This window comes from Temnothorax nylanderi, unplaced genomic scaffold (genome assembly GCF_030848795.1).
Source record: "Temnothorax nylanderi isolate EJ_2023f unplaced genomic scaffold, tnyl_v1.0 TNYL_tig0911_pilon, whole genome shotgun sequence".
NCBI classification, from domain to species: domain Eukaryota; kingdom Metazoa; phylum Arthropoda; class Insecta; order Hymenoptera; family Formicidae; genus Temnothorax; species Temnothorax nylanderi.
The window spans coordinates 1-53,854 of record NW_027249973.1 but is presented as its reverse complement, the minus strand read 5'-3'; the positions used below and the strand labels follow the sequence as shown (position 1 = coordinate 53,854).

Here is a 53,854-nt window from a genome sequence, read left to right as displayed (position 1 = left end):
TTTCGGGTTAAAGAATGCTCCCGCTACTTTTCAGCAAGTAATGGATCTAATATTAACAGAAATAGAAGGTGTGTTTATCTATATGGATGATATCATTATTTCCGCTCTACATTAGAGGAACACGAAAGGAGATACAATTTAGTAATGGAACGACTCCCAAGCTAATCTAAATTACAGCCCAATAATGTGAATTCTTATGAACTGAAGTAACATACTTAGGACAATAATAAGTAGTGATGGAGTTAAACCCGATCCAAAAAGTTAGAAGCCGTGAGACAATTTCTTAGGCCAAAAACACCGAAAAATATTAAACAATTTCTTGGATTAGCAGGATACTACAGGAAATTTATACCAAATTTTCAAAATTAGCCAAACCCTAACAAACCTATAAAAAACGATACGCATTTTAATTGGACATCAGTTCAAGAAGAGTCTTTCGAATATTGAAGCAGAAATTATGCCAAGAACCAGTCTTGCAATATCCTGACTTTTCGAAACCCTTCATTCTAACTACTGACGCATCTGGAATTGCCGTAGGAGGCATCTTGTCGCAGGGAGAAATAAATAGGACCGACCAATAGCATACGCGTCACGAACTTTAACCGACAATGAAATGAAATACGATACCTATGAAAAGGAAGCTCTAGCGATAATATATTGCGTTAACATTTCAGACCATACTTATACGGACGAAAATTCACTTTAGTTACGGATCATAAGCCCTTACTTTGGTTTAAAACCGCACAAGACGCAAATATGAGAATTCTCCGTTGGAGATTGAAACTAGCAGAATACGAATACGATGTAGTATATAAAGCAGGCAAAACTAACGTAAATGCCGATGCCTTATCTAGAAACCCAGCAAATTTCGAAGAAGCAGACTGCAACATAATTAATCACAAAAAGCTTCTGAATCCTAATAATCCGAAAGACGCAGCAATAATTTCCGAAATGCTAGAAGAATCCGACGAACAAGAGGAAGACGAAAACTTCAATCTGTATCTCTCAGACGGAGAAATAGAAGAATTATTACCTAATAATGATCACCTGGTGGGAATACAGATTCTATACCCTTCACGCAAGAAGAATTGTGTGAGCCGCCAAAACTAAAAATTGTGGAAAGAGCACTGATCCACGATCTCCCTAATTACAATAGAATGCAAACCCGAAGCCAGACGACGAGAGATATACATGCACAACAAGGAAGATTACTTAATAATTCACAGGACCAAGGAGATGAAATCGAGGATATAGAAGATAGAAATGATCTACCAGATAAAGACAGTGACGCTGAAGATAACGAAAGAAACGATAAAGAAGACGAATTAAGCGACTCAGATATTCCAATTAAAAACCTACCATTATTGATTCTCAAACACTCAAAGGTAATATAATAGAAACTCCTGATTTGCTATTTTTACGTAAGATAACGTGGCATATTTCGTCGACACTAGTGGGAAACCATTAGATTCCGGATCAAAAAAGTTGTTCGAACGAAACGAGATCCCACGCTTAGGCCGCTTACCTTAGGTAAAGCAAAGGCCGTAAGGTATAAAAAATATTACCATATAGCCTTGCCTATCAGTGAAGGGGAACGGGAAGGCCCGACTATGCTCTTACACAAATCACCGCAACGATAAAAGATTTACGAAACGTTGCCGACAAATTAAACTTAGAAACACTCAGCATCGCGAAAACAGATTTTGTGAATAATGTACCGTGGAGCAATATTAAAACTCTCCTACGAATTACCTTTATGGACTCAGCAACCAGATTAATTATATGTAATGGACTAATTAAATATCCGCCTAAAGATCTCCGTCCCATCATAATCAGTGAAATGCACTGTTTACCTACCGGAGGACACCGAGGAGTCACGAAAACCTATAATAGAATAAAACATAATTATCACTGGGAAAATTTGAAATCTGACGTTCAACGATATATACACACAATGTTTACAATGTCAGTTGAAAAAACTAGTACGAGTAAAAACTAAACAGCCCATGATAATTACCGACACTCCAGGATCTTTTTGAGAAAGTAGCCATGGATATTGTAGGACCTCTTCCCACCACTGAAACGGCAATGAATATGTTCTTACATTACAAGACCAATTAACCAAATTCTGCATGGAAACCTTTACCAAATCAGACTTCCGAAACAATAGCAGAAGTCTTCGTAGACAGATTTATCTGCGTATTAAGAGCACCTAAAGCAATATTGACAGACCAAGGAAGAAATTTTATTAGCGATTTAATGAAAAGCTCGCCAGAATATACAGAATCCGTAAGTTCCGCACAACTGCCTTCCACCCTCAATCGAACGGATCATTGGAAAGATCACACCACGCGTTAGGTGAATATTTAAAACAGTATGCAAATGAACAAAAGCAAGGGATAGATGGATTGGCTTAGCAATGTTTAATATAATACCAGTGTACACGAAGCGACGAAACACATTCCATATGAATTAGTCTTCGGTAAAATTGCAAGAATTCCATCAAACGAACCCTTGAATCCAGAGGATAAATTAGCCAATTACAACGAATATTTAATAAATTGCCACACAGCTTCACAATATACAGACTAACGCTCGAAAAAACGTCGTTTAAGCCAAATTTAAATCCAAGAAACACTACGATAAGAAAATCAACCCTCAAACCTTCAAGCCTGGAGACCATGTGTTTTTACTAAAAGGGCCTAAACCGGGAAAATTTGGAGATCAATACACCGGCCCTCACGAAGTTTTGGAAATATTAAATAGAAACAATGTGAAAATCAGAATCAAGAAAAATAGTCGAGTTGTACATCCCAACCGATTGCGAATTTCCCATATCAGAACTGCCTCTCAACAAGTAAGCGAATAATAATCACGACTACGAAGAATTGATAAGATGATGCAGCTGGCCACTGTTAATCACCCACCCACCCATATCCAATCGATCGAAACCACTGCAAGAGAGAGGGACAACAAAAAGAAACACGGTCCAAATCAACAATCCTGCTTAAGTGATTAGAAATATCCAGCGCCCCATATTGACATCTACATTCTTCCTTGTGGGCTTCCCAACATCCAGCCTGTCAAGTCAAGGACGAGGTGGCCTCGAAGGATCAACGGACTGGCCAAGCTCCTACTAGAAAGACGAGGTGGATGGATGAGGATCCCCGAGCCACTCAGAGATGAAGGCGCAATCGTCAACCTCAGCCCTGATCCTGAAAGTGAGGATAAGTTAAGTGATCTAGGCAAACTACTTATACGAATGGGATGCGCCCAGCATTCCGATGAGCGAATAACTGACGCATCCCCCACGATCCGTCTATCAGAGAAAGGAAAGAAAAGGAAAAATACACATACATAAGACTGATTCATACGCACACATATCTTGCGCATATATACAGGGTGTCCCGAATGTTTGGTACTTTGCTCGTATCCAGATAGAGCGGACCAAACTGAGTCGAAAAGACATGTACCATTTTGCAATTTTCGCAATAGTTGATGAGTTATTAATGATTAAAAATCGACGTATTAGCCCAGCCCACCGCCAATGCAAGCGCGCGGCGAGATGCGGCCGCCCCGCGATCGGCGCGCGGGCAATTTTATTACAAGCGGCGATGGCTACGCACGAGCGGCGCGTAACGCTGGACCCCGTCCTGAGCGATGATAGTTTCTCGCCTTTTTAAAATAAAAATAAAATTTTCTAACAGCATAGAAAAATTTTTGTGCGTACGTATGTATGTACATACGTGTGTACATGCATACATGTACACAGAAAAATATCAATTCTACTGCTTAAAAAAGCGATTACTCAATTTACTTTTTCTTTTAGTAAGTAACGGTTGTCTTTAAGAAAGAATTTTTCTTGATAATAGTCTTAAAATGTATTCATCACAAATTTTAGAAAAAGTTTTTATCATTTACTGGAAAAAAGAATTTATACTCCTTCAAAGAACATTATAAAATTTTATCAAAGAAAAGTCAAAATAATAAGCAAATCGAATTTTGTTTTTAATTTTATATTCTTAATTGAAGAATTAAACAATTGAATTCAGAATATTATTTTTTTAAGTAAAGAGAGTGATGAGTGTATTTAAGATTATTGTCAAAAAAATATTCTTTGTGAAGATAACAGTTACTTAAAAGAAGAGAACTAAAATGGAATAATGGTTTTTTTAGCACTAGAATGATATTTTTTGCGTGTGAATTGTGCGTACATGAATAGCAATCGCGATATAAGATCGCGAGCCAAAAAATAATTTTTTTTTTTTCTGTAGCAAGAAAATGATAGAGCGCTATTATTTCCACACACCACCTTGCGGCAGATAGCATGGCGTATTTTTTTAAGTGGTATCTCCTTAGTAGGTCTAATCCACTTGTATTAAAATATTCTCATATTTAATGAAAGAACTGTTCGAAGTGCCTTCCTCGTTCGTATACAGAGTTCGGCCCTTCGATTAATATTGCGCGTCGCGCGGTGCGCCATTTCCGGCGTGATGGTATCGAAAAGCTGCGAGAATTTCTTCTCGTACCTCAGTTCTGTACCACCACGCCGGTGTACTCGACTAAATCTTTGATGTAACCCCAAACGAAATAGTCAAGCACGTTAATATCCGGCGACCGCGCCGGCCAAATGATTGTGCCACCTCGACCCATCCATCTGTCCAGATATCGCGCGTCTAAAACATTTCGCGCCTGTCGCGAAAAATGCGCATTTTCCAATACGATGGGGCTCCTGCGGATTTTTCGCGAAAGGCGCGAAATGTTTAGACGCGCGATATCCAGACAGATGGATGGGTCGAGGTGGCCTAATCATTTGGAAAAAGGCACTTCGAACAGTTCTTGCATTAAAATATGAGAATATTTTCATGCAAAGTGGATTAGACCTACTGGGGGGGTACCACTTAAAAAAATGCGCCATGCTATCTGCCGCAAGGTGGTGTGTGGAAATGATAGCGCTCTATCATTTTCTTGCCCAGAAAGAAAAAATAATATTTTTTGGCTCGCGATCTTATATCGCGATTGCTATTCATGTACGCACAATTCACACGCAAAAATATCATTCTGTGCTAAAAAACCATTATTCCATTTTAGTTCTCTTCTTTTAAGTAACTGTTATCTTCACAAAGAATATTTTTTTGACAATAATCTTAAAATACACTCATCACTCTCTTACTTAAACAAATAATATTCTGAATTCAAATTGTTTAATTCTTCAATTAGAATATAAAATTAAAACAAAAATTCGATTTGCTTATTATTTTGACTTTTCTTTGATAAAATTTTATAATGTTCTTTGAAGGAGTATAAATTCTTTTTTCCAGTACATGATAAGACTTTTTCTAAAAGTGATGAATACATTTAACATTATTATCAAGAAAATATTCTTTCTTAAAGAACCCCGTTACTTACCAAGAGAAAAAAAGTAATTCCAGAATTACAATTGTGTACATAATAGAAATTCAAGTATTAAAATTGCGTACATAAGTAAAATTCGGGAATTACAATTATGTACATAATTTTAATTCCCGAAATTTTTTATGTCAACGTAAAATAAATCAGAATTAATATTTTGTCTAGACATAATTGTAATTCTGCATTTTCAATTATAGCTTAATAATAATTCGATGAATTATAAGTATGTCTAGACATAATAATATTTCTTTTCTTTGAGTATCAATTTAATTTGGTAGAATTTTTATTATGGTATTAAATAGTAAAATGGCGTGCCGTATACGCACACGCAAAAAAATATCATTCTAGTGCTAAGAAAACCAATTACTCAGTTTTCTCTTCTTTTAAGTAACGATGATCTTTACAAAAAATGTTTTCTTGATAATATTATTTAAAATACATAATATTCTAAATTTTAATTATTTAGTTCTTCAGTTAAGAATATAAAATTAAAACAAAAATTCGATTTGCTAATTATTTGATAGGAGAAGTCAAGGCTATGAGGTCAGATCACAGTGCGTAATATCAGAAATAACTGATTTATTCGTCGTTTGATACATTACATCGATCCGTACGTTTCGGCTCAGCTTTGAGCCATCTTCAGCGGTAGTTACAGAAGTTAAGTTACACGTTCTCCGTACGTATGGTGAGTTTACTGATTCAAAGTATCAGAAACATAGACCAATTGATCCATATCTGTAAATTTGTTCATTTAATGTGGGATATTAAAAGATCCCTTAGGAAACTCACCATTCGGTCTGAAAAACGTGGAATACAGAGCCATGTACTAATGAATACTCTCTGCGAGAAGACTTGACGATCTTATCGAACGACATATGCACAGCAATGTATGGAAGGTCTTGCAAGAAGAGGCATGTCGTAGGTCAACACACCGGCGAGGATTATAACAAAGCACGATTTGACACCGTCACAATATTGCATGTACCAATAGTAAACCCCGATTTGCCAACGACCAAAGTTCATGAGCATGGATTACGATTTGCTCAAAACCGTGACATATGCATGATGCAAAAAAATCCGTGTCATTTTGAGACGGTGTCAAATCGTGCTTTGTTATAATCCTCGCCGGTGTGTTGACCTACGACATGCCTCTTCTTGCAAGACCTTTCATATCATTGCTGTGCATGTGTCGTGTCGATAAGATCGTCAAGTCTTCTTGCAGAGAGTATTCATTATGTACATGGCTCTGTATTCCACGTTTTCAGACCGAATGGTGAGTTTCCTAGGGATCTTTTAATATCTCACATTAATTGAACAAATTTACAGATATGGATCAATTGGTCTATGTTTCTGATACTTTGAATCAGTAAACTCACCATACGGTACGGAGAACGTGTAACTTAATTCTGTAATTACCGCTGAAGATGGCTCAAAAACTGAGCCGAAACGTACGGATCGATGTAATGTATCAAAACGACGAATAAATCAGTATTTCTGATATTACGCACTGTGATCTGCGTCTGACCCTCATAGCCTTGACTTCTCCTATTTTAATCTCGAGGGTCCTCATATTACTTTATTATATTTTGACTTTTCTTTGATAAAATTTTATTAAATTTTATTCTTTGAAGGAGTATAAATTCTTCTTTCAAGTACATGATAAAGACTCTTTCTAAAATTTGTACATTTTAAGACTATTATCAAGAAAATATTCTTCTTAAAGACAACGTTACTTACTAAAAGAAAAAAAGTAATTGAGTAATCGCTTTTTAAGCAGTACAATTGATATTTTCCGGTATGCATGTACACACGTATGTACATACGCACAGTGGTCTATTTCCCGAAAAGGGTGAACTTTATTCACAGAACCATTAGACATATGAAATCGAGTGTTTCTTAAGTTTTCAAACATGGCAATCCATTTTTAAGGTTTTTTGGCTCCATACCTAACCAAAATGTGCCACAGGGGGTCAGAACGTTGAAAATTAGAATTAGCTCATTTCAACTTCAATTACATAAACAAATGGGTTTTTTCGAGTCGCTGAATCCAATTTTGAGGTTGTTATGGCGCTAACCCTTGTACCAAAAGTGCCACAGGGGTCATGACTTAAAAAACTATATGTTATTAGCAAGTATGTCAATTACAATTATATTGAAAATCTGGTTTTATGGTACATTTATTTATTTATTTGACATTTCTTTCATCATATCATTATCTTCTTCTTCTTGCTCCTCCTCCTCTTCCTCCTCTTCGTAATCGCAATCGTCATCATCATTCTTCTCCTTCTTGTGAGCCCGATCTGTAATATAATAATGAGTTTATTATTGTCCTTGTAATCGTAAGTGCGAGGTCAAATATACATAGATGTACAGTAACAACTACCTTCAGCCTGATTTCTTCTATGAGTAATAGATTGTTTATCTCTGGATCTATTTGTGACTTATTTTCTTTTGGCAAGTTTTTATAAGATATTGTGCTTAAAAGCGGATCGGAACTCAGAAGGAGTTCTATTAAATAGGTCCGCATTTGTATTTTCTCGGGAGCTCTTCCTTGTAAAATACTCCCGAAAAATTTAAATTCTTTATTTTTCGATTCGGCTGCCTCTTCACTCAGCTGTCCAATCGGCACCATAAAGTTTTGAATAACAGCAGGTCCTGTGAATCAAAATCTTGTGGGACGGATGCAGGCATGTAGTACCAATTGTATAACTTTACGTACGTTTCTGCAGTATCCAGGCAATATACTTCGAAAGTTTTTACGTTTATTGGCAATCCAGCACTCATGGCTTTAAGAATAACGCCGAAAACGCCTAATCAGATTTTCATCGATACCTAAAATATACTGTACAAAATAATAAACTGAGTTATTATGTTCCAACCATATTACAGATTATGAGATCATATTTAAATAATTAACTGTACTTTAGTTATGATATTTACCAGATATTTCGGCAGACAATTTAGGATTTTTAAAAAAACGTCTGGCGGTATTTCCATCGTTGCTGGTGCCGAAGCCTGGCTTTGGTATGTCGACGAGGAGCCCCATCTTCTCTCGGAATGCGTCCTGCAATTTTTTCTTTCCTTTCATTCACTAAAGGCTTTATTGTTTTTGATACCTGCAAAAATAATCATAAATATAGCTTTAGAATGCACTGCACAACTAGTATGATGCTACCAACTACAATAAATTATTGTACCAACCACTCGACTTACCTTCCAAGTTTTTACATCAAGGCGGTACGCAATATGAAGCAGGCATTCGAAAAATCTAATATGTGCATGTAGTACCGATAAACCAAATCGGAATTTTGCGGTGTTAACAGATCGACTCGAAGAGACAGAATAAAATTCATCTCTTTAGGCGTGGCACCACATATGTAGCACACATTGCGGATGAATTACTTAAAGCATTGCATACCTAAAATACACAATTATGTTAATAAGTCAGTGTTTTATCTTCGTAATCTATATATTTATCTACCATACCTTTCCATCTACCATGGTTAAATGCATAGAAAAATTGATTGACCGATTTTTGATTCATATGGCTTCAACTGGTCAATTTGTTGATTGAGGTACGCTTCTTCCGCCTTCGAAACTTCATCTGTTTCGTGCAACCACTGTACTCTTATCGGCCTACAAAATCGGGTTGAAGAAGGTCTAGGATTTTTCCATATAGCAGTGTTCGAGCTATCCATCAGCTGTATCGGTACAATGGAAGTGATAAAAACGCTCTCAAAAGAAATATTCTTCGATGTCCGCTGCTTGTATTGCGAGTGCCCACTACTCCATCGAATCCTAATTTGCAGGTCAACGTGAGGCCTTCTTTAACTTCTGATAATGGTGGCAACTGTCAACGATACTTTCACAGGTTTTGTCTACCAAATCCTGCAATGGTACCTGTTGAAAATGTTAAATATAAGTCTTAAATTTGTAATCAAGTGTAGGTAAAAATATACGTTCGTACTTCAAAATCAAACATACTTCGCATTTGCTCTCCGTAATAGATACATTCGTGGGATATAAAGAATTTTTTGCAGCCAGAATACTATTGTAACTCGGGTATAAGTCATGGCCATGTTCCCCGCGCAGTACGCCGCCAAAGTCAAATACTGTTTTTTGTTAAGTTTTCACTTATTATTAACGAAATTGCCCTCTGGGGTGACATGGCAGTACATGGCTTCGATGCCGATGACTTCTTTCCATTTTTCCAGTATCTGTTTCCCTTTGCTTCGGGTTTGGTGTTGTCGCTTCAGTTACAATTGGGCAGGACGCATAGTGTCCTTCTTCTCTCAATTTCATCGTTGTTGAAAATACCAACATATCAGTTGAGGTCGCATCTCTCAGAGCTTTCGATTTCCGTCTTTTCACCGGTGTAGTACATAAGTCAAAGCTTACTTCAGGACGACCGTTTTTTTTCTAGAAGATTGCAATTATTGTAGTAAATAGCAGTTGATCTTTTTATGTACGAATATCCGTTTTTTTACGAATAGAAAAGAATGTACATCCAGCCATAATTAAAGTTATCTGGTATAAACAACTTACTTATATTATCAGCTTCTAAAGTTGACGAACCAGGCAAACAACGAAGAACAATATCGGGAAACTCCAATTCTACATGCAACCATTTTGCTAACTTCTTTTCAAACACATCTCGCCTACGATTAACTTCTTTCCACTTTTTGAAGTAAGGCGAGAAGAAATTCTCTCTTACATATGTAACCAATGCAGCTCCAGCTTTCTTATCACCATTTGTATTGAATAATGTATGTAAATAGTCCAATACACAATTTTTTTTTCACAGTTTCTATACCATCACTTTTTTCATATTTCACATTCATCATTAGATTATGCAGCATTTGCCGCGTCACTTTATAATTGGCCATGTTATAGATATTAACCCTCCGTTAATATCTATAACCTGACAATATAGGGCGTCCGAGATAAAACAATATCTGCGCGCAACTTGAGAACCGACAATCGCGCCTGTCTGGCGCCCCACAAGTGACAAACGTGTAGTTTTGTCTGTTACTCATTGCCGAAAAAGAAAGATAGAGCAATGTTTGTGTCGACTGTGTCACTTGTTTGGAAAACGCACCATATCAACAAATGCCGAGCAAGTCAAATCTCGTACGGACATCAAAGACCCACGCTTACTATTGACGTATACCTTTTCTTAAGTAAAATTTGGCTAATTATTTACGATAAATGTTGTTTTTGGTAAAAAAAAAACAACGTCTCCTTAAAAGATTTTGACGAAAATATTATTGAACACGCGGACTACACTAAACGCGTAAAACGTTGTATTTATTGGAAGATCGCTGAACTTATAAAGGAGTTCACGAGTACATCCGCACCTATCCGCAGCTAAATTAAGTATAGATTGTTAGTTTTAGCCTTACTGAATACAACTAGACCTTTTGCATAAAATCCTGGAACGTCCTTCAAACATAATAGGGACGACAACTTTAGAAAACGAATGCCTACGCTACTTGCAGCGTGAACGCGATGAAAAGTGGAAGGGGTGAATAATTAATGTTTTTTATTGTCGAAAAACGCTGTACTACTCAATGGTATTCTGATCTTTATATTCTTTTTTAAAAAATAATGTTAAAAGACAAATACAAATTTTGGCTATTTTCAGTTTCTGTAATCTTTTCCTTAAAGTTATGCAACCCAGTTAGTACCTCAAATCACAAAGGTTATATAGGACATTATTACCCTCAAGTTTAAACTTCATACGTGCAAGTCCCAATTTTGAATAAAGTTCACCTTTTTCGGGAAATAGACCACTGTGATACGTACGCACAAAAAATTTTTCTATGTTGTTAGAAAATTTTATTTCTATTTAAAAAGGCGAGAAACTATCATCGCTCAGGACGGGGGCCCGGCGTTACGCGCCGCTCGTGCGTAATCATCGCCGCTTGTAGTAAACAACTGCCCGCGCGCCGACCGCGGGGCGGCCGCATCTCGCCGCGCGCTTGGATTTGGCGGTGGGCCGGGCCAATACGGCGATTTTTAATTATTAATAACTCATTAACTATTGCGAAAATTGCAAAATAGTACATGACTTTTCGACTCAGTTTGGCTCGCTCTATCTAAATATGAGAAAAGTACCAAACATTCAGAGACACCCTGTACATATATATAAGTTCAAGCGTACACCCGCGTTGTGACAATTCGGGCTATTTCTATTCTCTCCATCCTTTTTCTCTGCCTCTTCTTCCTTTTTTTAATCCTCCTCCGTTCTCTCTCTCCATCCTGTCCGATTTTCTCTCCATTCTGCTACTCCATTCTCGTCCTCCGATCCTTGCTCGCCGCGCTCTTAAGGAATAGTACCTGTAAACACAGATAACGCAGCATTTAATTAAAGCAATTAATGCAATCATTTACAAAATAAAATTAATTTTACAATTACCATAAATAATTAATAAACATTTGTGCTTTTGATGTTGTTTTATTTTTACATTTATCTTAAATTTGATATTTTATATCTTAAATTAGGATATCTATAATCTAAAATATACTTTTTGTATAGAATTAATATTTTATTTTTTAGCTTTCAACTAAACAAGATATATCTTCCTCTTGTCCTTTATTGCCTCTCTTTTCTATTTCTGTTTTTAGTAAAACTCTTAATGGTCCCATCAATGACATCTAAATTTTTGGAAATCCATTCTTTGCTGTCCATATTCTTGAGCTTCTCCATTAGGCCATCTGATCATGAAGTTATAATGCTCGAACAACACCCATGCAGTTGATCTGGCAACACCAAATCTTTCGCATATGGAGCGATAAGAATCTGGTGTTGCCAAAACATAAATAGCTATTAGTAGCTGTTTTGTTGCATTAATTTGCTCTCTTCCATGGAATGGAGATAATTCTAATTTGGGTCCAATTAAATGCAACACAAAATAAAAAGTATTACGTTCCATCCTGTAACAAATAATATCACATATTATATATATTAAATTAATAAAAACGTATATTTTATATTAATATATAATGATATTAAATAAAGTGACAATTTACCTAAAATGTGACTTAAACTCAATATTTGTATATCTTGTAACAATATTTTCCAAATAATCTGTTATTTTTGGTACTATTCTTCTTTCACCTCTATTATTATCTCTATTATCGAATAAAATATTTTGTAATTCTTCATTATTATCATCACTGTCTGAAGAAGAGGAACTACTTGAAGATTCAAACATATTTTCGAGTAAAATATACTCTTCCATGATATCTAATTGCAACAAGTAGGTTAAAATTTCAGCAGTCGAGCAGTCCCAGTGGGAGAAACGAAACGCAGCACTGGGACTGGGAATTTTCAATGCTGCCAATCTTATTTTTTTTCCCAATACTAAAAAATATATTTTCGAACGCACCCTATATGTTACGTAATATAACATTAGTGTATATGTTATGTTTATATAATGCAATATACATGGGTATAAAAAATGGATATTATTCTATCTACTTATATTTGAATTCAAAATAGTATAAATATTTGTTGCGGATAAGAATCTTTATCTACAACAAATATTTATAGCATTTTGAATTAAAATATAAGTAGATAGAATAATATGTTTATTTTTATACACAAGAACTGTAAGTATATATTGATATATATATATTTTTTATATTATTATATTACAGTATTATTAACTTTGTTAACTTTATTATTGCTTATTATTTTTATACTCATTGATTTAATACTTGAATTTGATCATTATATTTTGCAAGTAAGCAGTCAATTTTTAAAACAATTAACTTATTATGTATCTTAAACTTTTAAGATGTTTACATTAATTTATACACTACATATTTTAGTAAACAATATTAATAAGTGATATAAAAATATTTATTTGAGGTTACATCTTAAATATATATAACTTTGGCACTAAAACATATAAATGTACTAAATATTTAAATAGTACTTATTATATTTCATATATTATGCACACATATAAAGCATAATTATGACAAGGTATTATATCACAAGTATGTCAATTTGTCTCATCGGAGCACAGTCTCATCGGAATATAATTCCTCATATAATGAAAAAACTTAATTATCTATAGTTGACTGCATATAACATTTCTTATAAATATATTATTTTATTTAAACTTAGACTAACGTATGTACTTTGTTATACCAATTGGAATACAAATGGGAAACTATAAGTCTTATAAACTTTGTGACAAAATTACAAAAAAGTATGAAAATTAAAATATATATACTGTATATATTTTTTTCTAACAATACGTTCATTAAAATAAATAAAGCTACAAATTGCACCTTATTTTGTAACTTAAAAACAATAAACTTTTTTTAAATTTTTGGTTATGGTATTATATCAATAAAGTACCAAAACAAGCAGTTACGTAGTAGATTATGTCGTGTTGTGTGCATTAGGCTCGTCAGGTAATATGTTTTTATTTTCCCGACCATATCGCAGCTTGCTAAGACGGAACCATTCGCTTGCTATAGTCTCGAAGTCGCATTCGTCAATACCCTTGGCTCTTAACACATCTAATAAAATATTGAATAGTATAGTTAATATTACAAATAAAATCCTTACCAATTTAGACAAAGAATAAAAATATGCAACTTGTTAAAATAGCTCACTTTTTAAGATGCAGATGCATTTCAAATCGCACATGCGATAATTATTCCTGCGACCATACCAAGAACAGGCTATGCCAAAATTAATTGTAAACAAACGGCTCATACACCGTTGCACTATATTTTTGGTGCTTTTTCCTCCAATTTTTTTCATAAATTCGATCTTAAAAGCGTATAATTTAATTAGACTATAAATACATTTAATTATACGTAATTAGATAAATAATAAATTATGTCAACAAATTAATTAACGACGAATGCTACATATTTAAATATATCCCAGTTAAAACAAAACGTAGTCAAAATGATGTCAAAGTAACATAAAATTGATGAGTATAATGTTAAAATGAGTAATCAAAATGATGGCAATATGACTGCTTAACATCCCATAATGGTGATTCTGGGCGTTTTCCAACAAGGGACACAGATGACACAGTGTAACACAGTGAATGATTCCATCCTTGTTGTTTGCAAATGTTAAACAAGGATGAAATGATTCACTGTGTCATCTGTGTCACTTGATAATATTATATATATATATATAATATTATTTATATTATTTATATTTAAAAATTAACTTACAAAATTCGATCTTGTTTCAGCAGTTTCCATGCTTTCCTCAAAATTTTTAAGGTTCTGTATGGAATTGATCGGAAGTATGTCATCGAATATAGGCTCATCTTCTACATTAATATTGCCTCTTTCTAAAGTTTTCAGTCTTTTGTCGATGCATTTTACATACTTTAACGTCTCCACACAAATTGGAATCAGCTTGTCTGAAACAAAATAAATTAATACAAAATATAAATAATAATAAAACAAAGGGCTTGCGAACCAGCAGGTTGTTTATGCTATCGTGTATATTTCAAACAAAATAAGGACAAACGTTTCGGCCATAACTGTGGCCTTCTTCAGTGTATCAACTAGTCGTTAAAATTTAAAACATCCCCCCTTTTTTTACAATAATAAAAACGCCATTCGCTTACAAAAATCAGATTAACGCATCCTCTTCCATTAATTCAACCGCCATTCGCTTACATCGTCAATACAATCGTCGTCTCAAGTCCGATCACAGCTCGTCGACGTATCATCGTGTCTAGTACTTAATTTGAGCCTTCCCTGAGTCAATCGAGAACGAATCCGTCTCTACCTTGTCCCCACATTGCAGGTCACTGGTTAGGAGGGACTGAGGTTGAATATCCTTATGCGAAATATTAAATTTAGTGTTGAATTCAACGTATCAAGCCAAATTATTAAGTACCTTCAACCGTAGAACCGCTTCTCGAGAGACACATGTTCGGCTGTGTTCGGTCAGACGTCAAATGCGAGAGTCAGAGAATTATCGAGAGGAACATGTGGAGGGGACTGCGTATGGTAGGGGAAAGAAACCTTGGTGGGAATCAGGAAGGCGGGAGAGCGTTAAGGATCGGGAGATAAGCCTCTGGCAATAATTCCGTGTCACTATGTTTATTAAGACCGTCGCTCTGTCTTTTAATATGCAGCATTTCAGAGATGAGACGTTTATTATATATAGGTATATACAAAATATAAATTTGCTATTACCATATTGCTCTTGATCAAGACGCACAAGGCATTTTCCAGCAAGAGACACAGATGACACAGTGTAACAGAGAATCATTTCACCTTTGTTTAATAATTACAGATAACAAAGATGAAAAGACTCACTATGTTACACTGTATCAACTGTTTCTTGCTGAAAAAGCCCAGAGTAAATTAAAACATTAAATACTTACAACTTGTATAATGACATAATAAAGGTAAAACAAGATTCTTAATAGTCTAAAAAAAATAATTTTGGACTCTTACATTGTATATTAATTTGTTCAGGTTCAACTTCCGATTCATTAGAATCATCAAGCTGAAGTGGATCTTGTAGTGGATCAACTATCTGTCTTTGTAATTTACAAGACAGTGAACGGTTTGGTGTCAAGTTTTCTTTGGCAACAATTTGTGAGACTTTTTCATATGAGGATTGCTTTTTATGCGAGAATTGTTTATCACACAAAGATTCTTTTCCGGATGAATCCCGACTTTTATCTATTTTTAACTTCTTGTGTGGAGCCTGAACTTCTTGTAGTGGATCAACTATCTGTCTTTGTGATTTACAAGACAGTGAACGGTTTGCTGTAAAGTTTTCTTTGGCGGCAATTGGTGAGACTTTTTCATATGAGGATTGCTTTTTATGCGAGAATTGTTTATCACACAAAGATTCTTTTCCGGATAAATCCCGATTTTTATTTATTTTTAACTTCTCGTATGGAGTCTTACATAATTGCAGAGATGAATCTATAAAATGTGATAAAAGTTAGTAGAATGTGAACAGTGTGTTTCACACTAAATCGTTGACACAATATTCAAATAAATATAAAAATATTATTTTTGAAAGAAGAACTTTCGAAGACACCTTATTAAATTTAGAAGATTTGAAGTTAACTTCGAAGTTAACTTCGAAGCTTCGAATTCTTTCGAAGTTCGAATATTGATACTTTCAAAGCAAATCACCAGCTCTAATTTCTAATGCAATAGAAACGAAATATAATTTGGTAAAATTAAATTACCCCAATCGTCATCCGTATTGTCATCGGAAGTATCATATGTATCATGAAATTGTTTTTCGTGTACAATTCTTTTCCCACGCCCTCTGATTTCATCACAAGAAGTTGCATAATTACTATCTTCTGCTTTTTTCCGTGCCTTTTCTAAAGTCTCTGTAAATATAAAATTCTGTATTAATATTGCATAATTTATATTTAAAATAATTGCCACTATTAAACATACTTACCACAGTAACATTCTACTTTAACATCAAAAAGTAACCAATCAGCCTCTGGTGGACTGTTTTTTTTTATAAAGAAGGTAGCATTCTTAGTTGTTGGCCATCTACATCGAGTACAATCTTTTGTAAGCCACGAAGTCGGAATTTCCGAGTACGTCCCTTCTTTGGGAAATTGTACAACCGCATACGGAAAGCTCATTTCGACTCACAGTGTGATATCTTCAGTACAATCATATATGTATATATATTTATATAATAAATCGCACGAAGAGTATAAATAGTACAATAAGAAATACATTATATTAATGTAATCAACGAACACAGACGTACGTTTTATTCGTTATTGTTATAGATTTAATGCAATAAACTAATAACTATACTTGAATTATCATCAGAAGACATAACATTATCTGGTTTTAAACATTTACGTCAAATTTCGTCAGCTGTAACAATTGCATATGAAAAATCTGCTTTACTACCAGATAACTCATAAATTCCTACCAGCGTTGAATCACATGGAGAAATAAAGAATGGTTTAATAGAGAGATGTTGCTTTACTCTAAAGTATAGAATATTATTTTGTAAATAAATATCATTTACTGTAGCAATTGTACCGTTTGTCAGAATACAACAGTTATTGCAATTTTTGGACGATAAGATAAATCCATCAAATTCTACCCTATTTACTCTCGTCTTATTTTTATTATAATGAATTATTGGATAATCTTTTGGAGGATTTGAAAAGCTTTTTTCAATGTTTCTCTTTTCTATAATTCTATTAGCTATTTGTTCTAGAGGTTTGCGACTAACTTTTAACGATTTTTTTATTGTATGCAAGTAGTTTTCAAATTTAAAAGCAGAATAAGAATCGATTGTTCCAAACCGTTTAACATCCTCACATATATGTAGTAAATTATGCACATTGTGTGATAAATATTGATCTCCGTAATACTCGCGGAATTTTCGAACAAAATATTCAAAAAGAGATTGTGCGTAATCAAGCAAATGCTTATATTGTTTATTCGATACAATTCTTACAGCAACGCATAGACAGGTTAAGTGTATGTACAGCTTGGTAGGTAGCACATTTTTTGTTATAATTATTCCTGTATACAGTACAAAAAGTTTATATTCGGTCGCTTTCCACTGATCTAGATCCAGCAAATTCCTTGGACGACGTGCAAATTCTATGGATATAAACATTTTTAATTTGCTGTTACGTTGTTGAGCTTTATCTAATAAAACGGCAGTCAATCGTATATTTATTGCACCTTTAATCCAAATTCGAAGTATTGTTTTACTTACACCAAGAAAAATAAGATGCATACAGTCTAAGGGAACGTCTGAAACCATTCCAATGTCTAAAGTCTCTATAATTGTTGGTCGAGTTAAATATTTTTCAGCGTGATGTTTTTCATGCTGTCTACTTCGAAATGACTGATCCGTTCTCAAGGTTGAATTTTGTTCTAAAAATACGACTTTATTGTGGATAAATTCACCTTCTTGTATACACTTAGTACAGCTAAAATAACCTGTGTGACCTTTAATACCACAAATTAATGACTTTGCTGGAGCATCACATATTATAGCATTTAATTTAATACGAATAATCACTTTATTAATACTCAAACCGGTATCAAGAATGGGTTTTGCTTCTTCTACAAATGGTTTTAGAAAAACATCGACATCTTTTGGTTTCGTATTACCATGATAAATGCCTATAATGAATGGTTCAGTATAAAAATCTGCAACTATAGCACCTAAGATCGGCCAAAATTGACTACCTGAATTTTTTGATATAGGTAAACCATCGATATTAATATTTACTTTCAGCTCCGCTGGATACAATGTTTGGAAATATATTTTAATCGAATGTCTCAAACCTTCTGCTAGTCCAAAGTGAATATATTTTCCGTCATTTATTTTTATTATTTGTGAAAATGTATTACGTGGTGTTTTCATTAATGTCCTACAATCAACTGGAACGCTTAAATTGTTTCGTAATAAAAATTTTAATATATCACTTATAGCACTCCCCGGGAAATTCTACCCCTGTTTTATATACAATTCTTTAAGATTCGATCAATTATTTCCCAAAAAATTGAAAAAATTTTGAATACCGGTTCCCAAAAAATCGGTAACAAAAAACTATACAGTTTATAACATTCCCCGGGAAATTCTACCCCTGTTTTATATACAATTCTTTAAGATTCGATCAATTAATTCCCGAAAAATTCGAAAAATTTCTGATACCGTTTTCCAAAAAAATTGGTAACGAAAAATTATACACTTTATGCCACTCCCCGGAAAATTCTACCCCTATTTTACATACAATTCTTTGAAATTCGGTCAATTATTTCCCGAAAAATTGGAAAAATTTCGGATACCGGTTCCCAAAAAGATCGGTAACAAAAAACTATACACTCTATAACACTCCCCGGAAAATTCTACCCCTATTTCATATATTTTTGGTAAAAATTCGGTCAAATAGTTCAAGAGTGTATAAAGAACATACATACATACATACATACATACAGACATTATATTTTATATATATAGATACATTAAAAATAATTTCAAAAATATAGAAAAATTTCATGTAAATATTAATTAATTAATAATTCGGGTCGTATTCAAAATTTTTAAACCGCAATGGTATTTATAATAAGGGTAAAACGAGTTGTTCTTTCCGAAAATGTATAGTCGGTAATGGGGTACGTGGGATGTACAGAGACAAAGAGATATAAAAGTTGAAAGTAGAGGTAAAAAAAGTAAATAATCCTTGAGACCGTGCTCATTCGTGTCGCGACCAGCGCGCGCGGGGTCACCGATCGTGGTCCTGCGCCGACTGTCGGACGAGGCGGTAAATCAAATCTGCCGGCGGGCAATGCCAGCGCAGAGGCACGAAGCGGAGGCAGCGGCGAAAGACCCCGAGGTCCCGGACGGGCGCGATATGCCCGACTTACTGTCCCAGGTATGTCGAAGACAGACGGCTGGGTGAGGAAATCGCGGACGGTGCATCAGCTGCAGGGACAGATGGTCCCTGACCAAAGTACCACACCTGGTACACCCGAAAATCAGGTCTCCTCGCTAACCCACCAATTAGTGCGCTTCTTCCTGCGCAAAGCGCCACGGCGCCTATCCTTAACTCAAGCGACCAATAACAGGCCGCGACGCGCGGCCGTCGCGCTCATCTCGTCACCCGGATATATTCCCTTCTCCTTCCAACTCGCTGAGATAGATATAGATATATTACGAAATTTAATGTTTCTATCTGCATATCTTCTCAGTATAGCCTAGTCATTTTATGCACATATCCCTCGCATATCCCTTTCGCATAATATATGGAAGAAAGAAGGAAAAAGAAAATCTTTTTTATAATATATTCGATATCAGTAACATAACATTTGTCATATTGCTGACAGTTAACGGTTGTTATATTTATGTTATGTATTTCGAGTTACGTGTGTGTTATATTACATTTTTAAATAACTCTTATGAGTTATATACGTAATAAAGAAATATAACTTTGTTTGTCTAAAGTGCTCTCAAAGTTATGTAATACTTACATCTCATCTACATAACTATGAAATATAACATTGTTCTTTCCATGTGCTCCCTAAGTTACATAACAGTTACATATTGGTTTGCTGGGATCCATCTGATATAATTTTCCTAAGCATCTTAGGAAAAATTGGCGTATTTTAATCGCCCTGCCTCTTAGACAATCCCATTTAGCAATCTTAGCTATAAAATGGCTCACATCTAGTCTCATGTAACATGATGGATTATCTGTATTATTATCATTAATAATCTTATAACATACTTGCAAATAATGACTTAAATTATTACAATTTGCAAATATGCGAGCAACAGCAACTAAAATTGCCTTTCCAAAATCCGTTGCGACAATTCGAGGTTTCGGAGCACCATTTCTTATAATTTTCGAAAAGAAATAGCTTATTATGGCTGCATCATGCTTTGCGGATACCATTTGGAAAACTGGAAAATTGCCAAGTTTAGAAGCGCAAACGCATTCATATAGGAATAAATGTTGAGATTTTTTGTCATTAGGAAGACGTAATTTCTTTCCTATACTTCCTGTAGCATCTATTGCCATAAGACTGTTCTTATCTTTATGGGCTGTTTTGTACATAAGCTGTTGCTCTTGAGTCCAGTACATACAATAAAAAGGATCCATTCCTATACTATGGATAATACCAGCACATCTAATGTGTTTTGCGATTTGTAAATTTTTTAATGGATCTGTATTTTCCAGCTGTAAACGTTTATCCATTTCCTCTTGTTTAGCTTTGCGCAAAACTGTCGTATTATATAAAGTTGGTGGGATATCATCGCCAAATGTCATTATTTTATTGGCTTATTCATTACGCCATACGTTGGCATTTTTATTGCCACTTACCAACTCAGTTGCAATTCTTTCTCGCAATTCACCTCTTAATTGTCTTTTTTTTAATGAATAACTTCTGCAGAAAAATCTCTCAGCGTGCACTCAAAAATTACATCAATTCCTTTCACGGGCTTACTAAATAAAGTGCCCACAAGTTTTGCACCACATTCGTTGCAACTACCTCTAAATGTTGCATAGCATTTAGCATCGCTATTTTTATATATTTTTCCACGCTTAAATGTGAATGCGCATGGTATTTTACTCTGATGCCATATTTTATCTGCAAAAATGTGGGTCCATTTTCCTGCTTGAAATGATACGTAATTACGTTTTCGTTGTTTAGAACATGTGTTTTTTGTTCTATTAGGCTTTATTTGTGCCCACTTTTCTTCTGAAATCAATAATTGAAACTTTTTCACTGCCTTCTCGCAAGCAGAACTGTTATTTATATTATAAGAATTGTCTTTAGTGTCATCGTATGTATCTCTTTTATCAATTCCAAATGCTTTCAATACAGCACTGTACATGCCACTTCTGTCATTTTTCAAAATTGTATAAATGTGTTTTGGCGTTACGTGGGACTTACTATTTATAATCGTCTCAGATATAGAGCGATAAACGGCATGAGATGGTGGAAAAACTTTACCATCATTGTCTATAGTTCTGTATTTTTCATCACTTAAAATATTAAGCAACTGTTCCTTATCGTACATGTTGATTTTATTATATTTTATTATACTTTTATTATATTTTTGATTATTTATTTACACACGAATTTTTATATATTTATATATATTGTCACGACTTTTTCACTCCCGGAGCGGTCCGGGGCGTGTGCCGGATCAAAAGGGGAAAGGAGAGCGGGATGATAGGCCTCTCCGGTGATTCTCTCGCACCTCCGACACTCCGCGAAACGATTTTAATGTTGGGCGCTAGACGCGTGAATTCGCGTCCACGAAATCGCGAAAAACCAAAAACGAGACGCAAAACGAAATAAGTCGGTGTGCAAGGGGATGGCTAGCTCGACCTAATAGCAGGGCGGGGTTGAGGGAGGGCAGCGCGGTACTTGGCGGGGTGACATGTGAATTATTAACTCAGTCAGTAACAATTAAAGAGCAACATTTATTAGGTAATAGAACAAGGGCCATGATGGCATTCACTAATAAGAAAAATGATGGCGCGGTTGATAACGCGGGCGTCAATTTCCAAATAACAAAACGATAGTAACGCAGACGCCAGAAAACACGGAGAATGAAGAAAATTTGTAAACGCGCGGAAGGCGTCGTTATTAAGCAAAATAATATCAGGAGAGATTCAAACTCACAAGATCGTCCAAGTCATATAAACTACGCAGGTAATAATAAGAGTATTAAACTGACAAATAATGTAGAACATCGGCGCACGTTACGACCGAATACGACATAATGAACGCGAAATAATAGCGTGAAATGCCGCGAAATGATAGTGCGCTACGCTCGGAGCGCGTGAACGCAAGGTCCAAACCCGTGCAGGGATTCTGTCACCAAACAATCTTAATCCAACGCAAGTAATAATCTTAATCTAACGCAGGGAATAATCTTAAACTAACGCAGAGAACGAACGTGACGCGAGTAACGTCCCAACGCAAGAGGGAACGAACGCAAGGTGTGATATCGCCGAGGATATCCTAACGCGAAGAATAAGGCGCCGAGGCGCTCGACGTAACGCGAAACACGATTCTAACGCGAGGAAGTATGCGGCATTACCGCAAGCAATACTATAACTAACGCGAAATTACCGATTTATCCTAACGCAGGAAACTGAGGTTAACGCAAGTGAGTCTGATCGAACGCAACACCCGCGATCGTCAGCGATCGTCCAACGCGAAAAATGAGGCGCCGAGACACTCGGCATAACGCGAAATATTCGAATTAACGCGAGAAAGATTACGGAATTATCGCGAGTAATAACGAGACGCCATATTAGGTCGACGCGAATGGGATCTTAAGGCGAACAACATCCTAACGCGAATAATATCTCAACGCAGCCGATATCGCGAGGATAATCTAAGTGTCCGGACGCGAATCGCAAGTACGCAATCAAACCAACGCGAATAACCGTCTGATGCAATTAATATCGCGTGCGGAATCCAAGATTCGACCGGGCGAAATACTACGCACAACGAGACACGCGGTCGTGAACGCGAAGGGCGCGAGAAATGGCGTACTCGCAATATCGAACGTCGTTATTGACGCGCCTACCGCGATCTCCAGGAGTTCGTAGATTCCGATCGCGATCCCACGGCCACGAGACCATTCCGGTGCCCCTCGCTCTCGCTATCGATCGCTAAATACGCCTTGTCGGCGAATACGCTAATTATCGCGAATATTCCCGAGCGAGAGCGCGACCCGGGGAGCGGTGTCGTGGCTTTACATAGAACGTTACCGAGGCAACCTCACCGTGGGCTGATTCTCTCCCGAGGATCCTCGCCGTCGTCCCAAGGGTCGAGAAGATAGCTGCCGGGGGTCGTATTAGACTCCGAATGCGACTCAAGTGCGAAGAGAGTACCGCGACTTAACTTCCGACGTGCGTCGGTTATCGAGGACGATCCAAGAATGCTCCCGAAATTTCGCTCGATGGCGGAATCGATAGCGCACCCCACCCCGGGCGTACGCGGCCCCGCGACGCTATAGCGCGGACCAATAGGGGATGAGCTCGCAGGCTCGCGGTGTATCCTCGCGCAGGGCCGTTAATCACGGCTTTTCGCAGGGCGCTCAACGGCCCTTCGTTCGCGCGGCGATTTTCGGGATCCCTCCCGGCAGCGGACGGGACGTGATTGCCTCTGCTTTCCTCCCTTTTCTGGTCCGGGAACGGTGGCCAACCATCCCGGAATCCGGTCGGTAGTGCGAGGAGGGCAGGTGAGCTGATTTAGCCCCGGCGTCCCGGGGCCCTGCCATTATGGGTCCGCCCGCCGCTGTGTCACGCGCCGCGCGCGTGTTTTCCTGCGCTCCGTCGCTCTCGGCGGCCCGCGAGTTGTCGCTTCGATCCGCTTTCCGTCGTCCGATTTCTCGCCTTTGTCCTTTTCGTCGACTCCGCTTTCGCTTCCTCTGCATCCTCTCAGAAAACTCCGGGTCTCGGCTCGGTGAGGCGCCACGCAATAATTCAAAATATAACAAAAAGGATCAGAATATCGTAACGCAATTATATATGCCCCTGGAGATCTCGCATCGATTCGTTGAACCGTCCTCGGGCGTGAAAAAGGTCGCGAAACCCGCGCCTTGTGACGGCGGCGGGGCGCTGCAACGATGCAGCGAAACTGCAACGTCACAATATAAAGATATATATTACCACCAATACCAATAGTTATATATATTACCACAATTATATTATATATATTACCACAATTTAAATATATCCTGAAATAAAGAGGATATATTTCCTAGGAAATAAAGAGAATAACCTAAAAAAAAATAATAAATATAATTTAAATAATAATTTAAATGTAACGATGCAAAATCCGTTATAATACGACATAACATGTAAAATTTGCAAACATTTTACAAAATTTTTAAAATTTCTATAAAAAAGCAGAAAAGTATTATATTGGATTTCAATTCATTACATTGAACCTTCGGTTATCACACCTCTTTTTTCGAATACGTTTGTCACACGGGGTCAATTTGACCCCAGCCTATTTTTAAGCAGCTGCTGTTAAAAAAAACAGTTCAAGTGAATCGTAAAAAATTCTAGAATTAAGTTTAAACATTGTAGAATGTGTTTTTGTGATAAAAAATAACTTTTTGAGCATTATGTTACAAAAATGTAAATTCCTGAAAAAAATCATAACTTTTATTTTTCTGTTTTTTGCTCAAAATTTTGCATAATACTTTTAAGATATGTTATTTTAATAAAAAAAAATAGTCTGGAGTCACTTTGACTCCTTGTGACAACTGAGGATTAATATTTTTATTACTCATTATTACATATAATTAAAGATGTGCATTATTTCAAATGCATATCTAATATTTTCGTTAATAAGAGAGAAATTATTTTCAAACAGCCACACAATGTGCCAAAATAACAATCTAGCTGGACAAAAGTCATTTTTTAAAGATTAATATTTTTTTAAATAAATGATTACATTTTTAAGAAAGATATCTGATAGTTTATTTTCTACAATATATTTACTATATATACTTGTAGTTCTGTTATAACAATCATTTGAATAAGTCATATAAATGTCATCCCGCAAAACATTAAATCATTACTTTTGTAGCGCTCGAAACGAACAGGGAAACTTTAAATTAGATAAATATAGAAAAAAGTATATATTTTTTAATTCCATTAACAAATCTTAGAATAATTTTTTAATAACAGCGGTATTTTAAGTCAAACTGCATTGCCAATTTTTAATTATAAAATTTCTTAAGTATGAAACTTAAGAAGGTCTACAAAAATAAACGGGCACAGTAACAACTGTGCCGCAAACAACGTAGAACTACGTCAACTGTCACTATTTCATGTTAAAGTATTCAGCGAAGGAAAGTAGACGTACTTCGAAGTAACTGTCTTTCGCTAAATCTAAATAATAGTGACAGTTGACGTAGCCCTACGTCTACTTTCCTTCGCTGAATACTTTAACATGAAATAGTGACAGTTGACGTAGTTCTACGTTGTTTGCGGCACAGTTGTTACTGTGCCCGTTTATTTTTTTTTATTTAGCTTTGTTTTCTAAAAAAATTTTAGTACTGGTTTCATAAAAATAGGGTAAAGAAGATACCGATTTATGCTTAAATAAAGTATAAGTTATACATGTATTCTTATATATCATCATTAAAGGAAGGTTGGTATTGAATTTGGCGAAGATCATTGAAAGGGTAATCGATTTGCTTTGGCGAGAATCGGGGAAGGGGTTACCGATTTCTGCAAAAAATTTATACTTAACACTAATAACAACTTATTTATTACTCTACGATTATTATTTTTGAAAATATAACAAAAAACTACACAACCGGTTTAAAAAAAATCGGTATCGAAAAATTAACCCGTATTAACCCGTATCGAAAAATTAACCCATAAGTTGTCATTCGATAGCTTATATAGTCTCATTTTCTCTCTAAAGTCTATAATGTCTCCAAAAGGGGTTACCAATTTCTATATTTTTTAGATAAAAATCGATAACCCCTTCATTATTAGCAATTTTACTAAAATTGGCATCGAAAACTAAAAATACGCAACCAGTTTAAAAAAAATCGGTATCGAAAAATTAACCCCACCACCGCCATTCCCGGAAAATTCTACCCCTGTTTCATATATAATTCTTTAAAATTCAGTCTATTAACAAATGAGTAATTCGCAGAAAACGTTGCAAGAAAAAAATCGGTAACCCCTTTTGGAGACTTTATAGACTTTAGAGAGAAAATGAGACTATATAAGCTATCAAATGACAACTTATTTATTACTCTACGATTACTATTTGCGAAAATATAACAAAAAAACTACGCAACCGGTTAAAAAAAAATCGGTATCGAAAAATTAACCCCACCACCGCCATTCCCGGAAAATTCTACCCCTGTTTCATATATAATTCTTTAAAATTCGATCTATTAACAAATGAATAGTTCGCGGAAAACGTTGCAAGAAAACGTTGCAAGAAAATTAACCCCACCACCGCCATTTCCGGAAAATTCTACCTCTGTTTCATATATAATTCTTTAAAATTCGGTCTATTAACAAATGAGTAGTTCGCGGAAAACGTTGCAAGAAAACGTTGCAAGAAAACGTTGCAAGAATAACCCCACCACCGCCATTCCCGGAAAATTCTACCCCTGTTTCATATATAATTCTTTAAAATTCGGTCTATTAACAAATAAGTAGTTCGCGGAAAACGTTGCAAGAAAACGTTGCAAGAAAACGTTGCAGTCGTGCACCCGAAGTTACCCCCCCCCCCTCCGGGAAAGACGTAGTTCTACGTCAAAAATGTGCTGCGGAATGCCGCCGTCATTTTACTGCTAGCATTATTCCTTACACATTTCTGATTTTTATCCTTTAAAATTAGTTGCCGCCAAATGCCTATTTCCTACATATAGCGTTTTTCAGATATTGACATCTATCTATGGTTTTTCATAGTTTCTTGATTTTTATCGAATTTATCATGAATTTATCACACTGAAAATAGTCTAATAATAGACCAAAATGTTTGTTAAGTTTTTATTTAATTAAAGTTTACGATACTAACATCTTGTTATGGCTCTGTACACTTTTCAGTAATTACTACTGCTTTATTAAGCATTAAAAAATAGCTCAAAACTCAATTTTTTTATAAGGAATAGCGCTGTGTAGTTAGTAAATGGTCTTTTGGAAACACTCTGTATATTAAATGTTATAAAATTAGACTGATATACATTGTACAAGTTTAACTTTCTATTTTAGAATATTTGAGAACATTTGTTTAAAGATCAAATTAAGTTGATATACATTGTACAAGTTTACTTTCTATTTTAAAACACTTGAGAACATTTGATTAAAGATAAAACCAAAATTACTATATTTGTCCAGCTAGATTGCCGTTTTAGCCCACTGTGAGCCACTATTTTCTTAAAATATGCACAAATCAAAAATCCGCTAGAGAAGATTTAAGCTTCTTTAAGATGATCACATCATTTTTGCTTTCAGACCATGCTATATGGCCGGTATTCATAGTAGGGATGGGCGATACAGTATCGATATTCGTAATATCGATATTATTGAACTAAAATATCGATATAAAACATCGATAATTCAGGTACCGATATTTTAGTATATCGATATAAAATTCTCTTATATCGATATTCGATATACATTTGTTTCGGAAACGCGGAAACGTGCAAAACGTGGAAACTCTTGCCGCGCGGCAAAAAGCGACGCGGTAACCAATCAATATGCCGCTCAATCGTAGGAACCAAGAACCAGAAGGTTGGCTACCGTGTCGCTTCTCTTGCCGCGCGACATGCGTTTCCGCGTTCTGTGTGCAGGAGGCAGGAGCCAGGAGCCATTATCGTGCGTCGCGTGTCGCGTGTCGCGTGTCGCGTATTGTTGCTGCCTGTTTAGGCCTGTTGCATCGTATGTATATAACTACATACATCGTGTTGGCTATTGCCGCTGTTGGAGCCATAAGGCCCATAAAACAATGTGAACCGCTAAGTGAACCACAGCCTAATTACAACAATTACCGGTGCGAACGCGGAGAATTAGAAGACAAGACACCACTGAATTACCGTAAGTTCATTTTTATCTTAAATTTGTCTACGCTAAAGTGCAGAAAAACGCCATGTAGAGAGAGTCCTGATAAAATCACGTGGAAACTGTTTTCTTTTAACGATATCAAAAGATCTGCTCACTTCCATGTAGGTTAAGGAAGGTTTGTATTTTTTATTCATGCTGAAACTGAAATTTACGCATCCTAAAATATATCTGCTCTCCCTATAAAAAGAAGCAAATTTCAGAGACTCCTATCAATACCGGCCCAATGGCCCTAAATTTCTTATGTGTTTCTCATAGTTATTATTAAAAAGAAAGACTCATAAATTATTTGCATGTGTTTAATGTATTTGTTTTGCTTTTTCAGTATTGCTTGGTTTGGTAAGAAGATCAGAAGTTTTGATTTTCATTCCTTCATCAGAACACATCCTTCACATTTGTTGTGTATATTATCCCTAAAAAGAGTATGCATCTATTTCCATTGTTCCTTTATTAAAATAATTTTATCCAATTTAACTTATCCTTAGACTTTTTAGATTTAAAATTGTATTGTAATACTTATTTTATTTTATTTTATTAATTACTATATTTTGTGTTTTAGTGCCACCAAAGAGTACTCTCTGGAAGCATTTTATAAAAGGCTCAGAAGGCGCAGCATGCAGGGTGTGCCCACAATTCATAAAAACCTGTGGGAACACGACCAATTTACGATATCATTTACAACGAAAGCATCCAGACATTTATGATAAGATGGTAAACACTTCTGAGTCTTCTGACAAGCCCCAAAAACGGAAAGAAATAGTAATATTTCTAAATTTTTATAAAAAATAAAATATGTTAAGATAATTTATATAGAGAGATTAAAAATGGGAAATAAAATGGGAAATTAAATTTAAAAAAAAGTACTCTTGAATATTTGAAAATTTTAGCATTATAATTTTATTATAATACGAAAATTGTTTTATTAATAGCCAAGTGAAGATATTGCACATGAAGAAGAAGAAGAAGACGATGATGAACAACTAACACTATCTCCGTCGACAAGTTCGAAATCATCTGTACGTGTAAATTCATCAAAATTATGCAACCTTAAACAACGCAAAATTAAACAACCGAGACTGGAAAACGCATTTTTTAAACAAAAGTCATTCCTAGGTATGTAAGCTTTACCATTTTATACCAAGTATATCTTATATAAAAAGAAGATATCACTTGAATTATATTGTTTTGCATTTTAAATTGGTTGTTTTGATATTAATTCTGCTAAAGTCTTTTAACGTAAATGTAGTTGTGATAGTTTGATTAGTATCTCTTTAATTACTACTTTCATATCTTTATATTAAAAAATAACTGTTTAATTGCTTTTCAGATAGAGGATCTAAAGCTTCGGACATCACAAACAAACTTGTATTTATGATCGCAAAGGACAATATGCCTTTGTCTACAGTGGAGAAACAAGGGTTCCAGACCTTTATGAAATGTGTGAGTCCGTTATACATCGTTCCAAGTAGAAAAGTAATAACTTCGCTAATTGAAGAAAAATATTTTTATTTATCAAATTTAATAAAAGAGGAATTGTCAAATGTAGATGACATAGCGCTTACGACAGATATTTGGACAGACTCACATACAAAGAGTTACCTCGGAGTAACTGCACACTATCACATAAATTGTAATCAAAAAACTGTTATGATAGGCGTCACCGAATTAAATGATAGGCACATATCCGATAATTTAAAAGAGTGGCTGCTCGAAATAGTTGAAAAATGGAGCATTTCATTACAAAGTATAGTTGTTGTCGTTTCTGATAATGCGTCTAACATCAAAAAAGCTATAATTGATGGTTTTGAAGAAAAAAAATCTTTAGGTTGTTACGCGCATACATTAAATTTGGTCCTCGCTAAAATCATAGAAGAAGATACAATTGTCAGTGCATTGTGCAAAAAAGTTAAATCTATTGTAACTCTCTTTAAAAAGAGTGTTCTTCTTTCGGATTTGTTGCGAGAACATTCCCACTTAACATTAATTCAAAGTGTTGAAACGCGGTGGAATTCCACTTTTGACATGCTTGAACGATTTATCCAATTATCAGATAAAATTGGACTTATTCTTTTGCAACATCCTACAGCTCCATCAATGTTATCTGCATTGGAATTGCAAACTATAAAAGAGTTCATGGAATTGTTAAAACCATTTAAAACAGCAACAACTATATTTTCTGGTGAAATGTACGTTACTGGTAGTCAAGTTATACCAATAATACATACATTAGCAAATCAGCTAGAATCATGCAAACCTACCAGTGAAGTAGGGTGTCACATGAAAAAAGTTTTGACACAAGAATTGCAGGCACGATTTAAAAATATCGAAGAAAAATCTCTTATTGCGATAGCTACTATTCTGGATCCCAGATTTAAAAAAATTCATTTTTTAGATAGAATTGCATGTTGTCATGCAATAAACAAAATAACAAATATTTTAAACATTGCGAATAAAGAAAATGTACATAAACAGCAGGAAAGTAATTTTGAGTATCAATCTGCAAATAAAAACGATGTTTTTTGGGCTTATCATGAAACATTAATACACAAATCTAAACAATATATTTCTTCTAATACTACGAACAATGAAATGCCCGAAGAGTTTAGATATTATCTTAATCAGGTACCCATTAATATCAATGAATGTCCGTTAAAATACTGGCAAGGTCATCCACATTCTTCATTAGCAAAACTAGCCAAGCGTTATTTAACAATTATAGCAACGTCTGTTCCGTCCGAACGTTTGTTTTCTCGAGCAGGAAATATTATAAATGATTTAAGAAATCGGCTAACTGGGCAACATTTGCAACAATTATTATTTTTAAATTCGCTGTCGATCGAGGATTGGCATTTGTGAAACATTATAATATTTGCAAAACATGCTTATATTTGTGAAATATCCTTATGTTACTTTAATAATATGTCTTTTAATAATAGGTTATTTTAATAATATTATAATATGTATACGTGAAATATCCTTTATATATAAAATATCCTTATAATATATATATTTATTACAATCAAGAAAGTTGTATTTTTTATTTTACCTCTTTTCCTTTTAAAACTTATATGTTTATTAATCCAGTCTTTTTGGGTATAATTAGTATAATTAGTTGGGTATATATAGTTCCTACACTAGCTTATCTACTTAAGAAAAACTCGATTAATGGATATTACTGTATTATATACTTTTACTTTGAAACCTGAGCTTTATAAAACTCGATTTTTTGTATCGATATTGGTAATATCGATACTTTTTTGATTGATATTTAGGTGTATCAATACTACGGCTGACGATACGTATCGATACGATATATCGATACTACCGGGCTATATCGCCCATCCCTAATTCATAGCCGGTTTTTATTTCAAGACCGTCCTAAGTAATGTCTTAAAGAGGTTGGTTTTTCAAATCAATATAATAAGAATTAGTTCAAATTTATGAAAAATATTCGTCTATGTGAATCTGTCGACTATGCCAAAGTTGAAGACAAATTGTCTGCATGGTTCTCGAGTAATTAATTATTGAAATTATACTCTTATCTCTCTCTTATACAGGGGCAACATAGAAAAAACGTTACGACACTTGTAATGTACGAGTAACTCTCGAAAGCATATTAAAAATCAGAGCTCGGCAAGAAATGTACTTCTCGTCCGATTTTCAGTTGGCTCCGCCTAGCGCTATCCCCCTTATCTCGTCGACCCGCGCACAGTCTACGAGCTCGAGGCTCAGGTGCGTATCATTTGTAAACAATAGCTTTCCATGTCACCCATGAGATACTATTGTTGACGCGTCTTTTTAAAAATGGGATCTCACTGCGCGCGGGACGACGAGGTAAGGAGAATAGGCGGAGCTAGAGACCCTATAATAAAAGACTGGCCATTTTGTCAAAATCCTGCGAGAGAAAAAATATATATTTACTATCGCTTTCTCTTTCTCTCTATCTCTTTTCTATCTTTCTTTTTCTATTTCTCTTGCTTTTGACAAAACTGGCGGACCAATCAAAACTGGCTGTCCTATGACCAGTCTCTTATAGGGTTTCTATAGGCGGAGCCAACTGCTTCTTCCCGAGCTCTGTTAAAAATGATAAGAATTTGATGAAAATAGGTGCAAATAATTCTTTAAATATTTAGAAAAGTCTTTTACGAAGACTAAAATGATTAATGTACATAGTTATAAAAAAATTATAAAAATAAAATAGCATATTGCCACATTTCAACGTGTATAATAACGTATTTAGGTTTCAATTGTACAAACAACGACCTTTAAAACCTTAAGAAACAGCTAATTAAATGTATTTCTCAGGGGGTGGGGGAGGCCACCGGGGACTCTTAGGAGTCCCTAGGAGCCTTCCCCACTACGGGTTTTGCGCACCCGGGGTACCCGAGCACGTCAGTACCGTAATCTTCATCAGTTTTCGAACTGGCGAGGACCGGGGAGTCCTTCGGGACTCGCGAGGCAGACTACCTCTATAAATAACTGTCCGGCTCGGGCGGAGCCGTGAGGGACGAGCCTTTGCTCTCCCAACCCTCCTAAGGGAAGGAAAACCCTGACAGAAAACCGGGGGACCGGCTGCCCTGCTTAGGAATCTGGGTCTGGCTTTGGCCACCCAGATTCCAACAGCCGGTAGGGGATGGCGACCCTGACTTCAAACGCCCGGTCGGTCGGGACCGTTAGGGAGGAGTTTATACTCCACCCGCCGACCTAGAGGATGGAAAACCTCGAAAAAAAAACCACTGGGGATAGGCCCCTTCCCTGCCCATTGCACGCCGGTGCTCCGGCAGGGTCAGGGAAGGTGTGCCCGTGGGGGTTTGGGGAGGGTTACAGTTCTCCCCGTTCCCGAGGCGGGCAGGGATGCCGTCTCGCCGAGGGAGCGGGAAGACCCCCTCTCATTTACCACATTGCACGCCGGTGCTCCGGCAGGGGGAGAGAGGGTAACCCTCTTTCGGGCTGGCTCGGTACGTGGTGCCGGGCTGACCGGAGGAGAGGCCCGCATCGGCGGCTTGCACACCAGGGTCGTGGACCCACGGTCCTGCCGGTGTGGAGGGTCGTCTCGGGCCGCTCGAACGTACATCGAGGTCGGGGCCGAGGCGACCTGGGTGGGAGACCCGTCGGGCCGCTCGGACATCTTCCGAGGTCGGGGCCGGCGGGTCTGGCGGTCGGACGTAAGGGCCGACCGCGCGAGTAGAGGCTCGTCGACAGATGACCGCCTCACCTGGGGGAGCATCCTGTGCCCTGGCCTCCCGCGGGCAGCGGCGGAAGGGGGGATCGAGCATGGCTCGGCCGGATCCGCCCCCGTTGGCTTAGCGCGCGGGAGATGTATGGTGGGGGCTCTCCCTACCATAAGTCTGTCGACAAGCGGTATAAGGGTCGCCGGTGCGGAGGTTACCTCGGCCGGTGACCCGGGCTCTTAAGCTGTTCCCCCCGTCGGGAGGGGTGATGGAGGAGATGCGGCCTCCTGCACCCTAAACGGCGGGGGGATCTCTCTCCCGTGTGTGGCGACGCCCCCTGCGGTGCCCCCACTGTCAGAGGTGAGGGACCCCCGAAAGCTCGCGGTGCGGTGGCTCCTTGATGGGCCTCGCCCGCGGGTGAGTAAGGGGCAGACCAAGGGACCTACCCCAGATGGGCGAACCATGCCACAATTCCTGGGGTAGTGGTGTAGCCGGCCCCCCGGGGGAACTCGGGGCCCGGTCGGTCCATGTTGGGCCGATCGGTGAGGGCACGCCCTGGCCGGTAGAGCCGCAGGGGGTCTAGGGAGAGTTTATGTCATGCAGAATTCAACCCCTCTTAAACAGACGAGCTCAGGGAGTACGGGGACGGAAACGCCGCCAAGACGCGGTCGCGTACAAATACGCACAAAGGCACGAGTGCTCATAGGAAGGAGAGCGTCGAGAGAGCGAAGACCAGGGCTTCAAGCTGCTCGAGCACGAGAGGAGGGCGCTCCACGGACAGGAGCAAGGAAAAGAAGAAGAGGGGACGCAGCCAAAGAGGCAGACTACCAGCCGGGCAGCAATCCGACTCGGACTCTGCGGACTCGGTGAGATCGAGATCGCGGAGAGAGAGCGGGGAGGAGTCGGACACGGATGCGGACGCGTTCGACGATGCCACTCGGAGAGAGGAAACGAGTTGGATGACGACGTCGTGGAGATTGGGAGCGAAGGGGAACAGGAGAAGGATGGACCCGTGAAGCTCTCAAAGGAAACGGTCGCGGCAGCCAGAGGAGTGATCAGCCAGACGATAAAGCTGGTTGATAAAGAAGTAGGAAGGGACTATTGTCCCTCACTGGCTGACGTCGGAAAGGAGGGAGGTAGGGGTCGTCCAACGACAAAAAGCGATTACTACTTAAAGATGCTTCGTGACGCACAGACGGAGCTCATGGAGAGGACCAGAGAGCTAAGAGCCCTGAAAAACGCACTCTCCCCCGCAAACCTTTCCCAAAGCAGAAAGGTGGAAGAGATAAAGGCAATGGAGGAATTAAAATTCGCCCCACTGGAAGAACTCCCAGCGGCGATCCTGGAGGCGGTCAATGGCGTTGACCTGGTCACGGAAAAATCCAACTCGCTAAAAGGCGAGTACAGGGGTAGGCTGAACAGGTCCGCGGTTACTATTAAGGCTGCCTTAACGCTACTCGTACAAAGGTACGAGAACCCAGTAATGGGTCGTGAAAGGGATGCGGAGATGGAGACACTCCGCAATAGGATAGCCGCTCAAGAGAGAGAGCTGGTGGACCTACATGAGGTAAAAACACAGCATCTCCAAACACAGCAAGAGATGATAGAGCTACGTCTCCAAGTTGAAGAGATGCGGAAACAATCCCAACAAGGAGAGAGGACGGAGGCACGAGTGACAAGAACAAGGGGGAGGAGCGAGGCAAAGAAGAGGAAACCAAACCCCTTGATGTCCTCGAGTGACGAAGAGATCGGTGAAAAGGACCAGGAGACGATAAACTCCGAGGTAGAAATGGAGATGGAACCGGAAATACGGACGAGGGAAGAAGATCCGGTGGACAACCCGAGGGATAATTCGAGGAAGAGAGAGAAAGTCCTAAGGGAAATAGACGCCAAAGGCCAGCCGGCAGTATTCCGACCCCCCCTACAGGGGAAAAGGAGGGAACTTAGTCCCATGGTGCCGGCGAAGAGGATGGAACAGGACCCTGGAATGGAGAAGAGACTAGCAACCATGCTAGTCGCGTGCGTCTAGGCAAGGGGAAAAAGAAATCCGTGATGCAGACACAGCCGACACCGCCCGCTCCCACGAAGACCGGGGAAATGGTACCCTGGTCTCGGATACTGGGGCAAAAGACCGGCTCTGTCACTACGGCCGCTCCGGTCCCTACGAGGGCTTCACAAAGAGTGACCCCTCAGGTACAAAGGAGGGAGGCCACACAGGCCGCCGCTAGACCCACGACCGACGGGGAATGGACCCAGGTAAAGAGGAAGAAGGAGAAAAACATGCAGACTCGGGCACAAGCACGGGAGCAGACGGCGAGGAATAAGAACGCCACGAGCAACAACACTGCGAGGAGACCCGAGCAAGGAGGAAAGTCTGGGGGGGAGAGACAGAACCAAGCTGCCTCTGCTCCTCCCCAGCAGGACAAGAAGGTGAAGAGGCGCACACCGCGAACAGCAGCGGTGACGCTGACGTGCCCTGATGGCGAATACGCCGAGCACATGGGCACTGTCAGGAGGAAGGTCGACCTGGAGAGCCTCGGCATCACGAGACCTCCTAACGTCAGGCGCACGGCAACAGGGGCATTAAGCCTGGAGATTGCCGGTCAGGGCAATGCTGAAAAGGCAGACGCTCTGGCCGACAAAATGGCGGAGGCCCTTATTGGCAAAGAGGGGGTGAGAATAGGCCGCCCAACTATGACGGCTGATCTCAGATTATCAGGGTTCGAGGAATCAGTCACTGAGACTGAAATCGGCGAAGCCCTGGCAAAGAAGGGAGATATCGGCATCACCAGCATCGTGGTGGGGCCGATCAGGCCTATGGCCAACGGGCTATGCTCCACAGTAGTGAAGTACCCGTTGGCAGCGGCCAACAAGCTCGTAAAGGAGGGAAAAGTAGCATTGGGATGGTCTCCAGCAAAGGTGGTGATGTTGGAAAAGAGGCCGCTTCAATGCTACAAATGCCTGGAGTTCGGACACACCCGGGTGACCTGTCGGAATGAGGCAGATCGCACCGGAGCTTGTTACAGGTGTGGGGATGGAAGCCACCCGGCCCGCGACTGCGGGGCCCCGGTGTGCTGTGTGGTCTGCCTTGGCAAAGGGCTCCCCCACGATCATAGGATCGGGGGACCCGCATGCAGGGCAGGCAGGAAAGGAAAGGCCGCGAAGAAAGAGAGAGAGAAGAAAAAGGGAAACACGACCGCGAAAGGAGGGGAACCAGAGAAGGCCAAGGCCGGGGGCAAGGACTACGCTAAGCCCAAAAAGACCAATGACCTCAAGGTGAAGGGGTTCGAGGTCACTCAGGGGGGCAAGCTGATAGCCGGTGTACCGGCATCCCAGGAACCCCCCAAAGAACAAAGGCCCCCGAGGAGGAAGAAGGAGGGGGATAAGACCCTTCAAGATTCAAAGCCCACAACGACTATGGAGATGGAACAAGAGGCGGAGATTCCTCCGCCAGGTCCATTTGCCGAGGGCCAGGACAAGGAAGAGGATACCGCAATGGATGCGGAGATAGAGGACGACGCGGGGGATACCGCCCTGCAAAACGATAAAGGAGAGGAAGGACTGGAGGGTCCGGAACCAGGGTATATGTAAATGGCCCTGAAAATCCTCCAGTCCAACCTGAACCACGCTCGCGCTGCCCAGGACTTATTTTGTCAGGCCCTGGCAGAGCGCGGGTGTGGTTTGGGAATCGTGGCGGAGCCTTACCGCATCCCTCCGAATCACCCATATTGGGCGGGGGATAGCGGGGGCTCCGTCGCGATCACATGGAGGGTTCTGCCGACGTCCCCCCCCCGTGCACTTTTCGAAAGGCCGGGGTAGGGTACGTGGCGATAGACTATGGGCCCATCTCCGTAGTGGCGGTGTATGCCCCTCCTAGCTGGACCCGTGCCGAGTACGAGCGACTGTTATCCGATCTTGAGGATCACGTCCGAGGTTGCTCGTCCGGCCGGGTAATAATAGCGGGGAACTACAACGCAAAGTCAGCGTTATGGGGTCCCCCGCGGATAAACTGGAGGGGCGCCGTCATCGAAGCGTGGGCGGCGGTTCTCGGCCTGACCCTGGTAAATACGGGCCGAGAGAGCACCTGCGTGCGGCGGCAGGGGACATCGGTGGTGGACCTGACTTGGGCCACCCCCCCTGTTGCCCGCGAAATACGCAACTGGAGGGTGGTTACGGACCAAGAGACCTTATCCGATCATCTCTACATCAAGATGACGGTCCGTGCCACACCTCCGGGGGTGCTCACCCGTCGCCATGACGCAAACAGACAGAAACGGAGATAGGCCATAAAGAAGTCGGGGTAACCCAAAATGACCTGGAGACGCTGTCGGGAGATCCGGGAAGAGTTTTCTTTTCTGTATAAGCGTTCGAGTTCCCTGGAAACCTCTAGCAGAGAGATAGGGTTTGGAACGCGAAGAGCACCGCAGTTGCGGCGGTGTCCGGATCTTCCCCTCGGACCTTGAAAATCCAGGAGAGGGCCACGTGGAGGTGTCGCGCCGGTTCGTACCCATATCCGCAGCAGGTCTCCAAGGTAAAGAGCCTCTAGTCGATAGACTAATGTAGGTAAGGGAAGTCGGCAAATTGGATCCGTAACTTCGGAATAAGGATTGGCTCTGATGGACCGGGATTTGTTTGGTGCTGCGGTCCTAGCCCTCAACTGGGGGCTGAAGAGGGAAGGCGAGATAGAGGAGGGGGAAATAGACGGCGAGGTCGAGGGCTTGGTCGGGACGATGACCAAGGCCTGTGATGTGGCCATGCCCCGGCTTCGCCCTCTCCCTCCTCGCAGACGCGCTTATTGGTGGACCGAGGAGTTAGCCGAACTCAGGCGCTCCTTGGTCCGTGCGAAAAGGATGTGGATAAGGGCGCGCGCTGGGAGACGCGGCCCGACTGTGGATGAGGCAGGGGAGGCTTGGCGAGCCGCCCGCCAAGACCTCTCCCGAGCTATACGCGCGGCCAAGAAGCCCGCCTGGAAGGAGCTCCTCGACGACATAGAGGAGGACCCGTGGGGGCGCCCATACAAGCTTGTACAGGACAAGTTGAAACCCTGGGCGCCCCCACTTACTGAGACACTCGACCCCCCATTCGTAGAGGAAGTCGTCGATGCTCTTTTCCCCCGAGACAACGGGGGAGAGATGGAGTCTCCGACGGCATCGAATCAGGAATGGAGGAAAGAATGGGGGGTGAGTGAGGAGGAGTTGTCGAGGGCTCTCCGCAGGGTCAGGAGGGGTAAAGCTCCTGGCCCTGACGAAATTCCAGGGCGTGCGTGGCCCTTGGCCGCAGGGGAAATGGCCGGCAGGATGCGCAAAGTGTTCACCGCGTGTCTGCGTGCCGGTCGTTTCCCCAAAAAATAGAAGGAGGCCAGCCTGGTGCTCCTGCCCAAGGCGGGCAAGCCTGCGGGCTCGCCGTCCGCCTACCGGCCCGTGTGCCTGTTGGACGAGGCGGGGAAGATACTAGAGCGAATAATCGCTGAACGCCTCGTCCAACACCTGTCCCAACGGGGCAAGGGGGGACTCTCGGACGACCAGTTCGGCTTCCGGGCTAAGAGATCAACGGTCGACGCAATAAAGCGCGTCCTCTCCCAGACGGTGGCCGAGATCGCCGGGGGGGGTTGTCATGGGCATTTCTTTCGACGTGAGGAATGCCTTCAACTCTCTCCCCTGGCCTGTGATCGTGGAGGCCCTGTTAGATTTTGGGGTCCCCATGTATCTAATCGAGGTCGTCCGAGACTACTTCAGGGACAGGGGGTTGTTATACACGGACCGGGACGGAGTCCTAAGGATCAGGTTGATGGAGTGTGGGGTCCCGCAGGGGTCCGTTTTGGGCCCCTGTTGTGGATTATAGGATACAGCCTGGTCCTTGGGACACCCCTCCCCAATGGATGCTGGCTCTTGGGATATGCTGATGATATATACCTGGGAGTCAGCGGGGAGGGGTGGCGGGAGCTATATAGGCTGGCCAATGTAGCAGCAGCGAGCGTGGTGCGCTCCATCGAGAGACTGGGCCTTAAGGTGGCCCCGCAAAAAACACAAGCCACCCTCTTCTACAATAGAAGGGGGGAGCATAAGCGAGGTCCACCACCGGAGTGGCTCAGTCTCCAAATAGGAGGTGAAAAAATCCCGACCACTCCCCAGTTGAAGTATTGTACCTGGGAATGTGGCTGGACGGCGAGAGAGATTTTGGCGAACATGTTGATCGCGTGGTCCCAAGAGCCAAGATGGTTGCGAACAACCTCTCTCAGCTTTTGCCGAATCTTGGCGGGGCCAGCGGTCGAGTGCGTCGCCTCTACACACCGACGGTCCATTCCGTACTTATGTACGCGGCCCCTGTATGGTGGAGGAGAGTGGGAGACTCTCCTCGCCTCAGGGACAGGATGGAGGCCGCACAGCGGATTATCGCTGTGCGAGCCGCAAGAGCGTATAGGACCGTCGCCCATGTGAGGGCGACAGCCCTGGCGGGAATCCCCCCGGTGCACCTGATAATGAGGTCGTACGCCGAGATGTACGACCGGGGGCGCAGAATTCGAGCGGAACTGGGGGTGATCCCGCCTAGGGCCAGGGGGGCCCTCAAAGCCGAAATCAGGGCAACCCTCGTTGACCGATAGAAAATGTGATTGGCAGACCCCCCGTCAGGAATGGGGTTGAGGGTCGCCCAAGCTGTCCAGCCAGTGCTGGAGGAGTGGGTGGAAGGAGTGAAACTTAGACATCTCTCCTTCCACGCGGTGCAGGTGGTGACAGGCCATGGATGCTTCGGCTACTACCTGCACTGCATCGGGAAGGAGTGCACGGCGCAGCACACGCTGGAGTTCTGTCCAGCGTGGGCAGATGAGCGTCGTGCCCTCCGGGCACAGATAGGAGAGGACCTCTCCCTTCCGGCGGTCATTGCGGCCGCGGCCAGAATAGGCGAGGCCGGAAGGGAGAACTGGAGGGCGTTCGTCTCCTTCTGTGAAAAGGTCATGTCGCGGAAGGAGGCGGATGAGCGGGTGAGGAGGAGAGAAGCCGCCCCTCCTCAACCCGATAGTGAGTAAAGAGAGCTAGATTGGCTCTCTAAAACAGGGAAATAACAACCGGGCCGACGCCTGGGCACCACCCCTACCCAAGTCGGAGGGGTGATGTGTTGAAAGAAAGTGGGAGTTGGCGCCGGGAGGGCGGATCTCTGGAACCTCCAAGGGGGTGGAGGTCCCCCCTCTCGCCGCCGTTTGTGCCGAGCAGGTCGGCGGAGGGTGCGGGATGGAGGGGGCTCGGGCGGATTCCCTACGGGGACTCCGCCACAAGCGCCCCCCTTCGCCCCGCGAAGGCAGGGGGCTGGGCCTCGGGGTGGGGCTTTCGGACCTAGCCTCGAAGCTACGGCACCCGCCTGCCCCTAAGGGGGTGCGAGGGGGGAGGTGGCCACCGCACCTCCTTCCTCCTCTTGCCCGGGGGGCGGGCGAGTGGTCGGGGCTACCACTCGTTCGCTGCTGCTGCTTTAGGAGCAGCAGCAACTCCGGAAAGGGGGGGTGACGGATGAGGGTGGTGGCACTCACCCGTCACAGATTAGAGGTAACTCGCCACGGCAAGCGCGTGGGGGAGCTCGCGGATGTGATCAGAGCGTTTCCCAGGACTCCCCCAACAAGGCGCAGTGTTAGGGTCACTCATGGGTGTTTTAGCCGGTAGGCTACGCGCGTGCTTAGGCATGTGCGTGGAATCCGGCACTCCCCCGTCCCGCCCCAGGGTCGGGGGGTCTTCCCCTCCCAGGAGGGACCGCTGGCTCAAACCAGTGATGTGATACCGGCCCGGTTTTTGGCGCATGCGCCCCCCTCCACTACGCACACAGAGTGACGCTCGGTCTATCGGTGTGTCGGCAGCGCTCGGCAGTGCCGAGCGAGAGGGAGAATATTACTCCCTCCTTGTCGCTCTCACTTAGCTCGCGCGCTCGACTGTCTACAATGCGACGGTTGGGCGCAAAAGTCTCGGGTCTTGGCGCGAAAGTGACGGGTTCGTCGAAAGAGGTTAGAGACCAACAATACCTACACAAGGTAAGTTAATAAGTATAACACTTATTTATATATTTGTGCAAGCTGCATGATGGATTCTGTTAGTCAAGGAGCTATTAAGAAACGTAGAAGTAGAGAATTTCAAAATGCCTGGCTAGATAAAGATATCTTTAAAGGATGGTTAGCTCCTCATCCTGCAGAAAATAAAGCATTTTGTATTGCATGCAATAAAACTATCAGATGTTGCAGAACAAATTTAGTTGAACATTCACAAACGGTCAGACATATCGATAACATAAAATCTTGTAATTATAAGACTGCTGATAATATTGATACCGAAAATAGCTTGTCACATAAAGATAACGTTAAACGCACAGAAATTAAATTATCAACTTTTTTTCCGAGCATAATATAGCCTTTCAACTCGCGGATCATTTATCACCTTTGATAAAAGATATTTTTAAAGATCCCAAAGTTGTGCAAGATTTTTCACTAGGTCGAAATAAGTGCGCAAGTATTGCTAAAAATGTCACTGCAAAACGGGAAATTGAGGCAATAGTAAAATATTTAAAAACTTGTAAATTTTCTATTCTAATAGATGAGAGTACGGATATCTCAGATACTAAATTAATGTGCCTTCTTGTTCGATATGTATCACCTTCGATTAAAAAAATTACAACTCAATTATTAGAATTATTATCTTTAGATGCAAGAGATTGTTCCGCGAATAAAATTTTTGAAATATTTAAAAAATGCTTAGAAGAAAAACATATTCCTATAAAAAATATTGTTGGAATGGCATCCGATAATGCGTCAGTTATGATTGGACGTAAAAATTCTTTTATGAGTCGTCTTAAAGTAGAAGTTCCAAATTTAGTAACACTGAATTGTATTTGCCATTCATCCGCGATTGTAGCCAGTAAAACTTGCAAAAAGTTACCTTCTTCTTGCGAAGATTTGATTAGAGGAGTTGCCACTTACATTTCGGGCAGTGCGAAGAGATGTGCAATATTGGGTGAATTCCAAGATTTTTTTGAACTTGAACGAAAAAAAATATTAAAATTGTCAGAAACTAGATGGCTTTGTTTACAAAAGTGCGTTGTTAGACTCTTAGAAAATTGGGAAGTCTTGAAAAATTATTTTTTGTTAGCAACAGTAGAAGATAAATTAAAATCCGCGGAAAATATATTACAATATTTAAATGATAATTCCATTAAAGCATATTTGTTGTTTCTCAAATACGCATTAAATTATTTTAATAATTTTAACGCACTATTTCAATCGCGTAACATTTTAATCCATAAATTATACGAAAGCAGTCAACAAGTAATTCGTCAATTAGCCGACAATTTTTTAAAGTACGATAATGTAGAAAATATTTCAATTTCAGAGTTAGATAATAATGTACAACATATAGATAACATACGTATAGGACCGGAATGTGAAAGTTTTTTAGAAACATTATCTTTGGAATGCGCGCAAGAAATTAAATTGAAATGTTTGGACTTCTATGTTACGGCAGTTCGAGAAATGCTAAAGCGTCTACCTTATAACGATGAATTTTTTAAACAGTTAAGTTTTCTAGATCCTAAAATTGCTCTTTATAAAGAAGGTAGAAATAAAATTAAATATCTAACTCATATTGCTAAGCAAGTAGAACATGTTAACATATCAGATTTAGGTCCTGGATGATCAGGTCCAGAGGACCCGGAGGTTTTCACGAGGCTCTTACTGAAGTTCTCTTTAGAACCTACAAGCGGCATTTTGTGCGTTTTCTGCTATCTTTATAGAGACGCTAAGTAGGACTAAAGTTTCCGTGTAAATTAAACCTACATTGATCCTCTAACATCTACAGATGTTAGAAAATTCAGGTCGAAAATAGGTCTAAAATTTCGACTCGAGTAACATATGTTGCAATAATTAGTTGTGGCGCGCGCATTATTTAGCTATAAAAGATATAGTTTTGCAAAGACAACAATAAGTGTTTGCAAAACTTATACACAGAAAAAAATATTACCTTATTTAGAGAATATCTTTATTTTTGACATGTAAATCGATCGAAATCGAATTTGCTTTTCGTTTCGCAGACGCGTCTGCTTATATACGCGGCTGGATGTATTTTAAATGTGAGAAAACTTTTCTCGCCATGCGCCGCCTAGCGGCGTGTTGCAAACTACCGTCGACTGACAAGGGAATCTCGCAAACTCGAAAATTCTGATTTTAACTAAACTTTCCACACACGTAAGGAGAAGGAGGGTAAAAAATGAATTAAAAAATTTTTTGTTGCTGCTCAAAACCGTTCTAAGGGGTGAAACCACCCCTCATATGTAGAGCTTTTTATTTTTCTCGATATATCTCGAAAAATATTTGAGATATCAAAAAATGTTTTATATGAAAGTTTTATGGTAAAATCTCCTCTATTCAATAACATTAATAATATTTTTAAAAAATAATTTTTTAAACTAAATTTTTATTAAAAATTAGAAAAATTTTTTTTTCAAAATCTCATTAATGTGATTAATTAGAGATATTTTTACCATAAAACTTTTATTTGAAACATTTTTAGATATCTCAAATATTTCTCGAGATATATCGAGAAAAGTAAAAAGTCGCTCTACATATGAAGGGTGGTTTCACCCTTTAGAACCGTTTTTGGGCACCAACGAAAAATTTCTAAATTTATCTTTTTACGCCCCTCCCCCCCTTACATGTGTAGAAAGTTTCATTAAAATTAGAGTTTTCGAGTTCGTGAGGTTCTCCTGTGATAGAAACATATCAATTAGCTGAGATAGCTAATTGTATGTTGTTAAATGAAATAATCGTGTTAGTTACAGCAGCAAACACAGTTGCAGCAAACTATGATTAGCTGCGGTAAAGAATAATTTTTTTCCGTGTGGATTTCTCATTAAAACGGTTAATAATTTCAAATTTGTAATATTTAAATTATTATATAATATTAATTATATATATCAGTTAATAATATTATAAAATTTATGTAATAATACTTTTTCTTATAAACAGTAAAAATCTGTTAATAAGAATAAATATTGTAAAATAAATTTTATAATATTGATTGATACACAATATTATATGAAATTATACAATATTTTTTAATTGTAGCATACAACTCACAGAATTGTGAGTAAGAAAATAATGTGGCGTGTATGCAAAATATCTTTCACGAGATTCTTATTAATTTTTTTTGGGTTATTCCTGAGGTAAGGGAAATTTAGGTGCCTTCTGCACAAAAAAAACATTTTTATTTAAAAAATATCTTCATTATCAAGAAACTATTAAATTTAATGTTTGATTCAAAATATAGTGCACAACCTTTTTCACTTTATGCAGTTAAAGATATCTATATATATAAAAATGAATGTATGTATGTATGTATGTATGTATGTATGTATGTCCTTTATACACTCTTGAACTATTCGACCGAATTTTTACCAAAAGTATATAAAATAGGGGTAGAATTTCCCGGGGAGTGTTATAGAGTGTATAGTTTTTCGTTACCGATTTCCTGGAAACCGGTTTTTTTAATTTTTTCAATTTTTCGGGAAATAATTGACCGAATCTTAAAGAATTGTATATAAAACAGGAGTAGAATTTCCCGGGGAGTGCCATAAAGTGTATATTTTTCATTACCGATTTTTTGGGAACCCCGAAATTTTTTCAATTTTTCGGGAAATAATTGACCGAATCTTAAAGAATTGTATATAAAACAGGGGTAGAATTTCCCGGGGAGTGCTATAAACTGTATAGTTTTTCGTTACCGATCTTTTTGGGAATCGGTATCCGAACTGATAAAGGAATTTTTTTCGATTATGGATATTGAAACACAATAAAGTCGTTTGAAGAAAAACGACTCCCGGGCGAAGCCCGGGTAACCAGCTAGTAAATAATAAATTAACGTCAATAAAACCGCCACACTTTGTTCATCGCAAAATACGTTCCATCGATGAGTTACTTCATTGGAAAGCATCAGAATTAAAAATGTGGTGCTTTTTTTATTCCATTCCTGTCCTTAAAGGTGTGATGCGACAGGATTATTTTGAGCATTACTTTCTTTTAGTGACAGCAGTAACTTTACTTAATTCTGAAAAAATTACGTCATTTATGATAGATGTAGCTTAGGATTTTTTAAACAAATTTTGTTGAGGCTATTGTGAGGGAGGAATCGGAGAGCCGAGATAAACGATTCGTACTTAGACAATATTCTTTATTGCAATTAGCACAAAAGAAGCAGCGCGACTCTTACGCTTGAGAGTCGACGGTTAACAGGCGGAAGCACGCACGCTTTCCGGCATCTTCGCTAGAGACCCGAGCTCTCTCGAGGATACCCGAACGATCGAGTGGCCACAGTTGGCCTCCCGCTTATGCTGCCCGGACGGTGGCGCAACCCTTCCCAAGCGGCTCTTACCCTAACTACGCGATAAACCATCTGCCTCAATACTACCGCCGTTTGAGCGTTGTTCATACACTGAAGCTACGTTAATCAAATTGCATAACTTCCTGAATCTTTCTCTTGGCAGCGCTTTGGTTAGAATGTCGGCACGTTGTAATTCCGATGGAACATACGTTACCACTATCTCGTGATTTTCGAACTTTTCGCGTATGTAGTGGTAGCGTATGTCGATATGTTTAGTACGCTTATGAAAGACGGGATTTTTCACTAAGCGTATCGCACTTTGATTATCTACATACAGTCTTAATTCGCGATCGCGAGAATACCCGAGATCGGTGACTAGTTTTCTTAGCCAAATAGCCTCTTTGGTAGCTGTCGCAGCCGCCACATACTCTGATTCGGTTGTGCTAAGCACGACTAGTTTCTGTCTTTGAGCTGACCACGATACTGGTCCGTTTGCCATGAAAAATATATAGCCCGTTGTTGACCTGCGCGTCTCTATGTCGTTTGCGTAATCCGCGTCCGAAAAACCTACCAGCTCGCTACCGCCGCTTCTGTACTCTATACCAAAGTCTTTCGTTCCTTTAAGATAAGCATAAATGCGCTTAACTGCTCGCCAGTGCTCGACACTGTGATTGCCTAGAAATTTGCTCACCAAATTTACCGCGAATGCTATATCGGGGCGAGACACTGCTGCTAGAAAAACTAAGGACCCGACCGCCTCTCTATAAGGCACGACACTTGACGTCACATCGTTCTCTTCAACCGGATACAGAATTGCGTGCGGATCAGCTGGTATGCTTATCGGTTTTGCATCACACATTCCAAATTTTTGTAGAATTTTTTCTACGTACAAGCTTTGATGAATCGTGAGAGTTTTTTTCTCCCTATCGCGTTCTATTTGTACTCCAACAAAGGAGCTTGAATCTCCAATTTTTATTTCAAATACTTCCTGTAGTTGACTCGATATAAACTTTAACGTTGATTTAGATTTTGCCGCGACGAGTCCGTCATCTACGAATAGCGCTAAGAAAAACGTTTCACCGTTAATTTGTCCTATGAAGATGCACGGGTCTGCCTCACTGCACTTTAAATCAAAACGGCTCAAAAACTCAAGGAACTTCACGTTCCAGCACCGAGGTGCTTGTTTGAGACCGTACAAGGACTTATTTATTTTGCACACCACTTTTTTCGGGTCACCGTCGATCTTCAGTCCTTCGGGAACTTCCATAAAGATGTCCTCCTCCAATTCGCCATATAGGAATGCTGTCTGGACATCGAACTGCAGCAACTCGAGATCCTTCTCGGTCGCAACTGCCAGTAGTACACGAAGTGAGTCGTATCTCACGACCGGTGCAAACGTCTCGGTGTAGTCCACCCCTTCTTTCTGCAGGAACCCTCGAGCGACCAATCTTGCCTTGAATCGTTGTTTTCCAGCTTCAGTTGGATCATCTTTGAGCTTGAACACCCACTTGGAATCGATCGTTTTCATTCCAGGTGTTCGTTGCACGATAGACCAAGTGTTGTTAGTCTCGTGCGCTTTCAGCTCTTCTTCTATAGCACGCACCCACTGCGCGGCGTCGGTGCTATGAGTTGCTTCTTCGTACGACTTTGGCGCAATATATTCGACGATGTCGGCTTCATGTTGATACCTTCTCGGTGGACGGAGTGAGTCACGATCCCTCAGAGCCCGTCGCGGAGTCTCGATGATCATGTGCTGCCTTTCTTCATCCTCAACCTGACCTTCACGGTAATTGTTGCCAGCATCTCGTACTTGGTTTCCTTCTGCTTCTTGTTCAGCATCGCGCTGCTGAGCTACCTCCTCGACGTCACGTCTTGGAACTTTTCCTTCTTTTACCGGCTGTGGTATTATCCAGTCTGTCTCATCTTCCTCGACGTTCTCTACCTTACCGATTCGCTCGTTGAAGGTTGCATCTCTCGTTACACTCACTTTCTTCGTTTCCGGATCATAAACTCGATAGTTGGTAGAGTCGTTCTCGTAACCGACTAGAAGCATCTTCTTGCCGCGTAAGTCAAATTTCCTTGTAAACTGTTTAGGAGTGTGAACGTATGCCACGGAGCCGAATATCCTTAGGTGACTCATCGTTGGTTTCTTTCCAACCCACTTCTCGTAGGGTGTAGATTCACCACCCGATGATACAGTTCGATTTAACACGTACACAGCAGTGTTGACCGCTTCGGCCCACAAGGTTAATGGTAAGCTCTTCGCGTGTATCATCGTGCGCGCGCTCTCGACAATGGTTCGGTTATCCCTCTCTGCTCGGCCATTTTGCTGCGGGGTATATGGCGCAGTATTCTCTTTCTTAATGCCCCGAGCCTCGAGGTATTCGTCCATGAACTTGTTACAGAATTCTCTCCCGTTGTCCGATCGCAGGGCTTTCATATTGCGGCCGAACTTGTTCGATACCATTTTTTCAAATATTTTGAATCGCTCAAAAACATCAGACTTGTGTCTCAGGAAAAACACATGGCGGTACCCCGTCGCGTCGTCTTTAAAAGTTAAGAAAAATCTTGCACCCCCTGGTGTCTCGACGGACATCGGCCCACAAACATCAGTGTGAAAAACCTCACCTGGTTTTGACGATACTTTTTCGTGTTTGCTGAATGGTTGTCGATGTGCTTTTCCGAGCTGACACATTTCGCATACGAAGTCGTTTTTATCGTTTATTGACACTCCGCGAACAAGTCCTTTGTCAGCCAGCTCACGTATCGCACGCTTGCTTACATGGCCGAGTCTTTCGTGCCACACTCGTAGATTGTACGCTGCCACGTTTGCCTCCTCTTCGCGAGTTTTCACGACACGAAGTAACATGCGATAGATATCGTTATCTTGCTTCACACCAGACGCCATTACCTCGTTATCGCGCACTATCTTTACGAGATTGTTTTTAAAAGTCACTTCGTAGCCTTTTTTAGTGCAGGCACCGACAGAAAATAAATTTTTCTTTAGTCCCGGAACATATAGCACATTCTCGATTCGAGCATCGCACCAGAGCCCGTCGACAAGCCTCTGTGCGTGCACGACTCCTTCTCCTGCTATGCTACACTCATCGCCGTCACCGAGCGCAACTGTTCCACCATCACGAATCGGACGGTAGTCTGTGAGCCATTCGCGTCGGTATGTCATATGTCGCGACGCACCGCTGTCGGTAAGCCAGGTCTCACCTTGATTGACCGCGAGAAGCTGTCGCAGCTGTCTCCCACTTGGCTCTTCCGACACACTCGGCTCACAACACGAGCTTCGCGCCTTCTCGACCACGAACGCGCAGTCACGTGACTGTTCACTATCTCCACTTTTCCCGCCTTTTTTAGACGGGCACTCGTGAGCGTAATGCCCCATCTCGTTGCATCTGTAGCACTCAACGTCCTTTTTGGCCTTTTTTCCTTTGGTCTTTTTCTTCCCGCGCAACTTTTTTTCGTTTTTCGCTGCCGCGAATGCACTTGCACCGTCCTCACTAGCACCCACTCTAGCTTCTTCGCGAATCAGCCTTTCTTCCAGGTGTTCGAGAGTCTGACGGGCCGGATCGACACTGTCCCAAGCCGTCTGAAGAGTACTATATTTCGCTGATAAACTGCCAAGGATTTTAGCTATCACAGTCAGCTCCGAGACATGTTCACCAACGTCTTCAATCTGGGCGGCCAAGTTTCGAATCTTCGTTATATGCTGCACTACCGAATCGCTCGGTCCCATGCGGTACTCGTGAAATTTTTGTAGCAGTAGCAATTTATTTGATGCCGATTTTTGTTCGTGAATACGACACAAGCTGTCCCACATCTCTTTAGCTGATCCGCATACAAGCAACGGCTCAAGCTGAGCCGGTTCCAGTGCAGTAGAGATCAGGAACATCGCCTTGGCATTATCACGAATCCACGTTTTCGCAATGGCCGTCGTTCGATCCTCCGGCAAAGTCCGCGTGCCGTCAACAACATCGTCTATTTCATGTGCCATAAATAGAGCGTTGATCTGAAACCTCCATCCTTGAAAGTTTGTCCCGTCAAATTTCTTGACATTACGTGAGGAGATGTCTTGAGACATTTTCTCGATGCAAATCACTCGCGTCGATTCACTCCACGCACGTTTTCGACCGAACGGTATTAATATGGCTGACGCCTGTGTCTTCTCGCGCGTTTACGAACTCTCTCCCTTCTCACAAATTAGACCGCACACGCGTAGCCTGGGCCCATAACCTGTTGAAGCTATTGTGAGGGAGGAATCGGAGAGCCGAGATAAACGATTCGTACTTAGACAATATTCTTTATTGCAATTAGCACAAAAGAAGCAGCGCGACTCTTACGCTTGAGAGTCGACGGTTAACAGGCGGAAGCACGCACGCTTTCCGGCATCTTCGCTAGAGACCCGAGCTCTCTCGAGGATACCCGAACGATCGAGTGGCCACAGTTGGCCTCCCGCTTATGCTGCCCGGACGGTGGCGCAACCCTTCCCAAGCGGCTCTTACCCTAACTACGCGATAAACCATCTGCCTCAATAGAATTTCTTAGACATATTTGAAACTTTATATGGTTTAAAGTTCTGCTCAATTAATGTACATCAATTACTTCATTTAGCAGACTGTGTAAAAAGACTTGGACCATTATGGGCGTTTTCGTGTTTCGAATATGAAAATATTAATGGTCAATTATTGAAATTAATTCATGGAACAGGCCACATTGATACACAAATTGCTAAATCTCATGATCGCTATATTAAAATGATACGATTAATAGATGAAGTACCTGAAGGTCCTATCCGAGATTTTTGTGTAAATCGAAAAAAAAACAGGTTAAAATTATTGAAAGAGTTTCCGAAAGTTTTTTTAGTGTCGGTACATATCAAATTATACCATTAATACCCAATGATCTCATTAATATATTACGTAATCTTCGAATTCCTGAAAATGTAGTAATTCATAAATATTTTTGTTTATTAAAAAATGGGAAATTATACATATCACAAACATACCAAAGAAATTTAGAAACTCAATCTTATATTATTCAATATGTAAACAATAATCTATTTCTATTAGGATCAATTATTTATTTTATTAAAATTAGTAATTGTAATTGCATAAGACTTTGTCGATGTAATGGAGATCATTACGCTGTAATTAAAAAAATTATAACAGACTATATATTACATGTTGAAGGGGATAATTTTATATACGATAGCAATACTTTTTTACATAAATGTCACGTACAAAATAATATTGAATTAATTCCTATTGACAATATTGTTGCACCTTGTGTTCACATGATTATTAATAATGAAATGTATGTAGGTATTCCTGTAAATCAACAAGAACTTGAATAATGATGTTAACTTAACGATCAGAAATTCTCCCTGCAATTCTTAAATTGTAATAATAATTATGTCTTCAATAATTTTATATAATAAAATATTTCTGTTTTATAAAAACTAATACGTTTTGCTTGTCTTTCTTATAAATATTACATATTTTAATATATTTAAATTTCTATATTTATTTTATTTATTGTAAAAAAAATCAAAAATGATTTAAAAAAGAAGAGAGTTTTAATTAACTATATTTAATTTATATTACAAAAGATTAAAAAGAATTTAGAAGTATCACAGTAGGATGAGTACCAATCCATCAAAATAAAATTTATAGGTTTTAAGTAGTAGCTGTAGGTTAAATAGAATCAATAGAGGTTGTTATAGGCTTCAGAGTACTAAAGTAGACGTTAAGTTGAATCTGAGGTCGAAAGTAGGACCAAAATTTCAACTCGTAGGCTTCAGAGTACCAAAGTAGACGTTAAACTGAATACTGAGGTTGAAAGTAGGATCAAAATTTCGACTCGGGTACAGATTATATAAATGAAACTACTCAAGTTTTAGATAACACTACTTTATATTGTTTATTTCGTGATTATGGAACTGAGAATGGAGAACTTTTTGGAGCTTTGAGTATTCCAAGTTATCAATTTTGTTCATACATACATAAGTTAGATGAAATATTTATTAAAAATTTCAAAAGTAATTGTTATAAAAAAAATATTGGTGCTTATTTACTTTCTTTAGTAAAAGATATTAACTTTCAAACTCCATGTCCCGACTTTCCCTCAGATTTTCTTGTTAAATTATTTTTTTGCATGCGCATTTATTACGCACTAATACAACATAATAAGGCATGTAAAGGGGTTGGTCAAGCAATAGAAAAATGTGGAATATTTTACATCTTAATTTTTGTTTCTTGCATGATACAGCCCTGGTAGAAATTGCCTTGCCGGCGCCACGACACTTGTCAGGGCCATGCAAGTTTGCCACGCCACAGCCTTATCCTAAAAAAACTGGAAAGAGCCATATCAGGGCCATGACCGCGCCTAATATGGCATTTACATAAAATTGAACGGGCGCAGGTCTGGATTTGACTGAGTTTCTAATGCGGTCCACACTTGCGCCACATTAGGTGCTGTCGAGATTCTTCTCTTTGGCTTCTAGATCGACGTCTTAATTGTTTTAGAAGCGATTAAGAAGTTGTGGACGTCGCGAGTCGCGATTGCTGTGACAATTCTTTGTAAAATAAAGCTACGAATTTCGTTTAATAATTATGAAACAAGAAAAAAAATGTGGTAAGTATTATGTTAACTTGGAATTGACACATACACATACACACGCACATATATATGTATAATATTAAGGACTATGATTTAACCTCAATTTTGAGGTTAAAGAAACAATAGTAATCCTTTGTGTAATAAACGTTAATTACATATTGGATCTGATTTCTATTGCTGCACTGGTTGCACTAGTTTAAGAACTGTACATACACTAACGACTAAACCTTGAGAATCTTATATGTACGTTTCTCTCGCATCAATGTATATGTACACTTCTCAAACTAATGCAGCCAGTGTAGTATATATATATAGTACCCTGGTAACCAGTCCATTGCAATTCTGCTGTAAAACTGCACGAAAAGTCGTGCATTAACTTTCGGGCAGATCATGCGTTTTCTATTTCCAACTTTGACTATTTTTCTGTTGGCAGAAACTTGCTCTCGTCGTAGTGCAACAGAATTGTGGAAGATATATGTATGCATTTACATATAGCAGAATAGTGCAAGAAATGCGGTAGATGCTTGCGCAAATTGCAGTGCAACATAATCGCGCCAGATTTGTAGCAGCGCCTACTGCTACCCATACAGCACAAAATATTTTTAAATATTTTTTAGGAAGATTAAAATAATTTACAAAAATATTTTTATATTTATAGCACCGCAGTGGTGTTGGGTAAGCCTTGCGTTGTATTACTAGCGAAAATATTGTCACAAATGTCATGATTTTGCTTCGCCGGAGGCCTGCTTATATTAGATCCCAACTGAAATTTATTTGCGAGTTAGTTTTACCATTATGCGCCGCCTAGCGGCATCGTTGTAAACTAGCACATACAGCAGAATTCAACAAGAATTACGGCAGATGCTTGCGTAAGAAGTAGAGCAGCAGAAATACAAATGACTTTGGCAGAATATACCGTACATCTGATTTATCAATCAAACATTTTTCGAAATTCGAAACGCCAAAATGGACCGTATAGCCTACATCTTACATCACGAAGCTATAACAGTTTCACAATCTCCAGTTAACTTACAGTAATTATTTCTATAAATATTTATAACATAAATTAAAAACAACTTTAATAATATTGATGATAATTATTTACACTTTATTTTAAATATTTATTATAATCTTTTAGATACTTTTATTTTCCGGACATTACAATATTTACAAAATATTCAACTTATAAATTTTCAAAATA

At 39.8% G+C, this 53,854-nt stretch overlaps 3 protein-coding genes across 3 annotated transcripts; 2 read left to right on the top strand and 1 right to left on the bottom strand.

Annotated features, from left to right (window-relative positions):
- Positions 1-13,261: 13,261 nt before the first annotated feature.
- Positions 13,262-17,126, bottom strand: LOC139785890 (uncharacterized). Its single transcript, XM_071725052.1, has 6 exons — positions 16,847-17,126; positions 16,623-16,772; positions 15,871-16,350; positions 14,626-14,819; positions 14,047-14,206; positions 13,262-13,950 (listed from the first exon to the last, which is right to left on the bottom strand). The coding sequence occupies exons 1-6, from the start codon at positions 17,037-17,039 to the stop codon at positions 13,811-13,813; spliced, it is 1,317 nt and encodes a 438-aa protein (XP_071581153.1). The 5' UTR covers positions 17,040-17,126; the 3' UTR covers positions 13,262-13,810.
- Positions 17,127-28,279: 11,153 nt separating this feature from the next.
- LOC139785888 (E3 SUMO-protein ligase ZBED1-like) lies at positions 28,280-35,711 on the top strand. Its single transcript, XM_071725051.1, has 6 exons — positions 28,280-28,487; positions 29,071-29,222; positions 29,441-29,624; positions 29,839-31,251; positions 34,307-34,548; positions 34,626-35,711. The coding sequence occupies exons 1-6, from the start codon at positions 28,334-28,336 to the stop codon at positions 35,709-35,711; spliced, it is 3,231 nt and encodes a 1,076-aa protein (XP_071581152.1). The 5' UTR covers positions 28,280-28,333.
- Positions 35,712-40,313: 4,602 nt separating this feature from the next.
- On the top strand, positions 40,314-40,706 carry LOC139785887 (uncharacterized). The gene has a single exon (XM_071725050.1). The coding sequence runs from the start codon at positions 40,314-40,316 to the stop codon at positions 40,704-40,706; it is 393 nt and encodes a 130-aa protein (XP_071581151.1).
- Positions 40,707-53,854: the final 13,148 nt, after the last annotated feature.

Bases quoted from the DNA above. Each gene is read 5' to 3' on its own strand.
- LOC139785890 (XM_071725052.1), bottom strand. From the start codon at position 17,039: ATGAGCTTTCCGTATGCGGTTGTACAATTTCCCAAAGAAGGGACGTAC. The intron at 16,351-16,622 runs GTAATTTAATTT...CACATTTTATAG, and splicing joins CAATACGGATGACGATTGGG to ATTCATCTCTGCAATTATGT. The intron at 13,951-14,046 runs GTGAGCTATTTT...ATATTTTATTAG, and splicing joins ATGCATCTGCATCTTAAAAA to ATGTGTTAAGAGCCAAGGGT.
- LOC139785888 (XM_071725051.1), top strand. From the start codon at position 28,334: ATGTATATAACTACATACATCGTGTTGGCTATTGCCGCTGTTGGAGCC. The intron at 28,488-29,070 runs GTAAGTTCATTT...TTTGTGTTTTAG, and splicing joins CAAGACACCACTGAATTACC to TGCCACCAAAGAGTACTCTC. The intron at 34,549-34,625 runs GTGAGATCGAGA...TGCCACTCGGAG, and splicing joins ACTCGGACTCTGCGGACTCG to AGAGGAAACGAGTTGGATGA.
- LOC139785887 (XM_071725050.1), top strand. From the start codon at position 40,314: ATGGGGTTGAGGGTCGCCCAAGCTGTCCAGCCAGTGCTGGAGGAGTGG.